The sequence below is a fragment of the Chelon labrosus genome (assembly GCF_963514085.1).
Source record: "Chelon labrosus genome assembly, chromosome: 5".
NCBI lineage: Eukaryota > Metazoa > Chordata > Actinopteri > Mugiliformes > Mugilidae > Chelon > Chelon labrosus.
This window is the reverse complement of record NC_140341.1, coordinates 4,931,588-5,003,676: the sequence shown is the minus strand read 5'-3', so window position 1 is coordinate 5,003,676 and position 72,089 is coordinate 4,931,588. Positions and strand designations below refer to the sequence as shown.

Sequence of the window (72,089 nt, the reverse complement as noted above, 5' to 3'; positions counted from 1 at the left end):
CACTGCATCACTAACTAGACAATTCCCCTGCGGGAAATCGCGAGAGTGATGCAGTGGCCGCAGCAGTCTGCGATACCATGCTATATTGCTGTGATAGTACGATGCTACGATGCTACGATGATGCTACTATGCCAAGATGCTACAATGCTATGATGCTAAGATACTAAGATGCTATGATACTAAGATGCTACAAAGCTAAGATACTATGTTGCTACGATGCTAAGATGTTACAATGCAGTTATACTAAGATGCTATGATGCTTTAATGATCACCTGTTCATATAGTCATAATATAATCCTGGTGAAAATATTTGCGACTAACGTTGCAAATAATTTCATGTTTGACTACAAAAAGTAATGGTCAGGTCAAGACAGGTATGAAAGTATTCGCGACTTACGTCGCGAATGTCTTTACTAAGTAGCATGTCTTTACTACCATGAGCAGCAGCTATAACAAAAAGCACAACTCAAATAGTCATTTAAGGCCTGGTTCCTTCTGACTGGATGGGTGTGAGTTTGATGTCATGCAGGGTACAACAAACCAAACAGGATGAGGAGGATGCAGTAGGCCTGGCTGAGAGAGAGAGACACTGAGAAGGGTCGTCCTTTATGCTTCGCCTTCTACAAACTGAAGGGCAGGTACAGGCAGCAGAGCCCTCCCAGCTCCACCTGAAAGCCAGCATCAAATAAGGAAGAGAGTGGGAGGGATCTCACTAGGATCCCCAGACAAAGAACGAGCAAATCGTAACAATTGATCGTTACCCAGACAGCAAACAGTCATTGAAACTACGTTAAAACAACATTCTGTTGTCAACATTAAGTCATTGAATCAACATCGAATTCTGATGTTGATTCAACATCATTTTGCACCCTGTTTTAATATTGAAACAACGTTGAAATCCTGTCCATAGATCAACGGAATTTCAATGGTATTTCAATTATCAGGAATATTGAAACAATATTGAAATTTCAACTAAACTAAGGATCAACGTGATTTCAATGGAAATTTTAATGTTATTAAGCCATAGAAAATGATTGCTATGCATACGAAAATAGGCTTATGCCCTAAATTAAATAGACTCTAATAAATATCCTGCTTTATCTACAGCCACGATGTTAAAAAGGAACATTTTAAAGCGTGTAGCTTATCCTAGCCTAAAACACCACACCACACTGTTTAAGGTAAAGACAAATGAATTTATTAGCCTCTTATTTTTATCATTGTTTGTAGGCTTAGGCTATCTGGTCCTCTGATGTCTGACTGGTTTGTCGTCCAGTCCCTCCTGCCCGGTCTGGCGCATAGCGCAGCCACTTTTGTACACCCTGGGCGAAAGTAAATTGGGTGACGGCGGATGTCCCCATCTGTTGTGTTAGAGCATCTAAAACAGAAAATACAAGCAGTGCAAACAATTAGCAATTAACTCCCACACGTGCACATTTAGAAACAAATTCAGCCCCGGCCTAGGATTTTTCAGCAAGGCAATTTGTCTAGGCTAGTCTGTTTTCCTTACATTCAAAGTAGGCCTACGTTTCCAAAATTATCCGTAGACGGGCTACGCGCATAGCGCTCTATGATCTTTGGGTTAAACTATGACGGCCTAGCAAGATAGCAACACAGATTGCTGTTGCCATGATACAGACAACTGACCATGATGCCAGAGCCCCTGACACCGACAGCTGACGAGACAGCTGATGCCGGTCCGGTCGACAGGATTACTTCACCGTTGACATATCTGGCTACCAACCAAAAATCCCGAGGTAAGTACCGTTAATATACCGTTATCATAGATAGGTGTGTAGATTTGAACAAAAGTTTTGGTTCTTAAATACAAGCTTCGGTGTGTTGCATAGACCATAGACATATACAGTATAGTAAAGATCCGCTTTAACCCTCATAGACATTGCCATCGTCATGTCCACCGGTCTGTGATTGGTTCATTCTGAAGCGAAAATCGGAAATCTGCCTAGCAGCGCCACTGAAATCACACACACTGTGATTTCATTGGCGCTTCTACGCAGATATCCGATTTTCGCTTCTGAGGTGAGGTCGCGAATGTGTTGCAGGTGTAGAAAAATACGGCTACCATTTGAACAGTTACAGCGTTGAAGTGGTAGGCTAAGCAATTAAATCAGCACTGAATTAGGTATCGGTTAATAGAACGTATAAAAATGGGAAAAAGTTAGGGATGTGATGTGACATGCTTATAGCTGTTAACATAACTGACTAGCGCTGGGTGTAGGCTATGGTATTATGAGAACTCATAACCTTATATTTTAACCGATATATTTCAGAAAGATATGCATTTTGAGACAATCAGCCATTCACGCCATTCTAAAGTGAATGTAGGTTATGATAGGCTAGCCTTTTGTGTGCACTGGGAGATAGTGACGTGAGCCGACCAGGAGTGATGTCTGTCACAGGTGAGATTTAAGTACTTGAAACTTTGAGAATTCAATATTCGATATATATATATATATATATAAAAAATATATATATATATAAAATATATATATATAAAACGTTGTGTAAATTAGCATAGCAATGTAGCAACGTGTTTTCTTCTAATGTCGTGAACGTTAACAATAATAGACTGTTAATTAACAAATACAATACAAATCACTGAATGCTAAGGCTTCTGTATTATCGTGTTAACTTCGTGTTAAGATTCCTGGTGATGTGTGGGGTGAGGCGGGTTATTAGGCCTTATGGCTTGCAGCCTATAGAATTGATCACGGTGATTGAAAATGTAGCAGGACTTACCAAACATACATCGGCAGAGTGCCAACTCTTTAAAGGGCCGTTTTTGTTTGGATGGCTCCTTGTTCTTCTTTCCGGCCCAGTTCAGTCCTGAAGCCAGTTCATTCGAAAACATATGTGCCATCATACGGCGGACCCTCATCTCTAGGGTAGTCCCTCCAATAATGGCGAGACGGGCAGTCTGGCAAAGTAATAACAAATTTGCAGGGTTAACACACGCAAACTGGAATCGCATGGTCATGCCAACATATTCATGGGTTTCATCAGGTCCCTTTCCACAGGTGTTTTAATCAAGCACCATGCAGTCTACATTCATAATCTAGGTGCTTGATTTTAAACACCTGTGGAAAGGGACCTGGTGAAACCCATGAATAAAGGAGAGCGCCACCATATTCCTCACCATTCTCCTATATTTTAGCAGTGCGTGAACACAAGGTATTTGAAAGAGAGAGAAAGAGAGAGAGAGAGTGAGAGAGATTGGGGGTAGCCAATTTAGCCTACAGAATTATCTCTTTTTTTCAGTCTGAATATAACTGGGATTGATAAAGGTGTACTGAAACAACAGCAGTTTTTAGGAGATATTGAAGTCTGAAATGCTGACTGAGACTTTTGGCATCTTAATGTGGAATGACTGCGACTAAGGTTCAACACAAATTACCTCGTGTGTACTGTCATCATAACTGTTTAAGGTAGTTGTGCATATCAATGAAGTTTTCTAACAGAAGAATGATGTTACTATTAAACAACAACTACCATTGTTTTGCGGTTTGTTCCATTCTGTAGTGTCTCCTCCGCACGGTCCAGGTCTTCCATGGTGTTGAGGGGCAGCTCCAAGGGCTCCGCGAGTCCAACGGTGTCAGACTGCCCACACCTGCAGGAGTGGCGGAATTGCCGGAATTCCTCCCGCAGGTCCTTCACCTCCTTGGATAACTCCGTCACCGCAGTGAGAAGTTTCTGCATAGCCACATCTATTGACAGAGAAAATATTAACATTTAAATGCAAAAGCTGACCCTTTTACTTAACAAAAATCAGAGGGAGTTGAACAAAGAAATGTATCATCAAAAGTACTTATAGCAGTCAGTGTAATGTTTAATGTTTTTAATGTTCTTTTATCATTGACATACACTAATTTTCAAAGGTTTGGGATAACCACTAATTTTTCCAGTGGGCTTCATTATAGTAAGCATGTATGGGACGACTCATAGGACTGTTGTAAAACCATTCCCAGTGTCTAAGTGTATTTATTCCAGGTAACTATTTCATGAGGCTGGTTATAATGAAGCCAAATGGTAAAATGAATGATGATTCCAAACTTTTGAATAGTTGTGTATATTTAAGCAATGTCTCCTTCCATTGGTTTAAGCTAACAGTTTACTGGTGGTAAATAATGATTCAAAGCATTGAGGAAAGATAAGGCAGGGCCCCTAGCACATATATTAATGGAATCCTATGATAGCCTTAGAACTTAACATTCCTGTACTTGCCTTTTAATGCCAGCCTGGCAGTGCCTGTAGAATCTGTAACAGGTATGAAGAGAGAAAGTACACCATTTGACTGGCTATACTGCATTTGGTTTGAATTTTGAATCTTTGAATTTACATGAAGACTTCTTTTTAAAAACATACCTTCAGGAGATGGCCTCTGGAGCAGATGGACCGGGGTGAGTGGAGAGAAGGCCAGTTCATCTCCAGCGAACGACACTGGAAAAGGGACATTGGGGTAAGGGAACTTAGGGGAATTTGGGTGTTGGAGGGTCTGATAAGTCTTTGGAGGTGATCCTTGGCTGGCTTGTTGGGTTGCTGGTTTGTTTAAAGAAAAAAAGAGGGGGGGGGGGGGGGGGACAGGAAAGGTGCGTAATAAAGAGTAATTAGATTCTCTATTCTCTGCATAAGCTTACTTTGTTATGTACACACACACACACACACACACACACACCACAATGTGGCTAACTATACCTGGAAATAGCACTTTGGGGGCTTGGGCAAATCTACGCACAACCTGGGGCTCCTCGTCTGATTCATAAATTGGATTGGGTCTAAAAAAGTAAACAAGACAGTGACAGTCACGGTGCGTCTGTGAATGGAGGTGCATCTTTGCATGTATACGTCAGTGTCCATTGAGCATTAGACCCTCTGCCCAACATAGCTGCAGGTGCCAGTGACAATGGTTATGGTTATGGTTATGCTATTTGGCAGACGCCTTTGTCCAAAGCGAATCATCTACTTTATAGTAGAGTTGCATGGTTTGTGGTTTGTGGTTTACTGAAAAGTGCATAATGTGATGTGGTTGTCATCCAGTGATGTCATAATATGCCAATTAAATGAGTAAATTCACCCCCTTCATAAACTTTGTTCATACTCAAAGATTTTTACATTTACAGTTGAACTTGATCTCTGACCACTTTCAAGCCATGGCCTTTTGAAATTTTTATGTAAAAATCCAATGTTGTTGTTTTTTTAGTTTAAAAAAGAAAACTGGCGCCCAAAGGTAAATATATATGTTTGCTTTGGACAAAAGTATCTGCCAAATATAAACAAATATGTGGAACTGGAAATTGAACATTCATTATTACCTTCTTTTTCTTTTTAGGCCATGGTGGCTCTCCTCTTCAGACTGGATGTCTGTGGTGTCGCAGTCTTGATTGATGTACCGGTCCAGGCTCCTCGCCGCCTCATCATGACTATCTACAAACACAGAATAACAGTACAGTACAGTCAGATAAATATTGTCAGATGGGTATGTTCAGATTCTTATTATCAAAAGAAAATTAAAGAAAACCCACCTCGAGTAATGAGGAGACGGATCGGCTGGTACGTGTGCCATCCATGTCCAGGTTGTTCCCTGTTAAGGACGGCTGCATTCAGCCTATTGGAATCCTTAGGAGGATATGGGGGCCAGAAAACCTTTTCGCCTTCGACCCATGTGTTTGGGACAATTTCAGTTGCACCACTGCTGAACTGAACAACGCACCACGCCATTTATTTTTTTTTTTAAGGCAGGAGATTTTCAAAAAACTGTAGAAAACAAGATACACCAACATGAACTTAGAAACTGATGAACTAATATGGATGAAATGATTATATGAACTGATTTGGACATTTTGGACATTTCAATTGGTGTGAATGATAGGAATGGCAATGAACTGTGTTTTAGTAACTGTGTCAGGGTAAAGAATGTATTTTTTGCCAATGTGTTGAAGCCTTGCCACAGAGACATCCTTTGTCAACCCCCAAACTGCATATATCCCAATGTTTGCCGATGGAAAGGGATACTGGCCATAGGACTCTTTCTTCGTAAACTTCCTAAAAATGATGTAAGTCTCCTGATTAATCCTGACAATGTTCTCAACAACAGCAATGTCATCTGCAATTTGAAAACAGTTATCCCCAGACCTAGATGACAGCGTGTACTGTTCTGTAACTAGCTTACGGTACTGATCTCCACAACTTAGTGAAGAAATCAACGGACCGTCATAATGAGGATGCATGAATTTTTGTCCTTTCTTCATAGTGTCTGAGGTCAGTACAGGTGATTCTGACAGCCTTTTTACAACTTGCTGTAAAGGCAATTGAGGCTTGCGCAATAGGCGCTTCAGTTGTGCTAAATAATTTTCATAAGGAAATGCAGATATGTTGTCCAAGGGACCAAACAGACGGTATTCGGATGCCAAGTGTGTCAGCTGATGTACATTGTAGGTAATTTCACCTTTCCCATACAGCTGCCCAAAGTGAGTAACAAACGAATTCAACAATCCCTGAGCACAGTTAATCATTTCTTCTGATGTCCCAGGAGACAACAGCAGATGCATGGCCACAGAAAATAACATAAAGTTCTCATACAGTTCAAGTGCAATGATATTTCTCAAGACTACTGGGCCAGCATACAGCATGAAATACCGAAGCTCTGTAGCCTTCCACCGATCAATTTCAGAAAGGTGCCTGGGTTTCCGGCTGAACTCAGAAGGAGTGTAAGGTCCTAGTCCCTTCAGTTTAACTGAGATGTGTTCAATTGATTTACTGGACAACCTAGTTGCCAGTGATTTGCCCCTCATCCAGATGTATAGCAACTTTCTGGTTACTCCAAGACAGCACAAGTGCATATAATCCAATGGGAACATTGTCACCATTTTCACCAGACTAGCTAGAGGGGACAGTGTTTGATTTAGGTGGTGTTCGTCATCAATCATAGAGTTAAAGTCTATGTCTGTCCTCAATCTAGCATTTATTTCCGGATAAGTCATCTTGTTCTGCCACTGACCCACCTGAAAACACTTGTCGCAGCCCGAATAGCCATTGTGGCTTTTTGTATTTTTAACAAAGGCTCGTGCTGGGGCATCGCAGATAAACGAGCACACCTCTGCTATTATCTGCTGCCCATTGTAACAAATGCCATTTTTTAAAATGCCACTAAGGTCCTCAATAAAGGGGCCCAAAAACTCAAAGACACTCTTTGGTTTGGTAAAGCCACAGAAAAGGCCGACGAGAAATGGCGATCTACTGTAATCGGCATTAATGGTCGCCAGAATGGGCCAGAATTGAGTTCTGCTGCTTCGAAATAGTGGTAAGCCATCTATACTAAACTGCAGCTTAATTTTGGTCAAATTAGCAGGCAGCTTCAAAGAATTCAGTTTTGCTGTCAATCCTGTGGTTAGGCCAAAGTGGTAATATTCCCCACCCTCCATTTTCTTCGTTTTTACTTCACCTTGTGTTTTGAGAATGGTTCGCGCATCTCTCGGCAACTCTGGGTGAAACACCCGCAAAATGCTCAAGAGTGCAGTCAATGCTGCTAGTGAGACAGAAAAGGAAGAGGCCCAAAATCGCAGACTCGTGACTAACTCTAATATTGGAGCTTCAGTATCATCAGAATCCTCTGAATCTGAGTCCACAGGCCTAGCTGATAGACCGTCATGAACAGTGTCCAATGGCACATGGGTCTCACTGAATGCTGACCTCTGCTCATGTTCCCCTATACCTGGTTGGTCCGCAACTAAGTGGCTAGAGACTGAAACGCCTGACTCCAATGCTACACTTGGGCATTTAACATGTTCCAGTTCTCCGACACAGTTGCCTTGCATATCAGTATCGGGATCAGTAAAGGTTTTCTCAAACTGCTGCAGGATTTCTGACTCTGTGGCCCTAAGCATTGATTTAATTTTCCGCCTCTTGGACCAGCGTGATGTCATTGTGCAAGTGCAAGTTGTTTGTAGAAATGAAATAAAAAAATATTGTTTTGCTTACTTGGTGTGCAATAGTGATCTGTAAGAGAATACTGTAAAAGAAAATACAAAAGTCAGTGTTAAAAAACAGCAATCTAAATACAGTGTGATTGTGCTTTATATATATTTACTTAGATAACCAAAAGGTTTCCCCTAATATCCCCCCAATATTTTTATCTGCTCTATTTTGCATAATTAAGAATAATTATAAATAAGTTGTATATATTTTCCTTTATTGTTATTATATTTAGATTGTGGTACAAAACCAATGGTCAAATCTAAGTGACACACACACACACACCTCCCAACCAACCGCTCGCGCGCCGTTATGTGAGACAGCAGAAAGCTGCCATTCAGTTCGTCGCGACACATGTGTATGTAGTTGTCTGCGTTTGCGCTCTTGGTGATGCTAAGATAAATGTGCTCGAAGGATTAATCATTTGGATTTATATTACGATGACATGGTCTAATCCAGTGGCCCCCAACCTTTTTTGCGCCACGGACCGGTTTAATGTCGGACAGTATTTTCACGGACCGGAAAGTGTAGCAGATAAAAACAAAATAAAATGATAAGACCGGCATAAGAACTGTAGTGTTTTCTCTATGAAATAATAATATTAATAAACGTAAATCCACTGTGTATTCATGTGCAACTTGAAGCAGCGTCCTCATAACGTCACAACAACAACAGAACATGACACGAGCAACATCGTCTCTGCCGCAACGCTCTCTGGTCGCTATGGTAACGTTAAAACATGCCTTCAAAATAAGACACACCACAAAAAACAAAAAGTGCATGAAAATACTAGCTACTCACAATAGCACTGAATCAGTGGGAGCCCTGCGCTTGTTTCGCTGCAACAAGACAATGAAACCCGAAATGTTGCTTATGACCAGTCTGTTCCGTAATTTTGTAATGGTTGCTAATCGCCGACACTGCAGAAAATCCTGCTTCACACACATAAGATGTCGGAAATGGCAACAGCGTTTTCAGTGCTGTTGTGGCGATCTCGGGGTATTTTGCCATGACTTTAATCTAGAACACCGGCAGAGTTGTTGTTTCGAACAGACGTTTAAGGCCCCCGTCATTTGCGATCGGGACGTATCACGTGATCTATGGTCTCGAGGCCTTGACATGCGTCAAGAGTGGGTCATAAACGGATGTAATGAAGAGAATCCGGTCATTTTTCAAAATAAAACATCATTCCGACTCAGATAATAAATTAAAACGGAAATAATTTAAGTTATTTATTATTTCTGTGCGGCCCGGTACCAAATGACCCACGGTCCGTGGCCCGGGGGTTGGGGATCACTGGTCTAATCGACATTTCCAGTTACAATCCGAGACAGGTAAAGGTAAGTCATGTTTTCGGTGTAATTCTGGCCCGCCGCGGTCACATCTGCGATGCTAGTGTTAGCCTTACTGCCTTCAATTTGATAGACAGCGGCTCAAATTCCAGATGACCGACGTTCTTGGTGTTTTAATTTACTTTTGCGGTGTTTATTATTGTCAGGAATTTTAGCTTGGTATTTTATAGATGAGACCACTTTACTACATTATTTGCTGCTGTCCATCTGGGTTAATTTTGGATATCGGTGAAATTGAATTTAGTCTGGCTGGTACGTTGCCATTTGTATCAAATACAAACATTTTGAAATCTACCAAAAGTGGCTAGGCAGGCTGCACTATGCGTTGGTGCCGGTGTCCACTGGCGATCGGAAGAAATAGCGGTGCTGTTTTAATAGATTTGATCTACATCCTCCCCTAATGTATCTGCCTAGCAATTGGTTTAATAGTACAAACATGTATTTCGAGCTAGCTATCACAAAAATAGACTTGACGTGGAGGTTTTGCTAACTTTGTAACATGTCGGAAGACCACGATAGCCATCACTAAGTTACATTGACTTTGATTTTGAAATTGGTTTAACAAAATCTATTTCAATGACTGCAACACTGCGTGGGTTACTACACTAACAATTAACGAGTAGCAGTATTTGATTTGGTACAATTCATTCATATCGAACATACAAGCAGCTAGCTTACCTTATGGGTCCCAAGGCTCCAACAATGAGATGTGTCCGGTGCAGTAGTACGTTGGTCTACCACCCGATGATCTCCCGGTCAACCAAAAATCGATGTATTTTCAATCATATTTCCCGGTCAACTATATATTGATGCATTTTCAATCATATTTCCCGGTCAACTATATGTCGATGGCTTTTCAACAACGATCGTTTCCCGGTCAACTATAAATCAATGACTTTTCAACACATTGGCAATATCGCCCGGTAAACCAAATATCAACGCTTACTCAATCATAAAGACAACAATATTTCAATGTTGTTCCAATGTTATTGCCATCAACATTAATAACATCAGGTTTCATCGATATGGTAATGGTGATTCAACATTTATTTTTCATTGAAATTTCAATATCAACCATAATGATGATTCAGATGGAAAATCAATATTTATTCAATGTTGGCTTGCTGTCTGGGTAATCATAATAATTTTAACAATAAAACTCATTACTCCTACCTGAGCAATAGTTGAACAGTTTACGGCACAGTCTTACAGTTAGAAAAACAATAATATTAAACTTAACACATCCAGGCTGTAACAAGGAATCAGCGATGAAGTGAAGACCTTCAAATTGTCCTGCGAGTCCAGCTCTTTGTCTCATGTTGGACGTCACTGCAGTCTGTCTGGATCAGCTGGAGGAAAACTATAGGCAGACAAATAGACATGTCAAATAATGTTATGTAACATACTTAATATAACTCTTATGAGTGTTCAACAGCTCATTATTTATTTAATTAAAAACATATTATATTAAATTACTCCAATTATATATATACTGTCATTAATGTTGTTGCAAGCCATAAATGTTTCCTACTTTATGTGGTGGAATAATATATTTTTCAGTTTGACACAGTTTAATTTAAAAATATCTTCCCTTTAAATTGTAAAACTTCAACATTATTACTGTGATAAGCCCCCGGCTTGCAACGCAGCGAATTAGCCGGCGGCTAACCCCACTAGCCTCCGCGTTAGCTCACGGCTAACTGCCGCGGCTAATTCGTGTTTAACTCCCGCGGGTCCGCGGTTAAATCCCGGTTAGCTAGCGGTTAGCTAGCGGTTAGCTCGAGGCTAACTCCGCGGTTGAGTCCGCGGCGTTAAGGTAGCGGCTAGCTAGCTCCGTTAGCTCCGCTAGCTTGCTAACATACATGCGCTATGCTGGAAGGCTAGTCGTCGGCTAAATCACTGGGCGGCTAGTCGTTAGCGTCTGTTAGCAGTTAAGCTATTCACTGACCTAATAAGATGAAGGAAACGGGTCAGGGATGTTGTGTCAGGAGTTTCAGCAAAGCAGCCAGATATAATTTGTGTTTAAAATAAAGGAAAAGGTCAAACATGACTGAGAAATTGTCAGTCAGTCAATGAGAAGAGCTATTGCTAAGAGGCCCAGCAGCTGTGTGAAAGCACCAAGGGAGACAGGGGTGGTTTGGGGGGTTTTAATGTTTTGGCAGATCATGTTTTCCACTGAGAGCTCTTTTCCCGCCTCTCGTCCCCTCCTGCTGCGTGTGTAAGCTGGTTGGGGTCTGGTTGTCATGGCTACCAGGGTCAACTGACGCTGAAGTCTCCTTCTCTCTCTCACCTCTGCCTGAGTCAGAGGGAAAGTGCAAACTAGGATTTGCCCTCCGAACAAATGCTCATAAATCAAAAACTACAAGTCCTATCGGGAAAACGAACACATCGTGAGCGTCAGCCGAGGGTTTTCTACAATTTAGTGTTGTTCCCACGCGCCTACTGCGAAAATTGTGGCCGTAGTCGTTTTAGAAAAAAAGTATGCGACGTGAAAAATCGTCGAAAAATCGCTCTCGCTTTCCACATACACACACGGGGAAAAATTCGAAAACTGGTCGGCGCACTCCTCGCTCGGAGGAGCCTGCAGCCCAAACCGTACGTCTCACACAAATAAAACCCACACCATCTGAAAGCCAACAAAAATCCCTACGTTTTTACGTATTTTTTATCTCTGTACCTCAAAATCTGTGGCCACCACGTGAGATTGAACCTTTTTTTTTCAGAATATCACCGAAACTCTGAAGTTAGAGTGTCGGTCAGAGTGGGCCCATAGAGCCCCATTATAAACGCAGATTTTTAATTTTTTTCCCCAAATTTCACCAAAACGTAAACTGCGACCCTGACCAAACCGTAAAAGGTATCGAAACGCCGTTTTCAGGAAGAGAAAGATACACTTCCCGTGCCTCGTACAAACTTCCAAGCAAGTTTCTACTACAAAGCATGGCCGAGTAATCACTCGACAAAGCCAAGCTGTAAATTTTGGAATGTTGCCGCTTTTTTCGGGCTTCTCCATTCATTTCAAAGGGAAATTTATCGCGTTTTTTTCGCGACTACGTCGCGAAAAAATCTTGTTTGAAAGAACTGTATAGAAGCACACCGAGTCCGATCGAGACGCACGTTTTGATGTATTTTGTGTCTGTGTGCGACGAACGGTATTTGAGTTGAAAAGTTTCGAAAAATCGGGTGTGGAAAAAGTTTAATAATAAGAAGAAAAAACGTAGTGAAGAACAATAGTTTGCAGTGCGAAGCACTGCAAACTATTGACTCCCATAGCTTTGCTATGAGGGTCAATAGTTTGCATTGCGTAGCACTGCATCACTAATAAAATGTTAAATTGATTATCTGTATATAAATAAATGTAAGGACCAATAATGAATCATTGTTCTGTCCATTTTTCCGGTAATTAGCCTTTTATAGAGTAAGTGTTTAAAAGATTGTTTGTAAAAAAAATAAATTTCTCTGCAGGAGAAAGACAGATCCATTCTACTTAAGTGAGGTCCTTCTTTTGTTCACACTGACTCACTGTAATGCCGTCATGGAACTCAGGCTGTTCATGTTATGTGTTTCTATCTCTCTGCAGTTCTTTCTGTACAACAAACTTGTATTCATGTGAACACAGAGGGTCCATTAATCATCTTAACTAAAGTGCAAAGATATCAAGATAGAACAAGATGATCACAAGCGATCATAAAGGGATCCATGCTGTGGCATAAGTCACCAGTAGCGCCCCCTATAGACCGTATTGCACGAAATTTGGTGGGCTTGTAAGGAGTCATCCACAGATTATTACTGTAAAATCTCAAGCAGTTCACTGCGTTGCTTTGTGAGATATAAACATGTAGTCGTTGTAGTGAATTTTACAGCCCAAATTTTACAAGCATATTATAATGATGGTTTGGGTAAATACTTATTTGCGTGTCACGTGTAGTGCATCCTGTAGACATATAGGGATCCTGCAACTTCGTTTGCATGGACCCCTAAACATGTAGCAATACTGGGACACACAGTGAGGCAGTACAGCTATGCAACAGTCTCCACACTGTGTCTGTCCCAACTGACCTTTGCTGAATGTCTAACGTCTTTGTCTCTGATTGGGAAGTGGCTGCTAATACAGACAGTCAGACTTTATCGCTTTAATGTCTCTAACAATGCAGTGAAGACATAAAACATCACAATAAACAATAAAAAGATTCAAAAATAGGGGAAGTATCTCCAAGTGTCTTTGGTGGTCTGGGTAGGACTATCCCAACTCTCCACACCTGAGAGGATTATGTTGCTGCCCATTTTTGCAAATTTTATCTCATTTAGAGATTTTTTTGTATTGTGTAACTGCTCTTAACCTATTTGTTAGTCTTTCCTAAAAGTCAGGAAACACCTGAACACACACAGATCAGCCACAACATTAAAACCACTGACAGGAGAAGTGAATAACTCTGACCAGAGCTGGCTCTAGTCAAAGGCCAAATAGGTGGCCTAGGGCGCCACCTGCTGAAAATAATAAATATTCATCTTCATTCATCTTCTGTAATCACTTGTTCCTGTGAAGGGTCGTGGGGTCTGCTGGAGCCAATCCCAGCTGTCATCGGGTGAGAGGCGGGGGTACACCCTGGACAAGTCTCCAGTCTATCACAGGGCTAACACAGAGAGACAGACAACCATTCATACTTACATGCACACCTAAAGCCAATTTAGAATCACCAATGAACCTAACCAGCATGTCTTTGGACGGTGGGAGGAAGCTGGAGTACCTGGAGAGAACCCACACAGACACATGGAGAACATGCAAACTCCACACAGAAAGGACCCATTCTAACCTGGGACCTTCTCACTGTGAGGCATCAGTGCTAACCACCTCGCCACTGTGCCACCCAAAAACATAAATAAATAAACAAATAACTGTAATAATTTGCAGCCCTGACTTGTGCCCTTTCCTCATTGTCTGACTTGAAAGTACAAACTTCACAAATACAGAAATAAATAAACAACAATGACCCCTCTATTGTTTCTCATTACTTGACTGACATGGCGCTGAACCTGTCCTGAACCTTGTGACACACACAAAATGTATGGTCACATTTGATGTCATTTTGGATTATTTTTGTGTGAATAGTATGTCTGTAATGGAAATATTCAAAAATGAGCCACAGTGGCTGTTCTGCCCTCGTCAAAGAGTCCCCTTCCTTCACTAGGCAGACAGATAACTCCTTCCACACACTGTAGTCAATATCTGATGGCTTTATTGTGCACCACTGCTTGACATTGACAGCATGAGAATAGGGTAAAACTAAAATCCAGAAAGAATGTAAAATAAATAATTCTTGTGATAAACCCCATTAATGTACATATTATCAACACATTTTAATATATGCAAACCTCAAAGTCCTATTAAGCACAGGCGGCTACAGATATAGCTAACTGAAAGTTGTAAGCAATGAACAGAGCACGAGACAAAATATAGCCTCACATCTTACAAATATAACATCAATGCAACATATGTATTTCTAATACAGTACTTACAGACAATGCTTCAATAATTGATTCTCCAAGAAGATGGATGTTGATTATCTGACTGCTCAGCTCTACAATGTGCTCACAATGAATAGGACAAACATGATGGCAGCCTACAGGGTTCAAAGTTAGCCATGAGGTTCACAAACAGAACTAGCATCCCCTGGTGGCTGCAAAATTAACTCAAAGTATGCAGTTCCAGCCAGGTCAGAACAATGGCAAGTTATTGCCTCTTGGTAATACTACAAGACTTCTTTCTAATACACTGCGAGTGTTTCAGTTTTGCCAGCAGGAGGCAGTGTGGCGCATTGCTTTTACCATGGAATCTCTTTGAAAGCAGACTCTCCTTATTTTCTCAGTCTGCTGAGCAAAGCAGCACTGACCAGAATCACTTCTGCCTCTCTCACTCTTTCTCCTGCTTGTTCTAAAGTACAGAAGTTATGCTTTTCCTTTGTGTTGTGTGTGATTTAAGACGGTGCTGCCTGTAATATTTCTATACATTCATGTGATGCCAGCCGATCATGCCCATGCTTGCTCTCAGCAAGGTGAAAAGCAAACTATAGTTTCAGTCCATGAGATAGTTTCAGTCCATGCTTCATTCCAAGCCAGATTTGAAAAGTAAAATAAGCAAAAGAGCGTACACCTCCGCGATTATTAGTGAGATGCCTGTGAGCGTCATTCAGGATGGCCTGGTATGGAAGGTGCAGAGAAAATTGGGAGTGTTGAATGGCTTGGTGGTCAGATGCATGAGAGGAGGAATGACTCAATCCATATGCATGAACGCACACACTTCTCAGAAGCACACACACTTTTCTCAGAAACACACGCACACATACGTGTATACCATACCTGTCAAGTTTTGGATTTAGAAATAAGGGAAATTTTCCGGCGCCCGCCGCAAGCAGTCCCACCACCCCAACCAAGCTCCAGTATCCCTTATATCAGGGGTGCCCACATTTTTCTGGCTTGCGTGCTACTTTTACAATGACCAAGTCAAAGTGATCTACCCGTATATATATATATATATATATATATATACACACACATTTTTTTTTAATTGTCATATTAATAGTTGTTACAGTGTTAACAACACCATCTTTGTTTTTATTTTTATCAAGAAAAATTGGTGCACTGCACCTTTACAAAAATAGCGCTGTCTCTTTAAGAAAGACGGTAGTCTGGAGTTGTGCGTGGCTGTGGATGTGTGCCTCTGAACTGAGGGCATGTTGCAACTATAAAGTAAAAATAAAGATGATGGTTTGTCTTGCTGTTTGTTTTGGAGTTGCAATGGATGCATGTTTTAGACTAACATCAAAAAAAAAAAAAAAAAAAAAAAATTCAATGGCACGCGATCTACCCGCACTACCATCGCGATCTACAGTACCTGTCGTATGCTACTGCAGGTGGCAGTTATCGCGAGGCTAGTGACAGAGCTCAGATTGGGAATATTTTTATTTTATTTTTTTACTCCGCCCGGGCCCGGGGTATTATTATTTTTTAATAACGCATGTTAAAATACGGGAGATTTACGGGAAAATACTAATACGGGAGGACGGCGGGAAAGAAGGGTAAAATACGGGACTTTCCCGGCCAAAACGGGATACTTGACAGGTATGGTATACATATTCAGAGATGTTTATACGGTCAGGCTCCTGGAAGAGTGATCTTTGTAGAGGGGTTAGAAATGTATGAAAAAATATCTATCACCTCTATCTGGGCCAGACTTTCGGCCAATAAAATGAGCAAAAGAGTGTACACCCCCACCACTATTAGAGAGACGCGTTTGAGTATCATAGATAGATACTTTACTTATCCGGAGGGAAATTCATTGTCCAGTTGTTTCTTCACAGGGAGGTGTTGTATAGTCTTATGGCCTGAGGCACAAATTACCTCCTCAACCCGTCTGTGGAGCAGGAGAGAGACAGCAGCCTGTCACTGAACCAGCTTCTCTGCCTGACTATGGTGTCGTGTAGAGGGTGGTGGACATTGTTCATGATGGTCTTAGAGCAAATCGTTCGATAACCCGTCAATCATCCCCGATTCTCTTATTCCATCTACTTCCTTCCGTTCGCCTCCAGCTAGCCACCTATCCCAACTACGCTCCATTGTCCAAGTTCCTCAAAACCTCATACATTATCCTCCATCCAGTGACTCTGACCTTCATTCTACACCTCCTCCACCACGTCCAGACAGAGGCCGCAGTACTCGGCACCGCTCACCCATAGCCAGCCAGCCGGCAACAAGATGCTCTATTTGTTCTATGTTCTACATATCTGTTCCCCTCCGGCCAGCACTCCTCCATGCCCGACTACCATCTCAGTTGGCCGTGGAGGAGTGCTGGTTGGAGGGGAACAGATCACCCGCCTCCAGCGCGCCCTGAGAGAGAACTCCTCCACCAGACAAACATGTGCTTCGACTCACTTCCGGCTGATCCCCAACACGCCATTATGTCCATGCACGCTGACGTCATCACACATTCCTCTTCCCTTCCTTCAGCCATTTCTGACATGCTGCCTTTAGCTTCAACAGCTCCCTCCTTCTCATCCACTTCAAACACCTCCACCTCGGCAACTGCTAGCCATGGGGACCCTTCTCTTCTAGTAGTGAGGGATTCGGATCAATCTGAGTCACTCACTTGTATGAGCCGGGTTTTGCGAGTCACTTGAGTCACTTGACCCAAAATGGCCCGATTGCGAAAGAAAGTGTTTCCAGTACATTCACTCGAGACATAATAAAGCATAGTACACACCTAATAAAGGATTATTACAGTTACCTGTTATTGCCATTTATCAGTTGTGATACATAGCCACTGAAAATCATATCAAGTATCCTAAATAAGCCTAAACCTAAAGCTCAAAATTAAACTGCAAAAAAAATAATTAAAAAAAATAATAATAATTAATGAGGACAGGGTCACTACTATGAAATAATATTTTATTTTCTTATGGTCTAAAATGTATGTGGAGTGGATGCAGAGGTTATTAATTCACTCACAACGTTAAGTTTAGTTTCTCTGCCGACCGAGTAAACGGCTGTTGACTCCCTGCTCTCGGTTAAGCAGGCTGGCGGATCCATAGCGGATTCATGAGTGGCGGATCCGCTACAGATTCGCTACTCATGAATCCCTGCTGACTGAGTGCAGGTGGTGCTGCTAGTGGTCAGGTCGAGTAGTACATTTTGTGATCTCACTCAGCAGAGAAGCAAAATGTACGTATGTTTGAATGGTGACGTTTATTGATTATATATTAATCAAATGTCGTAGGACTCAACTGAGCTGATTCATTAGACGTCTAGATTCATGATTCTTGAGTCTTCTTTGGTGGCCAATTCAATGAGCCGGATCCTGAATCTTTTTTCCACCGCTATTCTCTTCTCTATTCCTCTTATCCTCTTAGTGTCCCATTCCTCTGCCCTGTACGAATTATACCCCATTGTCATCGCAGCCCTTCTTTGGGGGCATGAGTGGTCAAAAAAGGTTATTCTCATCCACTCCGACAACATCACCATCACCAACATCATAAATAAAGGCCATTCCAAATCCCTGGAAATAATGCAATTATTCCCAGGGACTCACCCTAATCTCAGCCCAGCACCAATTCACCATACGTGCGTGCACCGTTCCAGGTCACATGAACGCGATTGCCGATTCTCTGTCTTGCTGTCCAGAAATCTTTAGCTCTAGATTTGGATCCTCATCCTCATCCAGCTGTTTTCAGCCAGTACCTTCAACTAAGACCTCAGCTTCACCACCTCGCATCAGGGTCACGAGAATCCATCTTAAACAGCCTTTCACCTGCTACACTTTCTTCATACTACTGGTTGGTAGTACTGGTTGGAACTACTTTAAAGCCTTTCCATGCATTCCTCCATCTCCCTTTCCCTACATTAGATGTTGTCTCCTTTACTAGCTTCATAACATACACCCATTCTATTCAAAAAATCAAAACATCTACCATCCAAGTCTACATCAGCGCATCAGTTTCTTTATTAAACTGATCACCGGAGTTCCTTGCCCTACCATTTTCCATTCTTATGTCAGCATGTTAATTAAAGGCTTACACAAGTCAGAACCCCAGACAGCTCCAAAACAGCTCTCACAGTTGATCTCCTGACTCGTTACATCCAAACCCTCTGAGTAGGTTACCTGTCCCCTCATATCGATTCTACTCTTGAAGCCATGTTTGTCCTAGCTTTTTTCAAGTTCCTGCGATGTTCCTAATTTACAGTTTGCTCATCCTCTTACGATCCATCTCATCACACCAGCCTTTCAGACATTTCCCTCTACCCTCCCGACACTGTAGTGTTCAACCTCAAAAGAAGCAAGACTGACCGACTCTCACGTCCTATCTATCTCTTCCATCTAAACTCCTTCCTAAGCCCGTTCGAACCTATGCAGAAATATGTGAATGCCCGACTCACCACTGAATTAAGTGGAATAACTACACGATTGTGGTTTCACCATCATTTTTGCGAGGTTCTGGCCACATCAAGGATTCCACATGATCACTACACCGGCCACTCATTCGGCATCGGAGTCGCATCGGTTTAATTAATACTACGCTCTGCTATACCTCCATCAGTTACAAAGAAATGTTGGATTATACAATATACGGTTGTCGCCATTATGTCACATCCTATTTCTATAGCATCAAATAACTAACTAAAACAAAACGTATCCAAACAATTGGCAGTTTAACATGCATCAACATTATATTAACTACTTAAAATGACAGAAACTGTCCTTGAAATAAATGATTTGACGTTTATTTCAGTGTTTTTGTTTGGCCCAAGTCCCACCCATGAAGGAGGTGGAGCTTATGACCTGTACGGCAGCCAGTCACCAGGGGGAGCTCTACTTGCTTTGGCTTCACTTTTGAGGAGCAGTTCCGCCGTCTATCTTTATACAGTCTATGGTCCTGAACAAGACACAATACAAATGCAAATAAAATATTTTTTAAGATTCACAGACAAACACATGTGAGTTTACAGTTTTGTTATGTTTTTGTTTTCAGAGACTGAAGTCAGTGAATGTTCCACTTGAATGTCTGAGTGGTATAACTGTTGTTCATAATTTCATGTGTTCAGACTTTCCTCAAGTGGAGATATAAAGGTTAATGATGAATGTAAATGTAAATGAATGTTGAATCAGGTTGTTTTATCTATCTGCAGATTCGCAACATTTTGTTTTCTTTTAGTGTCAAGTGTAAAATTATATTGTATATGGGTTTTTTTGCAGATACTGGTCACAGTCACATTGTGAGAATTTGCTGCATTCTGACAATGTCTGAATTTTGGACTGACAACCTAAACCTTTACCATGCTTCTCCTAAGATTGTCCACTTTTGTTTCAGACAGCCTAAAAAGCAGATTTAATCCGCCGTTATGTTGTTTCTCTGTAGATGCCGAAAGTTTGAGGAAGTGGTATCACGGTGACAACCATGTTCAAGAATTTATTTTTATCAGTTATTTTAGTCTGTGCAGCGTTTGACGCAGGTATGTTTATCGGAATTAGAATCATTTATGTGAATCTGAACTGTAATCAGCTTTTCGTTCAAGGTTCCCGCTCATATTTATCTCCTGCTCCTTTTTATCAAAAGTATGCATGTGGAGCACATGAAGCACCATCTTCCTCATTCTAGGTAGCCTTGTGATGAGAAAGATAAGAACAGAAAAGATCAGTTAGGAAAAGAAAAGATAAAAGAAAAGAACATTGAAAATGAAAGAAAAGATAAGAAAAAAATTCTTCACAGTGGGTTCAAGGACAATTTACAGTAGAAAAGGGGACAGGACAATAGCACATGACACATGATCAGTAAAAAAAAAAAAAAAAAAAAAAAGAACAAAAGTAGTGATCTGAAAGTTGGCCGTCTGAGTGGTATAACTGTTGTTCATAATTTCATGTGTTCAGACTTTCCTCAAGTGAAGATATAAAGGTTAATGATGAATGTTTTTATTTGCCTTTGGTTCCATTGTTTCGGTGTAAAGTGTAAAATTATATAGTATAAGGGTCGTTTAGCAGATACTGGTCGCCAGAGGTGTATAGTAACGAAGTAGATGTACTTCATTACACTACTTAAGTAGTTTTTTTGAGGATCTGTACTTAACTTGAGTTTTTTTTTCAATCAGGACTTTTACTTTTACTCTACTACATTTAAAAGTTAAAAAATATACTTTTACTCTGTTACAGTGGCGTTTGCCACCTTGTTACTCGTTATGAATTAAAATAGAAATATAATATCTATGTATTATATATAATGTCCGAGAGGACGGGAGGAACAATGTATGGTACTCTCACGAGGTTCAGAGGTAAGGGCGGGATGCGCGGGGACATCAACATGGCTATCTCCACAGTTAACGCTGATGAGGAAGTCACGAAAGACGTTACCACACTGACGGCATCTCCTTCGGTAGAAGACGACAGTCATCCGTGACTAGGAGATAGGAGGCACTTTTTTGTATTCTTAGGCAGACAGACGCTTTATTTTGTTCTCAGGCAGACACGAGACTCTACAAGTGTTTTTTTTTTGTTTTTGTTTTATCATACCACATCTATTTCATTCACCTGAAAGTGAAATAAAGAGAACAAGGGGAGAACCATTTTTGGTTGTTTTGCTTCTTTTTATGCGTACTACAAAAATACTTTGTACTTTACTTGTACTTGTACTTATGATACTTGAGTATATTTTAAGACTTTTACTCGAGTGCTTTTCTTTTGGGTGACTTTAACTTTTACCAAAGTCATTTTCAGTTATGGTATTTGTACTTTTACTTAGTTATTTTCTTCAAGTACTTTATACATCTCTGCTGGTCGGTTTCACATTGTGAGAATTAACTGCGTACTGACAATGCCTGAATTTGGCTGTAGATGTTTTGCAGGTTCACTGTTTATGACTGACAACCAAGACCTTTACCATGTTTCTCCCAAGATTGTCCATTTTAGTTTCAGACAACATAAAATCTCACAGTGATGAACAGATTTAATCCACTGTTATGTTGTTCCTCTGCAGTTGCTGAAAGCTTGAGGAGGTGGTATCCTATCACAATGACAACCATGTTCAAGAATTCTACAATTATTTAAGCAAATTCATTTGTGAAGAAATATTTACGTGACTCTGAACATTAATCAGCTTTTTGTTCAAGGATCCCACTCACATTCATCTCCTTCTCCTTTTTATTGAAAGTATGCATGTGGAGCACATGAAGCACCATCTTTCTCATTCTCATGAACCACTGACTTTATCAGCTTCAGTGGCGTCATGAGTCACAAACATTTGCAACAAGTGTACCAGATAGGCTGGGAGGTGCTCATTTTATCCGGTGGAAACATTTTTTGTTTCTCTCATGTTCTGTGACCAGCAGAGTTTCTGTATTTGTTTTTTGTTTTTTTTCCCACCTTCGTTTATCAGTGTTCAACAAATGTTGTCAAACTGGTAAAGGTATGACTTGAGTTTTGTCTATTTGCATGTTTCTGATTTTGCAGCATACTGTGTTCTCAGGTTCACTGCGGTATCCTTGTGATAAGAAAAGATAAGTAAAGAAAAGAAAATGAAAGAATTCAAAAGATAATGTAAATGAGAAAATGAAAGAAAAGATAAGAAAGAATTGTTCATTTCTTTCTAGTGGGTTGAAGGACAAGTTATTGTGACCATATGACCAACAACAGAGACTAGGTTAGCACCGTCAAGGTGTCTGAATAGAAACGGAAGTCAGGTGAAATAATACCCGGCTGCTTTGCTGCAGGTCCTACCAGAACATCCCAGAAGTGTGCCAGCGCCCAGCAGCCTAACTTGGTACCTGAAGTTAACTATCTAATTAGCCAGCTAATAAAACAGCCTTGACACAACCTTGTTCCTTAAATAAATTGTGACTGGTTGAACAGTGATAATAGTTATATTACAGTTTTTTTCACAAAATTACTGTATCTAATCTCTGCGATCCTCAGGGTTAGGCCACATGTTTTCATCAACATCGTATCTGATATTATCCAAGGCGATGCACCTGGGATAAAACCACTTGGTATGTTGGATCCACCCTTGGCAATCATCAACTGTGATGTCACTGCAGCCAGCATCCATGGCTTCAAGGAGGGACATCTGGTCATGTGGCTGATGGTCATAAACCTTCCACCTCCATGCAGAAAAGAATTCCTCTATGGGGTTGAGGAAAGGTGAATAGGGTGGAAGGAAGAGACGTACCAGTCTTGGGTGGTGAAGAATATATAGAATATATATATATATATAGATATATATATTTTATATATATAAAAATATAATGAATTGATTGGTTCAACAAAAGTAAAAAAAAGTCTGATTAACGATTGACATGCGTATGTGAGAGTGTTTGACGTGTGTATGTGAGATGATAATTCTGAATATGTCCCTAATGGCTCCTCATAGACACAAACCACATGTTTTATTACGGTATAAACGAGAAAGCGAACACACTAAAGCTTCACTCCATGATCTTTTCTGCAGTATCAGAACTACAATAAAGGTAGGACTCTAACAAGTCTAGTGTTGTTTACAACTTTCTTACATGGAGGCACATATTGTTTGGCCTAAACATTTATATCATTCAACCTCTATAAATATGTCAGTGTAACTATTCCCTTTTATTTAAGACCTGCATCACTTTTTAAACTTTTGGTATTACTGTCTTAGTTTCAAAACAGCTCCCAGGGTTGAGTGGGGTTGAGTGCAGCTTGGTTTCTCTGCACAGTTGTTGATTTATGTTGAAATTTAACATGTCATGTCTCACTAAATGTTGGCTGCGATGCAGTTTAGTGGTTTACACAGAGAAAAGAGATTTAATTGTTTACACTCTGAAGGTTCTTTTACATGTTAATAAATCCTATCCTGAAGTATTGTTTTGTTTTATTTCTGTTGGTTCTGTTTTTACAAATTTGTAACAATTTGTAACATAATGGACTGGGTGATGTGGGCATAAAAAACATTTATTCAACTATGTTTTCCAAAATTCTTTTCCAAATAATCCAGGGTTGTTAATTTTTGAACAAAATGTCTTATGACATCAGTGTTAACTCTTTTTCATGTATGCAGATGTGTCACTGTGGACAAAGCCAGACTGAAACCACTTGGTTTGTGTCTACGTGCATGCAAGTAATTTTCACAAAAAATAAAATTTAGCAAATGTTGCTAGATTAACGAATGCATGAAACAGTCTGTAATTGTAAGAGGACCTAATTATTAAGAATTTTATGCAATATTTAAATATTGAATGATTTATAGCACTGTTCTCATTTATCAAAACCAGACGTGTTTATCAGCTTTAGTAACGTCATGAGTCACAAGCATTGTTTATCTTATCTTAGAGTTCAGTGGAAACTTCTTCTGTTCCTTCCGTGTTCTGTGAGAAGGAGAGTTTCTGTTTAGTTTTGGTTTCACTTTGCTTATAGATAAACGGGTGAAGACATTTTGTCCATTGTTGTCAGATATTATCACAGCATCATGTTGCACAACCATCATGTGTGTCATAGGTCAGTTTTTGCTAGGAGTGAATGATAATTATTGGTCCGAGAATTATAGGCCCGCTATCTGGAAATTATGACATCATTCCGATAAATCCGATATCATAACGAATGGCCCTGATAATATATAATATATATTTTTGTCAGTACTGCGGTGTGAGTGGTTGTTTTAATCAATCGCTCCAACTCCCACATGAGACCTGAATGGCCTGAAGTGAATGCTGCGTTCAACCGGCATCAGTATAATCGGAAAAACAACATTCTCCCTCATGTCGGAAAACAACTCGTCAACTCGGTCATGATTTTGGTAGTATCTGCCATTACCTAGGATGTTACACATAAACCACAGAAACATGAAAGGTTGGAAAAACCATAGACATCTATATATAGACGCCTCATTGAGCAGGTTGGCCTGTTGGCCCGCGATATGTCATCATCGCCGCCATATTGAAGGAGACAGCTCTGTCCCGCGAACCGAGTCAATGGAGTGAACTTTATTAAGCGTCTTCTACAAAGTGCTGTAAGTTAATGCCTCTCATTTACATAGTCACACACGAACGTATATATTCAGGGAACCGATAGGAACCAAAAACAACGTCTGTAACATTAACTACTCAGAATGTAATCAGACGTTGTTTTTGGTTCCTATCGTCTTCCTGAATTTATACGTTCGTGTGTGAATGTGTAAATGCTCATAGTACTTTGTAGATGACGCTTAGAGTTTTTTTCAATCGCTAACAAGCGCTTACCCATACTTCAGATATTAACTCTTAACACAGACTCACGCCTACGAAACACAATTGGCCAAATGGATAATTTTGTTCTCAAAAAAAAAAACTAACCCATTTTGTTAAATATATACTAACTCTTCATTTCAAAACAGAACACATCTTTCTCTGCACACACCAACTTTATACCAAAACACTGGAAATATGACTCAAAATGAAATTATTCTGTCAAAGAATAACACTTGTATTCACTTCACAAGGTACATGCAGTCAATCAAAGTACACCAGGTTTCAAAATACTGGCTATTTTTGACAGTACAAAAACTGCATAGACTTTTATGCTTCAGTTTTACAGGTATTTGCATGCAAAACATGCAATCCACCGTTTTTTACACTAAATGTCTTGGTTGGGAACTGTATGTCCACATGTATTGTTCACATTCAAAAGCATTCCAGTAAAAAGCAAATAATTTTTTTTCCTTTACTGTTTACTACAGGAGGTACAGTAGAAATACTGTTTACAGTATGATAGAACAGAAAACGTTTTACAGTATTGCTTACAGTGAACAAAATATCCATGATACACAAAAGAGCATTCAGAACAAAAAATACAACAGCAAAAAGCCCAGATTAAAAAAAAAGGGGGGGGGGGACTAAAAAAAGGACAAAATTACTGTATCTAATCTCTGTGATCTTCAGGGTTAGGCCACATGTTTTCATCAACATCGCATCTGATATTATCCAAGGTGATGCACCTGGGATAAAACCGCTTGGTATGTTGGATCCACCCTTGGCAATCTTCAACTGTGATGTCCCTGCAGCCAGCATCCATGGCTTCAAGGAGGGACATCTGGTCATGTGGCTAATGGTCATAAACCTTCCACCTCCATGCAGAAAAGAATTCCTCTATGGGGTTGAGGAACGGTGAATAGGGTGGAAGGAAGAGACGTACCAGTCTTGGGTGGTGAAGAAGTAAACTTTGAAGGGACATTGGAATTGACACGTCTGGGGCAATTCCAGCCATATGTTGATCTCTCCTGCCTCCTCTCCCCTGCTGATCAGTTTCCTGATCATACTACCGGAGTGTCACTCCTTTGTCCTTTTGTCTTTTTGTTCTGACCACGTCTGGGAGCCACCTCTGCCCCTCCGCTGAGTTCACCCTCCTGTGTAAAGTTGCCCTCAACTGACCAATATGCAACCACACCTGGGGACAGGGTATATCTGTGCTCTGGCCCTACATTCAGGGTCAGTCTCTGGTCTCGCACCCACTCTGTGTCGGTAGGCTCACCATGACCTGGAACTCCAATAAACTTGCACCACTTCAGCAAACTTGGAACTAGACTTGGATTGTTTTTTTTTTCTTCAACAGTGGACTTCAAACCATGTTGTTAGCGATTGAAAAAAAAAAACTCTATTATCAGTTGAGATATGTTGTTTTTGAACTGATATCATTGCAGAAGAAGAGGTTTTTACACTGTATCTAAGGTTTGGAATATTGTTTTTGCTATTGTTGGATGTTGTGTGTTAACATTCGTAAATAATACAAAAACAATCCATAATTTTGTTGTGAGGTATAGCTTGTCTGTTAAGAAAATGTAAGCATTGTGGAAATGTGTTCACTGACTGCATATTGCGTGAAAAAGACATGAAATGTGTGAATGGTATGGCCACAAAAGACCTATGCTGTGCTAATTGTGTTTAGAGTTTTGAAAATGTGACCACTGATTGGACAAAAGCTTGTTAGCGACTGAAAAAAACTGTAAGCAAGTTCATTCCATTAACTCGTATTTGTAACTTCTGGGAACTTCCATCACCACTTGAATGCAGCACAACGTGCTTACGTTTGTAAACAACATGGCGGCAGCAGTGGTGTGGGAGGTTTTTCGAGGATGACACTTCTCTGGCTGTTCAGCACCAGCTTTAATACCTCGAACATGAAAAGTCATTTGAAACATTGTACCCATTGGTGAGGCTTTCAAAAAAAATCTTTAGGTATGTTATCGGTATCGGTATTGGCCTTTGGAAGCGGAAAGTTATCGGTTATCGGTATCGTTTTTTTAAAAAAGTTATCGTGCATCCCTAGTTTTTGCTATTAGCAATTGAATACAGTACAAAGACAAGATATTTAATGATTAAACATTTTAACAGAAATGTACATGAAAATCTATGTACAAAATATTTAAAAGAATATTAAAATGATTGAATATCACAATGAAATTATAAAGAAATTAAATTAAATTACACTATTAATAAAAAGTCATCCAAGGTTTGGTGCTCTGTTGTTCAGAAGGGTAGGTAGAACTGACAGGCTGGTGCAGCAGCTGCAGTAATGCAGGCACTATATCGAACCATTGCTGGGAACAGGAGCTGAGCTGTAAGGCAAAACTTACCAGTCTATCTACGTTCCAACCCTCACCTAAAGTCATGAACTGGGTAGTGACTGACAGACCTAGGATGTTTATTTTAACTGGCAGTTGCAACCATGTTTATTGAATGTTGTCTACATTTAGGTCCAGCAACACGACACCAAATCCTTTAGACTCAGTAGATTGCTTCAGAAACACTGTGTATGTGTTCCTGTGTGTCAGAATCACAGGTGAATGACAAAAGCAACCCTGTCTCATTCATGAGTGATGACCCATCACACAGGTTTACAAGGCCTTTGACTGCAGCATTTGTTCTCTGGTTTCTAGTTCCAGTTCCAGTTAAACACTCTTTAATTATAGACACATTTGTATTATGCCGTATTATTACTAAATGTGCAGTATGCTTATCTTTTGCCTTATCTGCATATATATCTGACATCTTCTGACTTCTGAAGAGCACACAATAGTATGCTTTAGCATTTTCATGCAATATGTTTTCATTCCTGCTCAAAGTTTGAAGTTGCACTGCAATATCTTCTGGTGTTTTATTGACAGACATATCCATTTTTGTGTCCTTTAAATAAAACTGTTAAAAGAAAGCAGAGTTTTTTTTTTTTAATGTACCCATACTTTATTTTGCAAATTTCCAAAGAGTAAATAGTCCAGGCTATTAGAGGGAATTCTACCAATTTTTGGTAAAGTCTGATGCTGCAGAATAAACTGTCTTATGGGAGAGTGGTGCTTAGTTCAATAATCTTAGCTGCAAGATTATTACTCTAATAATTAATAACTAACAACTGCTCCACCATTGTTGTGGATTCTTGGAGAAATACTATTAACCCTGATTTGACTTATATGCACACAAAATGTGTTACAGTTGACATGACATTTATTCCCTTTATTTTCCAAAAAAATGTCATGTCCAAAAATTCAAACACTTCTCAGTAATGAATGACAAACAATTTGTTTTTTATTACATCAAACAAAAATGACAAAACTTCACAAAACAAAGCTATGATTTGTTCCAACATTTAACATCTTCTTGAGGTAATATATATTGCTTCATGCTGTAAAAGTTGTTACCGTTTAAACATTTTCAGAAAATATTCCCAAGCCAAAGTTCATTAAGACGGTCAATTTATTTCTACTGACTAATGTAATCACACATTGTTCATTCTGCCTCATCTGATACTGACTGACTACATGGAAAAATAAATTATACTGACATTGTGTATTATTAATTATTCATATTAATTTTAAGTGTTTGGTATTTTAGTTCATTTTTTGACACATTCTGTTCTGTAGGATTACAGATTGCAAATGAAGTCATCTGCCATGTCAAGTATCAGTCTCAGTGCGCTCAGGATCAGAGTGTCCATGTCGTCTTTCACGTTAATTTCTTCACTGTAGTTCTTCACAGGGAAGATGCAGTTCAGTGGCATTCCCAGGTATGCGCTCAGATTTGTCATCTAAGTTTAAAAATAAAAAAATATATATATATTTCAGTTCAATCTTGACCTCAGTTTGCTGACCACAGTTTATATTTTAAACAGGTCCAGCTGAAACTCACCTTTTCCCTCACATACTTGCTCATGTACACGGTCCTCAGATCCTCTTCAGTTTCCTCGCAGGCCTCATCAATTTTGGTGATAACAGCAATTTGGGGAATATCTGTCAAAACAAAGAAAAACAATGGATTATACATTATACAGTTTCAGAGACATTTCATTGGCAGTTTGGTGAGGGGCTTCAACTTCTTCCCCTGCTCTTTTAGCTTGACACAATTGTATCTGTCGTTTTCTATGTGAACAAAACTATAAATTCTTTCCTGGAGAGCCTTTCTTAAGGTATGTGCTGTTATGCTATAAACTTCTGATACCTGACGTTGAAAGACAATACCCAGTATGAAGCATGTTCCTTTCCTAGGCACTTCAATCACAGTCCACAAGCTCAACCGCATTTCTTTTTCACCTACATGTATTTGTTTAGCTGCACGGGTAAAGTAGTAAAAGTTTTTACTCAGTTGTATCATTAAAGATCCCACCCTACTGATCTTACTTAAGTTGCTGGCTGCTTCTCTGATGTCCTTCATCTTCTGTAAGACTGAATCCTTAATTTCTGCTACGTTAGCAGACTGCACACAGACCAGAACATGGACTCTGTCCTCCACAGAAGGTGAATGGTTGTAGTGAGGATCATCAGGACACAATGGAGACACAGGGTTGAACTGAAAAATATTGTCAGATGATCACTAATACAACAAATATATTTGTTCTGTTATGAACAAATATGCACCGATCATGCATAACATTATGACCGCCTTCCTCACAGGAGTGTCATTGCTATGGGGTGGGGGTGCCTGGTCTACTCTAGGTGGGTGTTAACATCCACACCACTCCAGAGGCGCCACATATAGTAACAGCCCACTGCTCTGAGTGTACACACTGCTGTGTGAACAACTAGATGGGTTAAATGTAGAAAAAGAATTTCCCCATGGGGAGGAAATAGAGGAAATAAAAATTTAAAAAAGTACCTTATATCCTTCCTTCACGTGTCCTTTCATGATCAGTTTGATGTCCTCCACACTGACTCCTCTTCCAGAGCCTTCCTCCAGACCCATGATGTCATTGAAGACAAAAGGGTAAAAGTTCCCTTTGCCTCCTTTTGAGATTTTATGGGTTTTATACTAAAAGACAAGTGAACAAAAAGTTTCATGAAGGATTGCAGTGACTGTATCTTTAGCCCCATACTGACAAACTGATGCAAATTACAAAAACAAGCACAACAAATATCTGAAAAAACTGTGATAGTGTTGATTATGTGAGGAGGGCTGCATTCATTGGGGTAACCCAGAGATTTGTTAGAAAATTCAACATGGTATAAAGTTTTCTTTAATAAAGTTGAAGCAGTTACAAGACTTATGTTGGAAATATACTTGGTGATACATGATGTCTACTTTATTGGAAACATGATTTATTGCAATTTACTACTTATCTGAAATAAAATAATATTATTACTTGGATGTTACTGTATATCATCATATATTTTACCTCTAGAATTCTTCTGGAATAGAAGGATTGACAGGTATACCAGCAGTGGTCAACAAGTTTGGCTGTCTGGCGGCCATACTGGAGAATACCAGACTGGAGAATTTACTTGTAGTTACGACGACTGACCACTCAAATAACCACAATGGAGTGATGCAGCAGAGAGCACTCCAGAAGCTGACATGCAGTTTCACCATAGAAACCATTGCATTTAGGAGAAATTTATTTTTAAATAGCTGTCCACTGCAGTGACCACTATGCACCAGAGGATCAGCAGTATCTTGTCCTCTAACTAACCAACTAACCAGGTGTAAATGCAAAGTGCATGTTAATGTTAGTGCCAAGAAGCCTTAAATGATGTGAAACCCATCGAGGCAGAATCAATAAAGGAGGGTATACTCACTGCTTTGGTGAAACTCTGGTCAGCTGTAGTTGAGCTGGCCAAAGCTGGAGAGACAATTCTCCTTCGTAGGGCACTGCTGACTGAACTGATGAAGCTGGACTTTCCTGCACCGACTACCCCATAGAGTAAGACTCTGATGAATTTAACTTCATCATTTTGAATTTGGTAATCCTTCACATACTGCAGATCACTCTCATTGTTTCTGTTAAATAGATTTAAGACAATAGCCATGAGTCTAAAACACATCTAGATCAGTCAGTTCTTGTAGTATTGTCTAGTGCATTTAGGACAAGACAATATTTTAGAGGATGGAGACTGCCACAATCATGGGAAATAAGAAGTAAATAGACAAGGTAAATGAAAGAAGCACATAAAATAATTTATGTCATGTTTTATTAGATAATTAATGTATTTATGTGTTTATTTATACTAAATAAATACTTTCTTTAATGGGATAATAATTTTAATTAATAAGTCGTTCATTTAATTATTTACTTGATTTTGATGAAAAGTAAGGGTTGCACCGACGAGTCGACTTTACTGCTTTGTCATGATGCTTTAATCATCATGTCCATTAGAAACTATCCTAGAAGACAGGTGAGGAGCCCAGAGGGTTGTTGCAGCAAACTAGCAGTGCATGTGTTTATGTTCAATTCTCTTGTGTTCTATTTGTTGACTTGGTGTGGTTGTAGTGCATGTTTTTTGTCCTTGATGTCAGTGAATGCATCATGCCAGAGATAGAAGTTATGGTAGAGCTGGGAGATTACAGAGCGAAAGCCGCATATTATATATAGTGTCAGACTGATGGCGTTTAAGGTATTGACGTGAGCCGACAGTAGCCTGTGGTCAAGCTTTCAGGTAAAGAAAATAGATTTCATTGTAGCAAAGCATTACTTTCTACTGTTTTTTATGTGTTATGTCATCGACTAGTAGACATCGACTTGACTTTCACCATATATTAGTTTTTTAAAACTCAGATGTCGTTCAGCCCCTAGGCAAAATTAGATTTTGATCCTTCATACTAAGACAGAATATAATTTGTTCCTCTATGTTCATCACATGGCTGCATATACAGAGAGATACTCTGAAGGTCTTTCCCCAAAACAGGCCTGTGTCCTTGTTCTATCATTCATGAATTAGAATAGATTTGATTCCTCACACCACAAATATACAAGAACACAGCAACTGACATGGACACAAATATACATTGACTCACCCCCAAGGTAGTTCTCTCCATGGAGATCTAAGCACTGACAAGAAAAAGAAATATATATATATATTTAAATACATTTATATTTTGTTATTGAGCAAATAAATCTAAGTCATTCAAGTATGTGTGAACCTGTAAATGAATAACCAAAATCTTGTTTTAACTTACATGGAGAAGGTGGTGGTCGTGGTAATGACGGGGGTGTCGGTTCTCAAAAGCAGAAAAGAAAAGTATTTTGAGTAAAAGCGTTGCCAAAAAAATAAAGTACAAATTTCATTGTTTCATTGTAAATATTAAGGAATTTAGTTTTTTAGTCACAAGGATATTGGCATTGTACAACATAGGTTTAGTGGTACACATCATAATCTAATACTGAATGGTGTGATGGGCTGAACTGTGTCATGTATGTGGTTTATTTTACTTACTTGATTCTGAACCTCCCATGGCTAGAAAATGAAGAAAATTATATTTACATTAAAAGGTTAAACTACATTTATATGAATTATTTGACCTGAACTTGTGAATAATTAAAAAAGTAAGTCAGAATCCAAAGTGCCGTTCTCACCACTTACATTCTAAATATTTACCAGAAATAGAAATTTAAAATCCAAACGGTGAAAAATGCTATCCTGAGGTTTTTTTTAAAAATAATTTTATTTAAAATTACAACATGGTATAAATTGTAAAATTAATTATTTTTAAACATCTACACATGAAATTTAATTACTTTGAAATCAGTACAGCTCTGTTCTAAGATGATAATAAACACTTACAATACTGAATCCTACCTGTGCTTTGGTGATGTTGCAGAGAGAAGATCGAGTGAACCTGCAGAAAGAGAGGGAAGGTCTCTTTTATAGAAACATTAGCCACTTTCTTGTTCTCTTACTAATGGGATCTACTGAAGTCTTTGCTGAAGGGTTTCTTATAAACCATGTGGAACTACATGCTATTTATAATGTGGTTGGATTTGGGGAATACTGAAAGAGAAAGTGGGAGGTCGCTCTATAACATATGCGCTTGCCGCCTCTCAGCAGCTTCATTTTCTCATTTGCAGCAGAAGCAGCTGATACTCTAAAGCAAAGGTAGGAACCCAGAAACAGAAAGAGACTGGTGTTATTTTTGTGTGTAATCTCTTCTGCTTTATGTAAACATGGGTTTATATGCCGCAGAAAATACTGTTGGATGGAGGACGATATTTTTTTCCCCACATTTGAATACTACGACATTTACTTCATCAGGTCTCAGATCAGACAGTTACAGTTGAGTTGGAAGTTGTTTCAGAGACATAGTTAAGATTTCTTCAGCACATATAAGTCTTTGAAATCTTTTTTTTTTTTTTTTGCTGCATGTTATATTTGTGTTTTTTTCTTCTTGGCCTCCAGATTAAATCATGGAAGATTCATCTGAAGGTATGAGACACATCAGATAACGACCAGTGTCACTAATTTTTTTTTGTCATGATATAATCATATATTTCTGTTTCATGTTATCAAAGGGCTCTTATACTTGAGTTACAACAGTGTCAGTAGGCTGGATTTTATATTTAAACACCAAATTTCAATATTTAACACATTATATTCATATACAGTTCGCATATAAACAGATGTTTAATGTCACAAATAGCTCATTGTTGGACATTTAAACCATCTTCTTAGTTGGAGCAAAGGACTTTTCAGCATCTTACTTTGTTGGAATTAATACAAATTAAATCTGTGTGACTAAATACATTCCTTCTAAACATTTTCATCATGAGCATTAAGGTCATCTACACATAAATATAAGTGAAGAAATGAAGTGCAAACATCTGCATTGGTCCAGCAAAGGTTATAAGAAAAAATAACTTTAGAAATGAAATCTTTATCTTTCAGTGTCTAACAACATTCCTCCAGACGACAACACTTCATCTGGACAGTTGTCAGTGATCCAACAGGTTTGTTAACATGCTGTAATACTCCTGTGACTTTGAGATAAGATTAAAATATAAAACACATTAAAAATAGGTATGTTTGGTTTTCCTTTTAGCAACTGCCCGCACAGAATATTCCACAAAGTCAGGATGGTATGTACCAACTCATTACTGTTACCTCTAATCTGAGGTTTGAAATGCAGAATATCTTAGGTTTTCATTGTTGTGCATTAAGTTTGAAGATTTTGAAGAGTGCTCACATTGTTTTGGCTTGCAAGCTACTTTTGCAGTTACCAAATGTTTTATATGTGTGAGTGCGTGTGTGTGTGTGTGTTTTGACACATCTTGCTTAACTGCTTCAACCCTTATGGCACAACAGAATTCAATACATTTAGGATCACTTACTTTAATCTGTAGACTGTGAATGAAATGTAAACATCTCCAAGGGCTATAATAAAATTAACTTTGGAACTCAAATCTTTCTCTTTGAGGGTCTAAGAACACTCCTCCATGCGATGGTACTTCATCTGGACAGTCAACCCAGCAGGTTAGTCAACCTGTTGTAACTTACCTGTTAGAGCGCTGCACCTGCACTCATAGAACTAAGGTTACAACATGTGACTTTAGGATAAGATTAAGATATAAAACACATTAAAATGTGGTGACATTGCAGAAGCTTATCGAAACAATGCCACAGCTAATGCATGCTGTAATCAAAGCTAAAGGCGTTCCAACAAGTGGCAACTTTTTTTTTTTTTTTTTTTTTTGGCCTGGCAGTGTATAAAACACATTAAAAGTAGTTATGTGTGGTTTTCCTTTCAGGGACTGTCCCCACAGAATATTCCACAAAGTCAGGATGGTATGTACCAACTCATTACTGTTACCTCTAATCCAAGGTTTGAAATTCAAAAGATCTTAAGTTTTCACTGTTGTGAATTAATTGTGATGGTTCTGGAGAGTCTAAAGCAGGAGTGCCCACATTGTTTTGACTTTCAAGCTACTTTTACGATTACCAAATGTTATATATGTGTGTGTGTGTGTGTGTGTGTGTGTGTTGACACATCTTGCTTAACTGCTTCAACCCTTATGGCACAACAGAATTCAATACATTTATGATCACTTACTTTAATCTGTAGAAGACTGTGAATGAATTGTAAACATCTCCAAGGGCTATAATAAAATTAACATTAGAACTCAAATCTTTCTCTTTGAGGGTCTAAGAACACTCCTCCATGCGATGGTACTTCATCTGGACAGTCAACCCAACAGGTTAGTCAACCTGTTGTAACTCACCTGTTAGGGCGCTGCACCTGCACTCATAGAACTAAGGTTACAACATGTGACTTTAGGATGAGATTAAGATATAAAACACATTAAAAAAAAAAAAAAAAATGTGGTGACATTGCAGAAGCTTATCGAAACAACGCCACAGCTAATGCATGCTGTAATCAAAGCTAAAGGTGTTCCAATAAGTGGCAACTTTTTTTTTTTTTTTTTTTTTTGGCCTGGCAGTGTATAAAACACATTAAAAGTAGTTATGTGTGGTTTTCCTTTCAGGGACTGCCCCCACAGAATATTCCACAGAGTCAGGATGGTATGTACCAACTCATTACTGTTACCTCTAATCCAAGGTTTGAAATTCAAAAGATCTTAAATTTTCACTGTTGTGAATTAATTGTGAAGGTTCTGGAGAGTCTAAAGCAGGAGTGCCCACATTGTTTTGACTTTCAAGCTACTTTTACAATTACCAAATGTTATATATGTGTGTGTGTGTGTGTGTGTGGTCGGTGTTGACACATCTTGCTTAACTGACTCAACCCTCATGGAACAACAGAATTCAATACATTTATGATCACTTACTTTAGTCTGTAGAAGACTGTGAATGAAATGTAAACATCTCTAAGGACTATAATAAAATTAACTTTAGAACTCAAATCTTTCTTTTGAGGATCTAAGAGCATTCCTCCGTGTGACGGTACTTCATCTGGACAGTCAATTCAACAGGTTAGTTAACCTGCTGTAACACACCTGTTAGAGCGCTGCACCTGCACTCATAGAACTAAGGTTACAACATGTAAGATTAAGCTACACTGCCTGGCCAAAAAAAAAAAAGTCGCCACTTGGATTTAACTAAGCAAACAGGTAGGAGCCTCCTATTGGATAATTACTGCATGGGTGATTATCTTTCAGCTGTCAACATTTTATTTAACCCCAATTGATGGAATGAGTAGCTTCTCATTTCTTAAAAACACGTGTCTAAAGACACATCCTGTGGTTGTTGAAAAGATGTTTGTTTGAGAAGAGTCAAATCATTGGCATGCATCAGGCAGAGAAAACATCTAAGGAGACTGTAAATACTACTAAAACTGGGTTAAGAACTGTCCAACGCATTAGTAGAAACTAGAAGGATAGTGGAGAACCATCGTCTTTGAGGAAGAAATGTGGTCAGGGGAAAAAAATCCTGATTGATTGTGATCGGAACGTTTGGTGAAATCAAAAAAACAAAAAAAAAAACAACAGTAGAACTCAGGGCTATGTTTAATAGTGAAAGTAAGAGCATTTCCACACGTACAGTGTGAAGGGAACTCAAGGGATTGGGACTGATCAGAAGAAAAGCACTCATCAGTGAGGCTAACTGGAAAAAAGGCTTCGATTTGCTAGGGAGCATTGGACTCTGGAGCAATGGAAGAAGGTCATGTGGTCTGATGAGTCCAGATTTACCCTGTTCCAGAGTGATGGGGGCATCAGGGTAAGAAGAGAGGCAGATGAAGTGATGCACCCATCATGCCTAGTGTCTACTGTACAAGCCTGTGGGGGCAGTGCTATGATCTGGGGTTGCTGCAGTTGCTCAGGTCTAGGTTCAGCAACATTATGTGTCCAAAGAATGAGGTCAGCTGACTACCTGAATATACTGAATGACCAGGTTATTCCATCAATGGATCATATTCCAAGATGACAATGTCAGGATTCATGGGGCTCAGATTGTGAAAGAGTGGTTCAGGGAGCATGAGACATCATTTTCACACATGGATTGGCCACCACAGAGTCCAGACCTTAACCCCATTGAGAATCTTTGGGATGTGCTGGAGAAGGCTTTGTGTAAAAAAATCTGGTGACATTGCAGAAGCTTATCGAAACAACGCCACAGCTAATGCATGCTGTAATCAAAGCTAAAGGTGTTCCAATAAGTGGCAACTTTTTTTTGGCCAGGCAGCGTATAAAAGACATTAAAAGTAGTTATGTGTGGTTTTCCTTTCAGGGACTGCCCCCACAGAATATTCCACAAAGTCAGGATGGTATGTTCCAACTCATTGCTGTTACCTCTAATCTGAGGTTTGAAATTCAAAATATCTTAAATTTTCACTGTTGTGAATTAAGTGTGAAGGTTCTGAAGAGTCTAAAGCAGGAGTGCCCACATTGTTTTGGCTTGCAAGCTACCTTTACAATTACCAAATGCTTTATGTGTGTGTGTGTGTGTGTGTGTATGCGTGTAATAAAATTAACTTCAAAACTCAAATCTTTCCCTTTGAGTGTCTAACAACGTTCGATGTGATGGCACTTCATCTGGACAGTCAACCCAACAGGTTAGTTAACTTGCTGTAACAGAACTGTTAGAGCGCTGCACGTTTGATAAATCATCTAAAATGAATAAATAAATCATTTGAACATTATGTAATGATTGATGATTTCATGATTCTATGAATGTGTTAAATTACAAATGAACATGCCCACACCATATCATTTAGTACAGAAGCAAAGTTCAAGTTTATAACAGCAATAATGGACTGTTCCCCTGAAAATCTCATTTGTTCATAATCTGTAACTGCTTGTTCTCTGGAGGGTTGCGGAGGGGCTGGAGCTTATCCCAGCTGTCATTGAGAGGCAGGGTACACCCTGGACAGGTCTCCAGTCTATCACAGGGCAAACACAGAGAGACAACCATTCACACTCACACCTACGGCCAATTTAGAATCACCAGTGAACCTGAGCATGTCTTTGGACGGAGGGAGGAAGCCAAAATACCCACGTAGACACAGGGAGAACATGCAAACTCCACACAGAAAGGCCTCAGTTGGCTGATGGATTCAAACACAGAAACTTCTTGCTGTGAGGCATCAGTGCTAACCACTACACCACTGTGCCTAACAAAATCTCAGTTAATCATGTCTGTATATATCACATACATTTATGTTTAGGGCTGTTATTTATAATGTCTCTATAATGCCAATTATAGAGATTATACCAATAATGAACAATGATAAATTCCTCCTGAAAACCTCTGTCGCTCTTTGCACTTTACACCCTCATGAATATGTGTGGTCTTAACTTTCAGAATCCGAACCAACAGAATGTTCCACCTGAACTTGTGACTGGTATGTACCAGCTCATTTCGGTTACTTCTATAGTTTTAAATTCAAGTTTCCACTGTTGTGAAACATGTTTGAAGAACACAGAGTACCTAGGATTTTTGGAAAAGGGCCGTGTCCAGTCCCATATGTTAATGAAGCCCCACACTACATGAAAACAGATGCTTGAGACAATAGATTCAGTGTTCTCGCATGGCATCCTAAAACAGACTCGAGTTTGTCTGATTTTAAGAATAAACTCTGCGTGCATCAACTCATGACTTGTCCAGTGATTCTCCTTGACTCTGAAGATACTCCAGACACCAGTAAACTCGAAGAATCTATGTTAAGTATTGATGGAAAGAGGTATGGGCAACATCTGGCCCGGCCTGATACCTCGACTTTTTCTTCTACAACGTTCAGCAGCCTTTAAACACCATTATGCTCCTTGTCTGTATCTGAAACAAAGCTGAAGAAACGAAAACTGGACTTGTTTGACTTTTCTTGAAGATGTTTCACCACAATATGCCATGACCTGAATGACTGAGAATATTTACAGACATGTTCTTTCTCTGTAGCTGTCAACACTTTGAGGGAGTACTTGAAAAAGCCTCATCTTCCCCCTGAAACCAAGAAATACCTTGATAGTTTGAAAGAAGAATTTGCAACAGTTCTGGGCCTTAACACTAACACAGGTGTGTTCAACAGTGAAGAAACACTCACATGACTTTTCTGAATTTCATCAACTCTGTGATCAAGTAATTTAACTTGTATCACAGTTGTATTTCATTCTTTTGCTCCATCAGCTATATGTACCAGTGTAAATTAAAGTCAGTACAGTATATACTGTATATGTAAGATTTTTGCATCACACAATGAATACTACATTTTGTTTCTTCGTTTGTTGCTTTAGGTTCATCATCAGGAAATCATAAAAGGAAGGCCAGCCATGGAGGTGAGAGAGTGTCTAAGCTGATATACAAATGAAGCTCACAGTGATTCCATCTTCATGCTTTTCTTGATATTTTGTGGGATGGATACACAGTTAAGGTCCACACAGTCACTACAGGGGAAACGTTTGGAGCTGATGGAGTTCTGCTGAGCCGAGTGAACTGTGAGGAGTTAATGCTGGAGAGAACAGACCAGCAGAGATGCAACGTCATCCTACTTTTCTGTCCAATCACCAGTCGTGTTGCTTCTGATGTAGATACAGCCATGAGTGAGATGTCAGGTAACACTTTGTCACATACTGCAAGCTCCTTGTTTCCTTGTAATTCTCACACATGAAAGTACATCACTGCTTTGTTTTCAGTTTTCAGAGTATGTCCACATTTAGGGGGTTACATTTGTAAATCCATCTGTTCTCTCAGTTTCAGCCTCCATCCTCTCTGTTTCTTTCTAAAACTCAGCTTTTACAAAACAGCTCCCAGGGTTGAACGTCAAAGTGCAGCTTGGTTTCAGCTTGATGCAGATTAGTAGTTTGCTAAGTGAAAAGAGATCTTTCCATTTCCATCCTGAAGGTTGCTGTACAGGAATCAGGTGTTATTTAGTCGAAGCAGTTATTAACTCTCTAATTTACAGTTTTGAGTCTAGTATTTGATGAGTAGAAGGAGTGTGAAGAAGTAAACGTGTCAGTTCTGGCTGGAGATTTCTAAACCACTACCACTCTGACCTGGTGATAGGGACAAGCAGCCTGGAAACATCTTAGGGCTTCAGGCTTTAACTGGTCCAGGTGTTTCACTGTGGACAGAGTTCTTCTGAAACCACCTGGATGCAAATCATTTTCACACAAAAACTAATTTAGGCAGCTCCATCCAGAAAGTCTTTGAACTCCTGTCATGAAGTCCAGCTTCATCTCCTTTTCATTTCCTTTCTTCTAGTGTCAGCAAGTGGTAAACCAGTCATTCTGGTTCTGATGCACCACACACGCAAAGTGGACTACTCTACAACTGAGAAGAAGTGGTCTAAAACCTTTGGTAACGTTGTCCTGGATGTTGATGTTCTCTACCACCAGACTGTGAGAGGATTATTGGAATGTCCAAAAAACCAGGAGGCTGTCAATCAAATACGAAGAAAGTTACTGAAATACGGTCGTCCTGTCTGTGGCTCTGAGAAGTTCAGTAACCAGTTCATGAACTCCAATCAATGTTGCATTACTTAATAACACACTGTGATAGTGACAGTTGCAGCATTAAGTGTTGCTTCAGCAGAGCAGCAACAATAACAAAATACACACAGTCTAAATGATCATTATGTTCTTTCTTAGTGTTTTGTTTCATCTTCATATATAAATGTGTAGTGTAGAGTTAATATGAGCAGACCTGAAATAAAATGTGTAAATATGTGACAACACTTCAGATGATGAAGGTCTAACAAAATGTAAGTGTTTTTATTCAAATGAATAAATAACATTTCATGATAATGATTTGAATCTTCAGTTATTTCCAGAGTGAAAACTGTTAACACCTTGTTGTTGTAAGAACATTTGTTTTTTATTTGAGGTCTTTGTTAACAACTATGACTCCTCCTGCTTGATTTGTCTCATTTTTATTCCTAATTTTACTATCCATTGGCTATCAGTAGGTAATCAATAAGGTAAAACATGTTTTCAGTCACTCACGACCACAAATTCACTTAAAATGCAACTGATTGTGACATTGTTTCTCAAGCCGCTGTCGAATAGTAACTTCCTCTTAATCTGATCAACCTTTTGATGTTTTTAGTAATCACTGATTTCAAAACATTTTTGTGATTTCAGAACTAATGTTGGTCTGATCTTTTGAGTTTTTGGGTTTGAGCGGGTGAGGGTGAAGTGTGTTTGAAGTTAATATGTTTGTATATTGATCTAGTAAAGCACAAATTCCTTTAAAGCAAATAAATCGTTTTATTTATGACTTTCAGGACACAAAAAAGACAACTAGAAAAAAGACTTTTGGCCAAAAAGAGCCCCTTGAACAGCACTGGTCATTGGCTGCATTCATTAGCTCCCGTGTTTCGAGGAGGTTCAACTAGAACATGTAGCCAGCATATATGTGTGTGTGCATTTACATGGAAGTTAAAAACTCAGTTAGAAACTCAATTAATTTAAGCCTTCTTAAAGGCTTTTACAACCGGGACCTTATTTCTGGCATAAAATACGATTGTTAACTCACCCATATAACTTTGGTGTCATTTGGAGTCTCACAGCAAGAAGGTTCAAATCCATGGACCGACTGGGCCTTTCTGTATGGAGTTTGCATGTTCTCCCTGTGTCTTAACAGCATTACAGGCATTACAGTGAGCCAGCATGAACAAAAGAAGGACCTTGCTTAGGTAGAATGGTACAGCTACAGCATACTAAAATATCTACTGATAAAGGTAGGAACAATCTTTTGTACACTTACTCTACAAAAAGGTAATAACTGGAAAAATGGACAGTACAATTATTCATTATTGGTCCTTATGTTTATTTATATACAGATAATCACCTCGCTTAAGTAGAATACATCTGTCTTTCTCCTGCTACAGCACGCTAAAATGCACCAATCAGCCAAAACATTAAAACTTCTGCTTACTGAAGTAAATAACATTAACCATCTTGTGACAATTCAGTGTTCTATTGGGAAACTTCTGGACCTGGCATTCATTGGTGTGGATGTTACTTAGACATGTAGCACACCTAGACCAGACCAGGCAGACATCCCCAGCAGTACATTGCAGCTCGACACACCACAATAAGTGTTCATAAACTGCCGAAAAGAAAGAAAAAGAACTAGATGCAAGCGATCCTAAAGGAGTCCATGCCGTGGCAAAGTCGTCCCCAAGCGGGACGCAGAGGCATAAGTGTGATATAAATATGTAGTCGTTGTAGCTCCCCCTACAGCCCGAAGTTCACGAAACGTGGCATGATTGTACGCAAACATATTATAATGATGGGCACTAAGTTTCATAAGGATTGGGCGAATACTTCAAAAGGCCTTAAAGTCATATGAAATGTTTCCATGCCACCTGTAGCGCCCCCTGTAGACGTAATGACACACAGCTTGATGGGCGTCTACACAATATTTTACAGATTGTGCATGCCAAATTTCATGAAGTCAGCTATTGCAGTTTTTGAGATATTGAAATGATGCTTGTTTAGCACCCCCTAAAGACCATGGGTCACAAAAGTTGGGGTGCTTGTACAAAATCGCATTATTATCAATGATATGAAGTTTGATTAAGGTTGGGTATACACACTAAAAAAAAACAAAAAAACAAACAAACTTGAATTTCCCTCGGGATTAATAAAGTATCTATCTATCTATCTACACTTGGGTATACACTAAAAATTAATTAGCCTTTAACTTTGTAATTAATAGCGCTGCTAAAGTTCTTTTGAGAACTTTTTATTATCTTTGTCCATAAGTGATACATGCCAAGTTTGGTGAGAATTGGATGAACGGGCTAGGAGGAGATGATTTTGATTTGAGGTGCAATTTTTTCAAAATGGCGGGCCTAGTCCATTAGAACCAGGGGTATATAAGAAATCAGAGGGAGGAAGAATTTTATTTAGTGTGGAATGACCCGAAGGGTCTGCATTTAACAGTCATTAGCTTGTGGTGAGCAGTGCAAACTACCACGGCGTCCCGGCACCATAATACAGTATACAGTATACAGTATACAGTATTCTCAGCCAGCGGAGCTTGCTGCACCTTAGCACGTAGCCACATTTCCCGCCTACAGTAACAGATAAACAGTAGTACTCCTCCAGGTGTCCTAACAAGAAGCTTTGCTATGGATATCCAACAGTATCTGTTGGTCCCACTGTGGTACATTCACACATTTGTCAGTCATTCCAGTTGTTCCACTAACACACCTTTTCACTGAGAGGCCCCATCGGATGCAAACATGGATTATCGGCACTGATTTGAATATGCCAGTTTTACAATTTAACAAGTGTATGCTCACCATGTACTGTACGCATAATTCATTCATTCATCTTCTGTTAATCTTCTGCTTATTCCTGTTAAGGGTCGCAGCTGTCATCGGACGAGAGGTGGGGGTCCACCCCACACTCACACCTACGACCAATTTAGAATCACCAATGAACCTAACCAGCATCTCTTTGGACGGTGGGAGGAAGCTGGAGAACCTGGAGAGAACCCACGCAGACACAGGGAGAACATGCAAACTACACACAGAAAGGCCCAGTCAGCCCATGGATTCGAACCTGGTACCTTCTCACTGAGAGGCGAGCTGGTAAACAAGCTGCACCAGGTTCGCGTGGCGCTCAGAGATGACATCATCCAGGTCAGAGGCTAGTAGGTCAATCTACAGACTCCCGATTATGATAACAGGTAACTCTGGACTCAACGGGGAATAGCACTAGCATTTCATAACAAAATATTAAGATAATGCGTTATTTTGAGGCTGCGTCTCGGTGCCCTGTCACTCCCGCTCTATGGATATACGTTAATCTAATTATTTCCTGCAAATGACAGAAAGGTTATATGGGTGAGTAAACAACCGTATTTTACGCTAGGAATAAGGTCCAGGTTGTAAAAAACAGTAGTTTCCCTTTAAGCTGATCAGAGTCCGCTACTTCTCTCATCAGGTCATAGCTACTGCTTATTGTTAATTGCTCACTTTATCTGTTTTGTATCACCTAATTCATCATCTGCCCATCTCCTTTATTGTAAATTATGTTAAAGTTCCTGTTTATAGTCTACTCACATTTAATGAACAAATCCACCTGTATAATATGTTCATAGTACCTCATTCAATCATTATGTATATCCTGCTCATTCACCTGTGTATATGGTCTCACCTGTACATAGGTTTTGATCTGTAAATATTGTCCATATGCTGTAAAAAACAACCTGTACCATACTTCTTATATACCATAATATTTATGCCACGTGTACTTACTGCCTATTGCACTTCTGGTTAGATGCTAAACTGCATTTCGTTGCTCTGTACCTGTGCATGTGTAATGACAATAAAGTTGAATCTAATCTAACCTAATATCATCACCACCACATTTCAGTATTGCCCTGAAAAGTGTTGTTCAAAAATAGTGCAATAGAGAGTGAGAGTGGATCAGATCCTCTCTAGAACAATGCTCTAGTTTTGTGTTTAAGCTGCAGAGAAGGCGTTTCTTAGGAGTGGGAGTTGTGCATTAACCACATTGTTTATCACAGTAGGAATGAGAAAGTGAAAGTGTGCGATTGCTCTCTTTCAGCAGCTTCACTCGAGGATCCTTTCTGCAGCATCAGAACAACAATAAAGGTAGGAATTCAGCTTTTTTACATGGACGTACATATTGTTATGCCTAAAAATTCAACCTCTTTAAATATGTCAGTGTCCCTCTTATTTAAGACCTCTTGGGACAACTCCTGGCGAAGCCACAGAGAATCGTTAAACAGCCAGAGAGTCATGCGTGTTTAGGGGGTAAGAGTGAGGAGCAGAGGAATAAGTTAACTGTCATTGTTGTTTTGGCGAAGTTATGGCCGACACTAACTATTACAGTTCATGTAATGAAAGAAAGGTTTGCGACCAACTCCTTGTCATCCTTTTAACGTCCGGTTGGATGCCACAGTAAGAGTGTAGAACAGGGGTGGATTGCGTGCCATTGAAATTTGAAACAGCAAGACAAACGTTCATCTTTATTTATTTTTACTTTATAGTTGCAACATACCCTCAGTTCTGCAGCACACATCCACAGCCACGCACAATTTCAACAACAACTCAAGACTACCGTCTTTCTTAAAGAGACAGCGCTATTTTTCTGAAGGCACCAATTTTTCTTGATAAAAATAAAAACAAAGATGGACAAAGCTTTTAACACTGTAACAACAATTAATATGACTATATATATATATATATATATATATATATATATATATATATATATATATATATATATAAGGGCTGGGCGATAAAACGATAACGATATATATCACGATAGACACGTGATCGATATCAATAGAAAATACGTTCGATAGAATGTTCGATAATTTCACTTGAACTCGTTACAGAAAAACAGGAAGAAAACCCCGAGCCAGAACTGCAAGTCATTCTGGGGGGTGTAGGCAGAGGAAGGTCTTTAGCCTCTCAACCTATCACGGCCCAGCTAAGCCAGGTTGGTGGCATCAACATCAAAAAAAAAAAAAAAAAAAAAGAACGGCGTGGAGTGAAAGGAAAGTTTGAGTGCGACAGCGCAAGAGGAAATTGTAGATAAAAAAGGAAAGATCACGTCACCAGTTTAGCAATATTTTGGTTATTTTAAGTCCGACAAGAGTCAGACCGATGTTGTCTGCAAACTTGGTGGCGAGTGAGCATATTAATTGGCTCTTGTCTCTCTTGATTAGTAGTAATAGTCGGTTAAATTTCGTTTCTCTGCCGGCAGAGTGAGTGGCTGCTGACTCTCGGTTAAGCAGGGATCCACGAGCAGCGGTTATGAGTTGGTTAAGTTTCGTTTGTCTGCGTATTGTGCGTAATTGAGTGAGTGCCTGAGTGCCTTAGTTTGCTAGTGGTCAAGTCGAGTGGTACGTTTTGTTTCTCTGCCAAGCGACATGCAGTGCCATATGACAAAACATCAAAGCGATATAAAGAAATAACGGATGCAGTTCAGCACAGTTGAGAAGTCTAGGTAGAATAGGTTAAAAAAAACGAATCAATATTTAGCAATATCGACTGATATGAAACACTGATATCGTGATTCATTTTTCAGCCATATCGCCCAGCCCTAATATATATATTTATACGGGTAGATCACTTTGACTTGGTCATTGTAAAAGCTAGCTCGCAAGCCAAAAAAGTGTGGGCACCCCTGGCGTAGAAGGTGTTTAAGAGCATAGAAAGTGTTTATAAGAGTATGGAAAAGGTTAAAAAGAGTGTGGGAAGGTTTAAAATACATATACAACAGTATCATTAATAAAAGAATACATAGAAAACAGCATAAATAATAAAATAGATGTGTGGTCGCTACTTTGCGGATTCTCTTTTCGTGGGGGGAGTCTGGAACGTGACCCCTGCGATAGACGAGGGAATACTGTCCTACAGAAATACTGAGGAGGAGATGAGAGAAGACATGGGGGAAGCTTTGCCGTCCATTGTTATGGGTAATGTACGCTCCTTAAACAATAAGAGGAAGGAACTGGAGTGTCTGACCAGAACCCAGAGAGAGTACTTAAACACACAGTACCTCTGCTTTAAATATCCCACATTTTTATTTTGAAAACAGGAGGTCGGTACACGCTGTAGTCGTCTTCTATCTCCCTGTGTGTTTACTGTACAGTCTACAACACGGGTGCACTGTACCCGTAGCAAAAAAGAGGTTCACCCAAAGCGAATGTCTGTCAAATATCCCACTTAAAATTAACTTCACTGCGGTACCACTATGGAGTCTTTTCGGACTGTATGGGAGGATAGGAGCACCGCAGCAACTGGCAAACGAAAAGGTGCTGGAATTGCCATGTTTCTAAACAATAAATGTTGCAACCCTTAACATGTCACAATAAAGGAACAAACAAGCAACAAGGAGATTGAACTCCTAGCTGTTAGTTTAATACCGTATTCCCAGGGAGTTCTCTGCAGTGGTCGCCATTGTTGTTTACATTCCTCCTCCTGCCCATGCGGAGACTGTCTGTGATGTGACATAGTTCACTCTACTGTTGCCAGTCTGCAAGCAAGACAAACTGGGCCCGTGTTCCTAAATATTCTGAGTATCTCAGAGAGCTCCTAATGTAGCCTTGCACAGTATTCACATGCTGATAGTTCTATTTATTTGCTTCCATTCATTTACCACGCTGGTCATGTTTCATCCATTTGGTATTAAGGAGGATAAAATGTCTCAGCTTTCATCAGTTTCTGTGATTGCTAACCGGTTGATAAGAAGCAGCGTTGGTTGGCGTTCAAATCTTCCACAAACTGAACAGCAATGGAGAAGAAAAGAAGTAGGAAACCCAACTGGACAGAGGAACAGTGTTTGCTTCTGGATCAACTGGTCAATGAGAATAAAAGTGTTTTGAGATGTAGATTTGGCCCCAATGTCACACTACAAGACAAGAAGCAGGCATGGGGAAATATAGCACAACAGATAAATGCCTCCTTTCTACCATTTTCTCCTCTGCTTAAGAAACTCCTAAGGCTCTTAAAAGTCCTCCTCTTAACAGATTTCACCTTAGGTGCTCTCTTAAGAGCTAAGATTCTTTAGGAATACCTTTTATCTTTACCAGGATCTACTCTTTAACTTTGACGGGAAATTCTTAGAAAACATCATGATTCTAAGAATTTTCTTAGAATTTGGCCTCTAGGAGCAACTCTTTGCGATAAAAATCTTTAGGAATATGGGCCCTGAACTCTTTCATCTTTCTCTCGGGTGATTTTAACCATGTCCCTCTCTCAAACACGCCGCCTACCTTTAAACAATTTGTGAATTGCAACACAAGGGAAGATGGGAAACTTGATATTTTCTATGCAAATGTGAAAGATGCCTATAAATGCACTGCTCTGCCACCCCTGGAGATCCCTGCTGTCAAGAGGTTGCTTGCCACCACCAAGACTGTAAAAACGTGGTGGTCCCAAGAATCTATTGAATCTCTGCTAAGTTGCCTGGAACAAAGTGACTGGAATGTCTTCTGTGAGTCGTCCTCGGATGACGACATCAACGGTCTCACTGAATGCACCACTGACTATATTATGTTTTGTTCAGACATCAACATTTCTAGCAGAGAAATCAGATGTTTTCCTAATAACAAGCCCTAGGTTAATGGTAACCTTAAAGCACTGCTAAACCAAAAGAAACAGGCTTTCAGGAATGGTGACAAGTTCAAAGTAAAAGAAATACAACGGGAGCTGAGTGTTATGGTTTGAGGTTTTTTGTCTTGTGTTCTTGCTTTGTGGCCATGTTCAGTTTTTCTCTTTACTTTTTCTCCAGCAGTGCAGGTGGTGGCTCGGAGGCGTGGCTGACCCACTTTCTCCTTAGGATCTGCAGAGCACACCTGAGTTCCATCTCACAATCACCACCCCATAAAAGCCAGTTCACCCTCGACACCACTGTCGGATGATTCCATTCTCTACTGCTTCAGTTCCCTGATGTCTGCTAGCCTCCGGTCGCCGCCTGCCTTGCTTTGTTACTTTGAGCGACTATTTTGAGTTTGTAGTTTTTTGCCTTGTGTTGAAGAACTGGAAAATAAACACTTGTTAAACCTTGCCAACTGATATCTCTGCATTTTGGGTCCACCCTGCATTCCAGCCGCAACACTGAGAATCAAAATGAAGGAAGGAAAGAACACACACAGACAGAAGCTGGAACATGAACTGCAGTATGGTGGGGCAAGACAGGTCTGGTCTGGTATGCAAAAGATTACTGGTTTGGAGAGGAAAGGAGGGCCACAGCTAGAGGGTGACCAGGACTTTGTGGATGATTTGAATCTGTTTTTTAACAGATTGACTCTCATAATGCCTCACTCTGCCCTGCTACCACCCTCTCTCCTATCACTCCACCGGCTTCACCCCTTAATGCTCCACTCATTCCAGGTCAGAAGGGAACGTGACAGGCTAAAGCCCGGCAAGGCAGCTGGTTCTGATGGAATCAGCCAGGACTGTTTAGTCTGAGCCTGTGTCTGCTGAAGATTCCAACCTTGTGGAAGACATCACACCTGATTCCAATTCCCAAAAAGAAACATCCATCTGACCTAAATGACTAGAGACCCATCGCCTTAGGTAGGTAGAGCGGGTTGTCCACGAACCAGAGGGTTGGTGGTTCGATCCCCGGAATGTGCCACATGCTGAGCAAGACACTGAACCCCCATGGCACTGGTGTGTGAATGTGTGTGTGCTTGTGTGAACAAATGGGTAGATGCATCCATGACTGTAAAGCGCTTTGAGTTCCAATAGGTAGAAAAGTGCTATATAAAAGTAAGGCCATTTACCATATTATGAAAACAATAGAAAGACTGATTCTCTCTCACATTCGCCCCAAAGTGGGCACGTCCACAGACCCCCTGCAGTTTGCATATTAGCCCTAAATTGGTGTAGATGATGCTATCATCTACATGCTGCGAAGAGTCTGTGCCCATCTTGACACCTCAGATGCAGATTATGTTTTTTGACCTTTCTAGTGCATTTAACACAATTCAGCCAGAATTGCTGGGAGTCAGAACTTGTCTCATGGATCACAGACTACTTAACTGCCAGACCACAGTATGTGCAGTTCAGTAACTGTGTCTCTAAGACTGTTTTTAGCAGTACTGGAGCCCCTCAAGGTACTGTCCTATCACCGTTTTTGTTCACACTCTATAAATCAGACTTCCAACACGACTCAGACTTCTGCTTTGTTCAGAAATTTTCGGACGACTCGACTCTTGTGGGCTGTATTAGAGGTGGAGGTGAGAAGGAATACAGGCACACAATCAGTGAATTTGTGGACTGGAGTCAACAAGACCATCTCCTGCTGAATGTTACTTCAGAAAGAAAAGGTCCCAACTGGACCCAGTCCTCATTCAGGGGACTGAGGTTGGGCAGGTCCCCTGCTAGAGATATATGGGACTGTTGGACAACAAACTGAACTGGACTAAATATATGGAGGCTGTTTACAAAAAGGGCCAGAGCAGATTGTACGTTTTAAGACGGCTACGTTCTTTTACCATTTGTAAACCACTACTGTGCTCCTTTTTTAACTGTGGCCAGTGCTGTGTTCTTTGGTGTGGTGTGTTGGGGGGAGGGTGCCCAGGGAACCGACAGGAACCGGCTGAACAAGCTGATTAAAAAAGATGGCAGCATCATTGGTGTCACCCAGGAAGGAGTGGAGCAGGTGGCAGAGTAAGGATGTTAAGGAAAGTGAAGGCCATCACAAGTAATGAAGTCACCCACTCCAGGCCTTAGAGGTTTTCAGGAAGAGCTCGCACAGTAAGAGGCTCATCCCTCCAAAGTGGAAGACAGGGAGATACAGGAGGTCTTTTCTGCCTGCAGCCATGAGGCTTTTTAACGATCAGTAGAATTGTTGTATTTATTGTGATGATGATGTGAAGTACTGCTGCTGTATCACTACAATTTCATTTTAAAGGATTAATAAAGTATCTTGAATCTTAAGTTAGTTAGATATATACCATAAAAAATGTAATGTATGGTCAGTAAAATGGCAGTAAGCATCAACTATTTGTTCCACTGTGAACCACATTTATATTGAACAGTGCTGAGTTAATAGACAGACAACAGAGCACCTTGTCTAAAAGGCTCAGACAACTTTGTTGTTTCAAGGAACAATCTGTGTATCACAGACCTCCAGCCCTTGGAGACAATGAATAATTCACTCTTACTCACTCTTACAATTCACGCTTCTTATTTTTGTGTCTTATCTCCTTCTTGATCTTCAGATTAAATCATGGCAGAGTCACGTGGAGGTAAGTGGTACAGTCAGATGACCACCAGTCTGATATGATATAGTTTGTTGTTATAATAATATTTATAATTCACAACAACAATCTTAAACCTGAGCATCAGAGGGCTGGATTTCATGTTTAAACTCTACTTAAATATTTCACACATAATATTATTCCTGTGCAGCACAAATTAAGTCAAAGCACAAGAGTTGTTCATGTGATAAAGTCACAAAGAGTTCATCACTGTAGGACATTTAAACCAACTTCTTAGTTGGAGAGAATTACTTTTTAATCTCTCTTTAATCTGAGCATAAACATGATGCTCATCTATAGATAATTAAACACAATGCTACAACTGTGGTATAAAAATATGAAGTAAAACTTTTACAATGTGTAAAAATATTTTGAAACTTCAACATTGGTCCAGCAATAACTCACTGTTCTCACCTGACAACAACTCAGGTTACAAAGATGACAACACAGTTAACGAAGATGACATCAGTACAGTTAACAAAAAGGACCACTATTCACCTGGACAGTCATCAATACTCCTGCAGGTATGTTACCTGAACTTAGCAGAGCTTCATAACTCAGCTTTAGACAAAAGACATTTTATGATTCACAAAGAAAATTCTGTTGGTTTACAGTTTGGTTATATTTAAAATTTCAGAGACTGAAGTCACTGAATCTTCCACCTGAACTTCTGAACGGTACGTACCAACATATTACTGTTAATAATAATTTACTGTGTTCATACTTTCTCAATTCTTCAAGTGAAGATATTTGTAGAGACAGACTTTTTGTTTTAGCAGAAATGATATTGTCATTGGTTGCTTTGCAGATGTTGCTCACAGTCTCTGTTGCTACATTCTGAAATTGTCTGAAAAGATGCTGCTTTGGACTGATGATGAAGGATTTTACTGTTTCTCTCATGACTGTCATCTACTGTCTGAAAGAGTTGAAATCACACATGTGAAGCAGCCTTAACACACTGATATGTTCTTTCTCTGTAGCTGCTGAAGCTTTGGAGAAGTATTATCCTGAGAGAAAAGCCAACAATGATCTCAAGGAATTCTACAATATTCTATATGAAGAGTTTGACGAAGGTACAAGTGTAAAGAAACATTTATGTTACTTGTTGGAACTCCTTCCAAATTCAATCAGCTTTTTGTTCAAGAACATTCCACTTGTATTGATCCATCTCGTGCATATATCAAGTGTGTATAAACTATATATGTAGTATTGCAGTAGATTGTGAATACTGGGTTTGTACTTTTGCTGCTTTCTTGGTAGGAATACAGTGTTCCATCGTCTATCACGGGGGTCACGTTCCAGACTCCCCCCGTGAAAAGAGAATCCGCAAAGTAGTGACCACATATTTATTTGATTATTTCTACTGTTTTATATGTGTTTATTTTATTAATTATACTGTTGTATATGTATTTTAAACCTTTATGAACCCTTCCCACACTCTTATTAACCTTTTCCATACTCTTATAAACACTTTATATGCTCTTAAACACTTTCTGCATTATTAAACATACTGTGGCGCCCGACCGGAAGTTAAAAGGATGACGAGGAGTTGGTCGCAAAACTTTTTTTTATTACATGAACAGTAATTGTTACTGTCGGCCATAACTTCGCCAAAACAACAACGACAGTTAACTTATTCCTCTGCTCCTCACTCATAAACACACACACATGACTCTCTCTTCCTCACCTCACCCCAGCCCCCTCGCTTTCTCATCCAACCACATACCTGCCCGTACCATACACATTCAGTCTGAAATCACAGAATTTAAACATTATAACAAGAACATTACTGCAGGGTTGCTACACTACGTACGTAATCATTTTAACAACAACAAAAAAAAATATATGAAATAATTTTAATAACAAGGGAGGCATCGTAGGGCTTTAAGTAATTCACTGCAACACTGTTACTAAAAGTTCACACAACAACGCACAGAAACACTACGCGCAGCAAGATCACAAGGTGAAATGGACAAGGTGAGATGCTGAACGCTTGATGTATACGCGGGATGATGCGAAATTTCTGTGATATAAAATTAGATATGTATGAATTATAAACCCGCAAAGTAGCTAGTCTGCGAAAAGTGAACCTCGAAGTGGCGAGGGTACACTGTAATTAGTTTAAAAAAAACACTGTCATTTCAAGTTGTATTATGGTATTAGCTAAAAAAAAACAACAATCTGCAAGTGCATTTTTATAAAAAAAAAATGGAAGCAATACTTTTACAATTTTCTTACTCAAATATTTTCTTATTATCTGATTTGTAGATCCACCACCACCGACTTCTCCCAGTAAGTTAAAACATGAATTCTGTTATTTATTCACAGCTTAACACATTCTGTCATAACTGATGAATTTACTTATTACAATTTACATTTTCTCATGTCAGCTTATAAAACTCCATGGAGGGAAGTATCTTGGGGGTAAGTTGATAACTTCCAAGTGCTGTCAGTTGTTGTGGACATTCTTGTTTGTGATGAGTGATAACTAAACTTATTTCAGTTAATGAATTACAGGACAGGGGCAACAATTGTTAGTTGTTGTACGGGATGGAAAAAACTCTTAAATCAATTTCAACCTGATTTTAACAGAAACAATGACAGTGATCTGCAGTATTTGAAGGATTATCAACCTCAAAATGAGTTTAAGTATCTCAGAGTCTTACTCTATGGGCCAGTTGGTGCTGGAAAGTCCAGCTTCATCAATTCTGTCAGCACTGTCCTTCGAAGGAGAATTGTCATTCCAGCTTCGGCCAGCTCAACCACCTCTGACCAAAGTTTCACCAAGACAGTAGGTAAACCCTCCTTTATGGATTCTGATTTCAAGTTTCTACTCACTCGTATTTACAGGCACTTGCATTTACACCTTATTAGTTTGTTATTTATGAGATGAGATACAGCTGATTTGACATGTATGATACATTTGACATTATCTTATCAGTAACATACTGTCTACAAAGCATCAGTTTCAGTATCATATGTACTTCAGTATGTATTCTATATAAATGTGACAGTACTTGTCAAGCCTGAATTCTGCTTCTACTGGTGCTGAGCTGATGTTCACAAGGACGACCACACCAGTTCAAAGATCTAGTGTTTGGTGATCATTCATTAGTGATGGTATCCAGGCCTAGTAGTCATGCACTTAACTTAGACAACATAAATATGTATGTTGAACGCTTTTCCAAAGCAGTGTAAGACTACTGTAACTCCCTCCTTTCCGGCATAAATCAAAAGTCTCTCTCCCGCCTCCAACTGGTCCAGAACGCAGCAGCTAGGCTTCTCACAGGTTTTAACAGACGACATCACATCACCCCAGTTTTAGCTTCTCTCCATTGGCTCCCTGTTCGTTTTAGAATTGATTTTAAGATTTTACTGATCACTTTTAAAGCTCGTCTTGGCCTGGCTCCACGCTATATAACAGAAATGTTGACCCCATATGAGCCAGTTCGCAGCCTTAGATCCTCGGGTGGGGGCCTCCTGGTGGTTCCAAAGTCGAGGCTTAAATCTAAAGGTGACCGAGCTTTTTCTGTTATTGCCCCTCGGCTTTGGAACGACCTACCTGAGGAGATAAGGCTTGCAGAATCAGTAACCTCTTTTAAATCACTTCTTAAAACTCAATTTTATAGACTCGCCTTTTTGTGACGTCGTCTTCGTTTTACTCATTAATTTTTAAGTTTTGAGTTTTAATTTAACTGTGTTCCTTTTATTTGTTCTGCTTTGTTTGTCAAAGCACTTTGTAAACCCTGTTTTTAAAAGTGCTATATAAATAAAGTTATTATTATTATTATTATATAAGTGGCTGCATTCCTATCAATAATCCTGCCAATTATTAATTGGTATTAGAAACTTGTTTACCAGTACATGGTGTGTTTTTCTCCAATAACCAGATACAGATCCTAGAGTTTACATTTGAGGGAAAGAAGAGTCTTGGTCAACCTGGAAAAATATACACTTTTGGGACAACATTATAATTTTAAAGAGTTTTTATAGGCAAAAGTCAGTGAGTCTCTGAGTGACTATGTGCTGAATCAAACATATCTTCTCATACAATTTACATTATAATTTACATTATATTTTCTTAGATGTTCTGTTTGCATCTGCGTTTTTGTTTGCATGTCTAAAATTGAAATCTTAGAAAAATCCTTCATGAAACTTTTTTGTTCACATATCTTTTAGTATACAACCCATAAAATCTCAAAAGGAGGCAGAGGGAACTTTTACCCTTTTGTCTTCAGTGACATCATGGGTCTGGAGGAAGGCTCTGGAAGAGGAGTCAGTGTGGAGGACATCAAACTGATCATGAAGGGACACATGAAGGATGGATATAAGGTACTTTTTAATGTACTTTATTTTTTACACTTGGAGCAGTGGGCCGCTACTTTGGTGTAGTCAGTGTCAACACCATAAACACCTTCAGTCTGACACTTCTAGTATGTGGCTCTTGGTCAAAACACGCTCTACAACCACAGCAACAATGTCAACTAATAGAACACAACAGAACTGAACATGAACACATGTGCTTATCAATACTGTGCTCTGCACATATGTATCTAAATCTGCACCGTTTAACCCTAACCTGTTTATAGTTCTGTTCACAACAGAATAAATATATTTGTTCATTGTACAGGCTCTGTTCATAAACATTATTTTTCATTTATTTGCATTTTGACAATATTTTTCAGTTCAATCCTGTGTCTCCATTGTCCCCTGATGATCCTTACTACAACCCTTCACCCTCTCTGGAGGACAGAGTCCATGTTCTGGTCTGTGTGCAGCCTGCTAACGTAGCAGAAATTAAGAGTTCAGTCTTACAGAAGATGAAGGACATCAGAGAGGCAGCCAGCGACTTAGGTAAGAGGAGAAGGGTGGGATCTTTTGATTCACTTGATACAACTAAGGAAAAACCTTTATTTTACTTTGCTACCTTTGGCATACATCTAAACAGACATGTGTAGGTGGAAAACATGTGGTTGAACTTGTGGATTTAAGGGCCTAAGAACGTTTCTTTTAATGTCAGGTATCAGAAGTGGTTATAGCAGATGAGTTTCTACATTGGGGGCGGACGGGCTTTAATCTGAATTGAACAGCTTGGACACTCCACGTGTTGAGTTCAATTTGTTAATTTTAACATACAATAAAATCACCACTGAAATGTCTCAAACTGATGAAATAGTGAGCCAGAGTTTTTTTTTCTGTATTGGCAGGTATTCCTCAGATTGCTGTTGTCACAAAAATTGATGAAGCCTGTGAGGAAACTGAAGAGGATCTAAAGAACACCTACAAGAGCAAGCATTTAAAGAGAAAGGTGATTTTTGGCTGAACCTATTGAGAATATCAGACCAATGAGGTCAAAATTTTACTCATACTGAAATATTGTTTCTTTACAACATAGATGACAAAACTCAGCACAAACCTGGGAATCCCAGTGAACTGCATCTACCCTGTGAAGAACTACAGTGAAGAATTTGACCTGAAAGACGACATGGACACTCTGATCCTGAGCGCACTGAAACTGATGCTTGACTTGGGAGACGACTTCATCTGCAATCTGTAATCCTACAGAAACAACTAAAATACAAAAAAAAACCCAAGAAAAGAACCGTGTACATTTTAGACATGGCATTGTGTTTGTTTGTTTTGTTCAAAAACCAAAACACATTGAACACATACTGATAATGTCTTGGGAACACATACTACTAATAATAACTTATACTGTATCAATCCCACAAGGATAAATAGTTTTTCTGCATCTGACCCATCCATTCGTTCACACAGTAGTAGTGTGTACAGTCAGAGCTGTAGGGGGTTAAGTGCTAGTTCAAGCAATGTCAGGTGTTACAGGTTGTAATTATTTCTATGGTATTTACAAGCCCTTCTCATTGCCTTTTAAAACCAAACCACTACAAAAATAGATTGATATATCAATGTAAAGCTGCCATATATGGTAATAGAAAAAGGCCAGGTCACAGTTTCACTAATTCTTTTATCATCATGTCCCAGCACCAGATAGAATCCCCTACTTGACTTGAAGTATTAAGCCGTCAGGTGTAAAAGGCCTGAGCCATTTTATCTTACAATTGAGTGTGTATCTTAAATAATAAAAACAATAATAATAATAATTTGAAATTAAGATTAAATAAATGGCTTTATCTACGCTATTGTCTCTTGAATTTTGATCTCATTAAATCCATCCTTCTGCTTGTGGTTGTGTTATACTTTAAGGCCAAACAACATCTTTACATCTTTACTGATATCAACCATTATTTCATAAATTTTTGTGAATATAAATATACTGTGAGCAACAATCTCACCTCCACTCAATATAAAACTATATACATAAAAAAAGTATAACTGAAAGGGAGAAGAAAACACAAAAGATAGAAAACCACTCTGTGTTTAGCGTAAAGAAACCCATTATAAACAAATTCAGTAGTACAGTAGCCACAATGTGCAATGCCTACTACTGTACTGAATGAATTTTGTATTCATTCATTCATCTTCTGTAACTGCTTGTCCTGGGAAGGATCGCAGGGTCTGCTGGAGCCTATCCCAGGTGTCATTGGCCGAGAGGCGGGGTACACCCTGGACAGGTCTCCAGTCTATCATTCTACCAGTCTAACACAGAGAGGCAGTCAACCATTCACACTCACACCTACGACCAATTTAGAATCACCAGTGAACCTAACCAGCATGTCTTTGGACGGTGGGAGGAAGCTGGAGAACCTGGAGAGAACCCACGCAGACACAGGGAGGACATGGAAACTCCACACAGAAAGGCCTGGATTCGAACCCGGGACTTTCTTTCTGGGAGGCATCAGTTCTAACCACCTTCCCACTGTGCCGCCCAATTTTGCATTCAAATAATAAACTTTTAGGATTAGTTTATCAACTAACCCTAAAAGTTTATTAACCCTGACGACAACCCTAACCCTAACAATGTAAGTAAAATAGAGATAAGTAAAACAATGGAAAAACAAAAAGGGTTTGCATATCTTTTCAATAACTGGAGCACCCTCTACTGGATAAAAGAAGCCAAAAGAACTGTCACACCATGACTAGAAACCCACTCTGGCTCTAACGCTGTTTTTTAGACAGGTGAGCTGTTACACAGTGTAACAGTATAAAGTGCAATGTACTCATTTGTTGCAAATGATATCTTCATCTTTCAACATTTTAGTAAACCATGTTACTAACATTGCTCTTCTTTCCCAATCCATTTCAGACACCCATATAACACCATAGATCAGGGATGGGCAACCTAAATGATGGAGGGGGCCACAATTTTTCATCGACACTACCAGAAGGGTAAGGACAGCACACTTAACCAGATATGATAAAACTGCCATTTTAAATATGTTTGTGTGTATATAATTATATATATGTGTGTGTGTGTGTGTGTGTGTGTGTGTTTATTGAAACGAACAAAAAATAACCACTTTTTTTATGTAATTAATTTGTGCATTTTTACACTAATAAACAGTTCAACATTTTCCCTGTATACCCACTCTACCTCACCACTACCAGCAGTGGGCACCGGTAAAAAGCCACTGTTGTTTGCGTACTTTTGATTTGAAGGTCCGCTACGATAGCAGCCCTTGCAGCTTCAGTATACTTTTCGTATTTAGCTTTGTGTAATGTGTTGTAGCGGCAACTTACATTGAAATCTTTCATGGCAGATAGCGTCTCTAAACAGACTAAGCACATAGGTTTGCCTTTACATTCTGTGAACAGAAGTTTTCTCTGTCCTCCGCTCTTAGCCATGGCTGGAAGCGTGTGCGTGGCGGCATCTGAATTAGAGGCGCCATTTAGTGGCCAACTGTGTCATTACAACAGATTAAGTGCCGCAGAGGATACAGATTTATAATTTTCAAAATCCCTGCCATAGATAGATAGATAGATAGATAGGTAGATAGATAGGTAGATATTGTCCTTTTAAGGAAATTTCTTGCCACAGCGTGTGCCGAGCCATCATAATACTGGAGGACTGGAGTTAAGATTCACTGGGTGTCTGGTCACGCCACTTGCTGGATATTTACCCCAAGGTATGTCAGCCATTGTTCTCTAACCACTAACACAGTTACATGGACAATATTAATTTGCACTATTGTTAGTTAATATGGTTATATGTTATAATGTTGCAGCCAGCCACTGTCAGCCATCCTTAGAGTGCCCCACTTATTACATTTTATTTAGTTAATTACTTATTATATGAGTGCACATGCAGTGTTCTAACAGGTGCATTGCAGTATGTGAACTGAACTGCAAGACTTTTGAAAAATATTCAGTTGTTGTGTGGCTATGTTGTTAGACAAGAGGGGGATTTGATTTAAAGGGCAGTTAACGATTGCTGGATCACTCCAGAGGGTTAAAATAAAAGTCTCACAGTGTAAATAAGTAAATAAATTCCTACAAACTGAAAGTTTAAAAAGTAATTCCTTCCAGCTAAGAAGATCCTTTAAATATCTCACAAGGACGAGCTGTTTGTATCACTTGAGCAACTCTTGTACTTTGAGTGTATTTGTACTGCACAGGAATATAATGTGTAAAATATTTGAGTTTGGGGCACAAATCCAGCCCCTGACTGTTTGCTCTCTGTTGTAGTTCAGTTATATGATCAGCATTTTAGATCTGTTGTGAAACAGAAGTATATCAAAAACCAAAATCTTTTTGGTGAAGTGCATCTACCTTGATTTAATCTTAAGTCCAGGTAACTGATGTCCGTCATAAATTTAGTTAATAAAACTTAATTTGCTTACAGTACATTTACATGGACAGTGGACTGAAATACTAATTAGAAATTCCTTACTAGCCTCTCCCCCCATATCAGAATATATGTGTTACCTCTTATGTCAACGACCAGCATCATCACATGTTGTTTTAAATTGATAGTAATCAGTTGATGCCTTTTATTGGGTAGTAAATTCAGTTTGGTTGTTATTTATGGTATTTCCATAATATTTTACCTCTAGTTGGCATGTCTTGTTGTGTATGGCTTTGCGTTTGTCCAGTTCTTCTTTGTTGACATATGTTGACACAGTTGCAGGCTTGTGACCGACGTGAATTTTATTTTGTAAGCTGTTGGACACTGATGGCTGGTGGGGAGAAATTTGGTCTTAATCTATTTGTTACTCTTTCCTAAAAGTCAGGAAACACCCGGACACACACAGATCGGCCACAACAATAAAACCACTGACAGGAGAAGTGAATAACTCTTAGTGACCCTTAACAAAGACCTCAAATAAAAACAAATGTTCTTCAAACAACAGTTTTCACTCTGGAAATAAATGAAGATTCAAATCAATTGTTAATTGTGAAATGTTATTTCTTCATTTTAATAACACTTTTACATTTTGTTAGACCTTCATCATCTGAAGTGTTGTCACATAATTACACATTTTATTTCAGGTATGCTGGTATTAACTCTACACTACACATTTGTATATGAAGATGAAACAAAACACTAAGAAAGAAGATAATGATCATTGAGACCAGGGATGGGCAACTGGCGGCCCGCGGGCCGCACTCGACGTGGCCCTTAGATTGATCTTTGAAAATTATAAATCTGTATCCTCTGCACTGAATCAGTTGTAATGACACAGTTGGCCACTAGATGGCGCCTCTAATGCAGACGCCGCCTCGCACACGCTTCCACCAGGTCTTCTCTACCAGTGAAGAAGAGACTTTGAGCCATGGCTAAGAGCGGGGGAGAGAGAAAACTTGATCGAGAAAATCGTGTCTTTCAGGTGAAAGAAGGTTATCTGTTCACAGAATGTAAAGGCAAACCTGTGCTTAGTCTGCTTAGAGACGCTATCTGCCATGAAAAATTTCAATTTAAGTCGCTGCTACAACACATTGCACAAAGCTAAATATGAGAAGTATACTGAAGCTGCAAGGGCTGCTATCATAGCGGACCTTAAATCAAAAGTACGCAAACAAAGGCGGCTTTTTACCAGTGCCCACTACTGATAGTGGTGAGGTAGAGTGGGTATACAGGGACAATGTTGAACTCTTTCTTGGTGTAAAAATGCACAAATTAAAAAAAAAAATAAAAAAAAAAAAAATGAAAAATTCACAGTGAGTGGTTATTTTTGTTTGCTTCAATAAGCACACACATATATATATAATTATAAATATATATATATACACATATATATATATATATATATATAATCTAAGTGTACACAAACAAACATATTTAAAATGGCAGTTTTATCATATCTGGTTAAGTGCGCGGTCCTATGTGGCCCTCTGGTAGTGTCGATGAAAAATTGTGGCCCCCTCCATCATTTAGGTTGCCCATCCCTGATTTAGACTGTGTATATTTTGTTATTGTTGCTGCTCTGCTGAAGCGACACTTGAACACCAATGCTGCTACTGTCACTATCACAGTGTGTCATTAACTAATGCTACATAAACAGTTTGTGGGCTGGTTACCGAACTTCACAGAGCTATAGACAGTACCTCTGTGTTTCAGTAACTCTCTTTGTATTTGATTGACAGCCTCCTGGTTTTTTGGACATTCCAATAATCCTCCCTCAGTCTCGTGGTAGAGAACGTCAACATTCAGGACAACCTCCTCAAAGGTTTCAGACCACTTCTTCTTGGGTGTTGAGTAGTCCACTTTGTGTGTGTGGTGCATCAGAACCAGAATGACTGGTTTATCACCTGCTGATGCTAGAAGAAAGGAGGAGGAACATGATATTATCTTTGGTTTAAAACTAGTTATTTTCATTTTATTCTTTACAAGGCAAAGTTCAAGCGCTTATTCTGTATTAATATGTCTGTGGAGCTATTTCCACCTGAAGAAAATAAACACCCTGCATTCACTGACGGGATGCACTCTACAACCTTACATATAATAAACAGCTTAACTGAAATTGTTAAATCTTTTTTCACCATGCAAATGTATCAAATAGATCAACAGCTGTGTTAAAAATTGTGGCTAGAGCGAAACTAACTGTTGTTATCAAGTTCTCTCCAGCTGTAAAATCATTATTTTAAAATCACTACATCTAAATATCTTCTTCTTAACTTTACTGTCACTTATCTCTGACCCTCACTGAGCAGCTTACATTGTAGCTGGAACCAAGCTGCACTTTGACGTTCAACCCTGGGAGCTGTTTTGTAAAAGCTGACTTTTAGAAAGAAACAGAGAGGATGGAGGCTGAAACTGAGAGAACAGATGGATTTACAAATGTAACCCCCTAAATGTAGACATACTCTGAAAACTGAAAACAAAGCAGTGATGTACTTTCACGAGTCTATGCTGAGATTTACAGAGAAACAATATAAATGACAGCTGATCAGTCTTTGTGTTACCTGGCATCTCACTCATGGCTGCATTCACATCTGAACCAACACGACTGGTGATTGGACAGAAAAGAATGATGACGTCACATCTCTGCTGGTCTGTTGTCGCCACCTCTAACTCCTTACAATTCTTCACTTTGCTCAGCAGAACTTTATCAGCCCCAAATGTTTCTCCTGTAGTGATTCTGTGGACCTTAACTGTGCATCCATCGAACAAAATATAAAGTAGAAAATAATGATCAGAGGATGAAGATGGAGTCACTGTGAGCTTCATTTTTATATCAGCTGAGAAGCTCTCTCACCTCCACGGCTCTTCCTCTTCGTCTCTGTTCCTGATGATGAAATTAAATCAGCAAAAGTACAAACATAACAATGCAATAAACTACATATATAGTTTATACACACTTGATACATGTACATGATTGATCAATACAAGTGGAATGTTCTTGAACAAAAAGCTGATTAAATTTGGAAGGAGTTTGAAAGTAGCTTCTTTACACTTGTACCTTTGTCAGACTCTGCAAAGGCTTTGATCAGAATATTGTAGAATTCCTTCACATCATTGTTGGTTTGTCTCTTATGATAACACTTCTCCAAAGTTTCAGCAGCTACAGAGAAAGAACATATCAGTGTGTTAAGGCTGCTTCACATGTGTGATTTCAACTCTTTCAGACAGTAGATGACAGTCATGAGAGAAACAGTAAAATACTTCGTCATCAGTCCAAAGCAGCATCTTTTCAGACATTTTCAGAATGTAGCAACAGAGACTGTGAGCAACATCTGCAAAGCAACCAATGACAATATCATTTCTGCTAAAACAAAAAGTCTGTCTCTACAAATATCTTTACTTGAAGAATTGAAAAGTACGAACACAATAAATTATTTTTAACAGTAATATGTTGGTACGTACCATTCTGGAGTTCATCTGGAGCATTCAGTGACTTCAGTTTCTGAAACTTTAAATATAACCAAACTGTAAACCAACAGAACTCCTTTTGTTTAAAGCTGAGTTATGAAGCTATGCTAAGTTCAGTCTGCAGGTCTGTATTTATCCTCACTCATTTATTCATTCTCTCTTTTTCTCTTCTTGCTTCAGATTTTGCCTCAACCTCAGTCAGTCATTGCTGTCAGACTTTTGCCTCTTGTGTTCTCCTCATCTGCTGTCAGCAGTCAGTTCAGTTAGGAACAGTCTTCACAGGTCTCGACCCAAAGTTTCCTAAACTAAACATGGCCTTACCCTCTCCCTCTCAAATATTACAATGTCATCATTGGGTCAAATAACCAAATCACTTTGACATTTGTCTTATTGGGCACATTATTAAATAAATTTACAACTGTTCACTCGGAAGGAACTCTAAATGAAATGACACATTCTGAACAGTGTACAGCTCTTATGTATAGGGGATTTATTTGTGAGGGTGGAACCTAAAGTTATATATGCATGATAGAATCTATTGTGATTCATAATTAGCTGGCCAAGATAAGCAGCAGCCCTAACCAGAAACACTCTGTAAAATATTTTCTGATTAGTGACTTTCACACTCGCTGAGCAGGAGCGGTGGAGTGTGGAAGTAATATTTTAATGTTGTTTTTTTAGAACAACTAAAAATTATGCTAAATATTCTTTAAAGTTACAGTGTGTTTCCATCTCACTGCTTTCAGTGTTCATTTTATTTTAATCTTATCTTTTTTATCTCACTTATTGTGACCCTAGTTCAGTGAGTTCAGGTGCAGTGTCCTAACATATTACAGGTTAACTTACCTGCAGGGGGAAGTCAGATTCTGATGTCTTGTTGGATGTGGACTGAGTCTCTCTGGCTGAAGACTGGTCCCCTGTGGAACCTGATGAGTTGTCAGATTAGAACAGTAACTTCTGGACCAATGTTGAGTTTTCTTATTATTTTCACCCATAGTAAATGTTTTATTTCATGTGTTTCCAGCAGCTGTAGTATCATATTTAATTTAAGTGGATTATCATAATGTTTATGATAAAGATAGCCTTTTATTGTCTTCGGGTCAATTTTAAACGAGTTCAAAATGTAAACTGTCATAACTTTGGTTTTCTTCCATGTAATTGCCTGAAAATGACATGGATGGTCCCCTGCTATGCTCTTTACAAATCAAATTAATTATGACTATATTTGTTAAATTCTGTATTTTTTATCAAAATTTGTAACACATGTTGTCTTCCTGGGTCAGTTTGATCCGGTTATATTTAATGGTACAATGGGTCACACTATTGCACTTTGCAGCACAATGAACACACACACACACAACCAACTCACACACACGTATACATGCATACATGCACACACACACACACACGCATGCACACACACACACACACACACACACACACACACACACACTAACATTCACGTATACACTCACAAACATGCACACCCTCGCACACACACCCGTAGTGACTGTGTGGATCTTAACTGTGCATCCATCCAACAAAATATAAAGCAGGAAATAATGATTAAAGGATGAAGATGGAATCACTTTGAGCTTCATTTTTATATCAGCTGAGAAGCTCTCTCACCTCCACGGCTCTTCCTCCTTGTCTGTGTTCCTGATGATGAACCTAAATCAGCAAAAATACAAACATAACAATGCAATAAACTACATATATAGTTTATACACACTTGATACATGCACATGATGAATCAATGCAAGTGGAATGTTCTTCAACAAAAAGCTGATTAAATTTGGAAGGAGTTTGAAAGTAGATGTTTCTTTACACTTGTACCTTTGTCAGACTCTGCAAAGACTTCAATCAGAATATTGTAGAATTCCTTCACAACATTGTTGGTTTGTCTCTCAGGATAATACTTCTTCAAAGCTTCTGCAGCTACAGAGAAAGAACATATCAGTGTGATAAGGCTGCTTCATATGTGTGATTTCAACGCTTTCAGACAGTAGATGACAGTCATGAGAGAAACAGTAAAATCCTTTGTCATCAGTCCAAAGCAGCATCTTTTCAGACATTTTCAGAATGTAGCAACAGAGACTGTGAGCAACATCTGCAAAGCAACCAATGACAATATCATTTCTGCTAAAACAAAAAGTCTGTCTCTACAAATATCTTTACTTGAAGAATTGAAAAGTATGAACACAATAAATTATTTTTAACAGTAATATGTTGGTACGTACCGTCCAGAAGTTCATCTGGAACATTCAGTGACTTCAGTTTCTGAAATTTTAAATATAACCAAACTGTAAACCAACAGAACTCCTTTTGTTTAAAAATGAGTTATAAAGCTCTGCTAAGTTCAGTCTGCAGGTCTGTATTTATCCTCACTCATTTATTCATTCTCTCTTTTTCTCTTCTTGCTTCAGATTTTGCCTCAACCTCAGTCAGTCATTGCTGTCAGACTTTTGCCTCTTGTATTCTCCTCATCTGCTGTCAGCAGTCAGGTCAGTTAGGAACAGTCTTCACAGGTCTAGACCAAAGGTTTCCTAAACCAAACATGGCCTTACCCTCCCCCTCTCAAATATTACAATGTCATCATTGGGTCAAATAACCAAATCACTTTGACATTCCTCTTATTGGGTGCTTTATCTCACTTATTGTGACCCTAGTTCAGTGAGTTCAGGTGCAGTGTCCTAACATGTTATAGGTTAACTTACCTGCAAGTCAGATTCTGATGTATTGTTGGACATGGACTGAGTCTCTCTGGTTGAAGACTGGTCCCCTATGGAATCTGATGAGTTGTCAGATTAGAACAGTAACTTCTGGAGCAATGTTGAGTATTCTTATTATTTTCACCCATAGTAAATGTTTTATTTCATGTGTTTCCAACAGCTATAGTATCATGTTTAATTTAAGTAGATTACTATAATGATTATGATAAAGATAGTCTTTTATTAATGAGTTCAAAATGTAAACTGTCATAACTTTGGTTTTCTTCCATGTAATTGCCTGAAAATGACATGGATGGTCCCCTACTATGCTCTTTACAAATCAAATTAATTATGACTATATTTGTTAAATTCTGTATTTTTTATCAAAATTTGTAACACATGTTGTCTTCCTGGGTCAGTTTGATCTGGTTATATTTAATGGTGCACTGGGTCACACTATTGCACTTTGCAGCACAATGAACACACACACAACCAACTCACACACACATATACACCCATACATGCACACACACAAACATGCACACACATATACACCCACACACACTAACATTCATGTAGACACTCACAAACATGCACACCCTCGCACACACACCTGTAGTGACTGTGTGGATCTTAACTGTGCATCCATCCAACAAAATATAAAGCAGGAAATAATGATTAGAGGATGAAGATGGAATCACTGTGAGCTTCATTTTTATATGAGCTGAGAAGCTCTCTCACCTCCACGGCTCTTCCTCCTTGTCTGTGTTCCCGATGATGAACCTAAATCAGCAAAAGTACAAACATAACAATGCAATAAAGTACATATATAGTTTATACACACTTGACACATGCACATGATTGATCAGTACAAGTGGAATGTTCTTGAACAAAACGCTGATTAAATTTGGAAGGAGTTCGAAAGTAGATGTTTCTTTAAACTTGTACCTTTGTCAGACTCTGCAAAGCCTTTGATCAGAATGTTCTCAAACTCTCCTGTTTTCTGGACAGTCCTTTATTTTAATAATGTCAAGCTTGAAACTTATATACTTGATATCTACTAAAGCTGAACCTTCATATTTTGTTTCAAATAAATAATAAATTGTGTTTCAATAGAGTGGTTTCTTCACTAAGTATTTTGATGAATAGCCCTACTACTATCTGAAAGACTGGAAGCCATTCAGGCAATGGAGGAGTGTTAAGAAACGACGTGTGTGAAGGACGTGTGAAAATCCCTGCTCCAGTCAGCAGGCGGACTGCTGAGTATGGGTTTTAACACTCACACACCTGCAAATCCCCACTTTGCTTAATATTAAAAGATTTCACCAGAGCGTCTTAGACATGATTTTAGTTTGATTTAAAGCATAACTAACAGGGGACTTCAACGTGGAGTCCCCTGTTTGTGAGTGTGTAACGGCGCCGAAGTCCCCTGTTCTGCTGGTTGACAAGTGCATACACACACGCCTATTTTATTTGTAACTTCATCCTAGATGTTTTTCTTTTCCCTGACTTGTTCAGTTTTTTAAATACTTAATACTTAATTATTATATAATACAAATGATTCTGCTGCCTTATGGGTAACATTTTGTTTAAAACAGTCATAAGCTTGAAACTGATTAGGAAATGCATTTTAAGCTTTATCTTCTCTTTATCATATATTTAATTTTGTTTCTTTTATTTATCCATGCTGGAGTGTGCCTGTCACTCTATGCTATCCAAGAGGATAAGATATTGTGTCATTATTTGCCCGCTAACAGTGGACCTGTGTCATTCCATGTTATACAAGTGTGGACGTTTTCCTGTAATGTACAACAACAAACAAATTGTATTCCTTTAAGTAAAGACTGTGCACACAAGTTGAAAACTGACATCCAGACCTAGTGAAAACTGGTTTGGTGAGTATTTTGGGGATTTTTGGGGACTTGAAAAATGTCCCCTGTTCACAGTGTCCCCATGTTTGTGAGTGTGTAACAATGCTGAAGTCCCCAGTTCTACTGGTTCCCAAGTGTACACACCCCACACACAACCAAATCACACACACGTATACACGCATACATGCACACACACAGACATGCACATGCAGACATACCCACACGCATACACACACTAACATTCATGTATACACTCACGAACATGCTCACACACACACGCAAAAAAACCCTCGGATCAAAATATTTGAAAACAATATACTGACTGAACATTGACATATACCAGACTGTGATAATGGGTCAACGTATATGTCTGTGATCATAAGCATAGTGAAAATAATTCTGAATTTCTGCTTCTTTTTTTTTTAACTCAAAAACAATTTGTAATTTCATGTAAATTAGGTGTATCATACCATGAATTTCAAATAAAAAAAATATATAAAATTTATGTTAATGTCTTGGAAACCAGTTCACTAAAAAGGTAAAACAAATTCATTTATTTATTTTTAAATTTTATACATCATGCTTTATAAGCAGTCAAAACAGCCCGGGCCAAATTGACCTGGGAGGACAAAAGGTGCGCAATAAACGTGAAGACAACAGGAGGGTTAAGTAGAGTTTAAACATGACCCAGCCCTCCGACGCTGTTGTAGTTCGTTATTGTGAATTAGAAAGATTATTATAACAAAACACTAAATCATATCAGAGACTTACCTCTACGTGAATCTGCCATGATTTTAATCTGAGGATCAAGAAGGAAATAAGACACAGAAATAAGAAGGCGTTGTACAGACTGATGTCTTGAGGCAGGAAAGATTGTAGAGTCCCTTGAGATAACGAAGTTGTCTGAGCCTTTTAGAGGAGGGGCTCAGTTGTCTGTCTATTAACTTCTGGCTTATTGCCATTATACTAACTGTACATTACATTTTTCATGGTATATATCTAACTAACTAAGGCAGTAATAACAGCAGCAATAACAGAAGAATGTTTTAAAAAGTGAAACATATGTAGGTCTTAAATAAGAGGGACACTGACATATATAAGGAGGCTGAATTTTTAGGCATAACAATATGTACATCCGTGTAAAAAAGCTGAATTCCTACCTTTATTGTTGTTCTGATGGTGCAGAAAGGATCCTCGAGTGAAGCTCCTGAAAGAGAGCAATCCAACACTTTCATTTTCTAATTGCTACTGTTATAAACAATGTGGTTAATATACAACTCCCATTCCTAAGCAACGCCTTCGCTGCAGCTTAAACTAACCCAAAACTAGAGCATTGTTCTAGAGAGGATTTTTTTATTTATTTATTTTTGCAGGGCAATCCTGAAATGTATTTGATTAATTTCTGTAACTTAAAATTTTATTGACAGTGTAAATCACAGCAAACTTGCTAGTATATTATCCCGTTAGCACCAGCTCTGACTAAGCCACTGCAGTTGTATGGCTGATAACTTCCAGGTCATAACGTTGTCTCCAGTGTAGAAAGCCTGAAAACAACTCAAAAAACATGTAGAACAGCACAAGGTGTTGACCTGGACTCCAAATTCACTAGATCCCAAACTTTACTAAATAAATGATACATAAAATAATGACAGTAATAACGTCTGAATCCTTCAGTCAGAATGTTGAAGAGGAAATAAATTCACGAACCACTGACTGAACAACAGGTTTATCACCTTCAGTAATGATGTGAATGCAGCCATGAGTGAGATATCAGCAGTGTTGTGCAAGTTCACACTAAACAAGAACTAGTTCAAAGTTCAGTTTCCACATATAAAAGTGTTAATGTCTTGTTCAAGTTCATAGTTCACATTTTTTAATTTTAAACTAAGTTCATAAACTCCAGAATGAATAGTTTGCGTTCATTTTTTTAAATGAGCAGCTTTGAGCTATTCTTGCTCTCTGACTGACCTGCCCATCCATCCCCAGTGCGTCATATTTTTTCTTTTTTTCCTGAGTGAACGTCGTTATTTCCCTCCAGACTGAGCGAAACTCAAGTCTAAGCTCACAGTTGGAAAAATTATGTGATCAATTCACAGTTCACCAAAATATGAACACATTGAAAGAATGCCATTCATTGAAACGCGTTCATGCACAACACTGGACGTCAGGTAACACAAAACTTGGTCTGTGAAAGTACATCACTGCTTTGTTTTTTCAGAGTGTGTCCACATTTAGAGGGTTACATTTGTATATGAATCTTTCCAATCTCTCCAAAGCAGCTCCAAGGTTCCAGCAAGCTGGACTTTGACATTCTGGACTGCTGACACGTCATGACTATAAAGTAATGATTTTACAACTGCATTTTACACATGTCAATAGATATTGACACATTGAGCGCTGGAAACTCTTTTCTCAGTGAGCTTCATGATGTAGTCATTAAATGACTACTCAAAGGTAGAAAAGTTGGAAAGGATGACTGATTCATCTATCAGAAAGTGGCTCGGTGTCCCACGCTGCTTAAGCGGCACAGCCTTGTATGGGAAAGGCATTCTGGAGCTCCCAGTTACCAGCCTAACAGAGGAGTTTAAGTGTGCTAAAGTTAGACTGGAAATGAGTCGAAGGATCACTCAGTCGAAGGATCCAGTGGTTAGGACTGCAGCGCCCACTGTTAAGACAGGGAGGAAATGGAACCCAAAAGAGGCAGTGCAGCAAGCACAGGCAGTTCTTAGGCATAGGGATATCATAGGCCATGTACAGCAAGGGTGTGGAGGCCTAGGGCTGTGTGCAAGGAAACCTCTGTGGAGCAAGGCATCAGCAGTAGAAAGGAGAAAGATGGTAGTGGAAGAGGTACAGAAACAAGAGGAAGCAGTTAGATGCTCTAAGACAGTGTTGGCTAAGCAGGGTCAATGTGTGAACTGGGAGAGTGTGGAGAAAAGGAAGTTGAAGTGGAGAGAGCTTTGGAGCATGGAGGCCAGCAGGATTATATTTATGATAGGGGCTACTTATGATGTGCTGCCAACTCCCCAGAACCTAAACCAGTGGGTAGGTGAGGATGCTGCCTGCCCACTGTGCACTTGTGTATGCACGCTTAGCCATATTCTGACAGGTTGTAAGGTTAGTCTTCCACAAGGACGTTACACCTGGCGTCACAATCAGGTACTGAAATGTTTAGCAGCTGCAATTGAGGAAAAACGGGTGAATGTAAATTCCATGGCCGTTAACAGGGAGAATAGACGCATTAAGTTTGTACGGGAGGGAGAAAAGGCTAGACCAGTAGGCATCAGGCATAACACGGGACAGCTAAGAGTAGAATGAGCCTGGGAGATGAGGGCAGATTTAAATGGACAACTAGTTATTCCAGCCGAGATAGCTAGTACTCGACTACGGCCAGATCTGCTATTGTGGTCTGAGCCAGAGAAAGTAGTCTATTTCATAGAGCTGACTGTCCCGTGGGAAGATAGAGTTGAGGAGGCTAACGAGCGTAAGAGAGCTAAGTATGCAGAGCAAGCAGCAGACGCAGAGCAGAATGGCTGGAAGGCTTATGTCCGCCCGGTAGAAGTCAGCTGCTGTGGATTTGTGGCAAAGTCGGCGATTGCTCTTCTGAGCAAGCTGGGCATACGTGGAAAAAACCAAAGGACTGCGGTATGTAACATGTCCCGGGCAGCAGAGAGAGCGAGCGACTGGCTATGGGTACGTAGGAAGCATGCTAGCTGGGGAACTAGCTAAAGGTAAGGATGGCTGCGTGACTTTAGTATGTTTGCAAATCATGATAGATGTGGTCGGTTTGGTTCGTGGTTCAGTCTGCATCAACGGGGCGAACCACGGTAGATATGTTTGTTTGTTACGTGGTTCAGTCCGCATCAACGGGGCGAACCATGGTAGATTTGTTTGTTTGTTACGTGATTTGTTTGTTTGTTACGTGGTTCAGTCCGCATCAACGGGGCGAATCACGGTAGATTTGTTTGTTTGTTACGTGGTTCAGTCCGCATCAATGGGGCGAACCATGGTAGATTTGTTTGTTTGGCTCGTGGTTCATAAAAGGACTAGGCTTATGATTGAAATATTAGTTGTTGATAGACATTGAATGGTGAGGAAAACGGGGTTTTGCAGTGGCAGCGTGGAGGGGGGTGACTCCAGGACACTGGAAGTCACTGTTAAGCCTTCTCGAGGTGTCGTGGGCCTAACTTAATGAAACACAGGTGAAGGGGGGTACCCACTTGAAAACCCCAATGACATGCTGCATACTGCTTTTGTTTAGGCCGGCTTCCTGATGTCTTCATGTTGCTTGGTAGCTATGGTTATCTGCTGAGCGGGCCATACAAGCCAGCAGCATTTGGTTAGTTCATGTAGATTGTAGGTTAATCGTCATATCACATGACCGTAGGTTTGGTAGGGTTTCTCAGTTGGACAGGGCCTCTTGGCACAAGGGATTGTAACATCTTATCCTGTGTATTACTGAATGAGGGTGTGTCCAAACTTTAGACAGGTAGTGTAGAGGGTGGTATCTGTGTCATCCTCAAGCTCGGGTCCTCTACCAGAGGCTTGGGAGTTTG

General features: G+C 39.3%; 1 protein-coding gene and 1 long non-coding RNA gene across 3 annotated transcripts; both read left to right on the top strand.

Annotated features, from left to right (window-relative positions):
• The first annotated feature begins 47,722 nt into the window (after nucleotides 1–47,722).
• On the top strand, nucleotides 47,723–52,693 carry LOC311487726. Of its 2 annotated transcripts, XR_014699050.1 has the most exons (4): nucleotides 47,723–49,034; nucleotides 50,687–50,713; nucleotides 51,155–51,249; nucleotides 51,363–52,693. It is a non-coding gene; the product is annotated as an uncharacterized lncRNA (long non-coding RNA). The 2 variants fall into 2 exon arrangements; XR_014699051.1 differs by having other exon boundaries at nucleotides 51,155–52,693.
• A 432-nt stretch (nucleotides 52,694–53,125) lies between these two features.
• Nucleotides 53,126–56,779, top strand: LOC311488603 (interferon-induced protein 44-like). The gene is made up of 6 exons (XM_084545406.1): nucleotides 53,126–53,149; nucleotides 53,318–53,516; nucleotides 54,905–55,057; nucleotides 55,411–55,579; nucleotides 55,933–56,033; nucleotides 56,121–56,779. The coding sequence occupies exons 3-6, from the start codon at nucleotides 54,971–54,973 to the stop codon at nucleotides 56,280–56,282; spliced, it is 519 nt and encodes a 172-aa protein (XP_084401532.1). The 5' UTR covers nucleotides 53,126–53,149; nucleotides 53,318–53,516; nucleotides 54,905–54,970; the 3' UTR covers nucleotides 56,283–56,779.
• Nucleotides 56,780–72,089: the final 15,310 nt, after the last annotated feature.

Bases quoted from the DNA above. Each gene is read 5' to 3' on its own strand.
- LOC311488603 (XM_084545406.1), top strand. From the start codon at position 54,971: ATGGGTCTGGAGGAAGGCTCTGGAAGAGGAGTCAGTGTGGAGGACATC. The intron at 55,058-55,410 runs GTACTTTTTAAT...AATATTTTTCAG, and splicing joins ACATGAAGGATGGATATAAG to TTCAATCCTGTGTCTCCATT. The intron at 55,580-55,932 runs GTAAGAGGAGAA...CTGTATTGGCAG, and splicing joins AGAGGCAGCCAGCGACTTAG to GTATTCCTCAGATTGCTGTT.